General features: G+C 47.6%; 1 protein-coding gene across 1 annotated transcript; it reads right to left on the bottom strand.

Moving 5' to 3' along the window:
- Nucleotides 1-26,079: 26,079 nt before the first annotated feature.
- Nucleotides 26,080-50,880, bottom strand: ADAMTS15 (ADAM metallopeptidase with thrombospondin type 1 motif, 15). Its single transcript, XM_011970034.1, has 8 exons — nucleotides 49,924-50,880; nucleotides 38,370-38,502; nucleotides 37,734-37,901; nucleotides 37,239-37,522; nucleotides 30,768-30,945; nucleotides 29,191-29,372; nucleotides 28,909-29,084; nucleotides 26,080-27,280 (listed from the first exon to the last, which is right to left on the bottom strand). Exons 1-8 carry the CDS (start codon nucleotides 50,878-50,880, stop codon nucleotides 26,506-26,508), a joined length of 2,853 nt encoding a protein of 950 aa, XP_011825424.1. The 3' UTR covers nucleotides 26,080-26,505.
- Between the last annotated feature and the right edge of the window lie 7,218 nt (nucleotides 50,881-58,098).

Below are 58,098 nucleotides of genomic sequence, written 5' to 3'. Positions count from 1 at the left end.
TGGGAGGAGGGAGGAGGAATAGAATTAGGAGATATACCTAATGTAAATGATGAGCTAATGGGTGCAGCACACCAACATGGCACAGGTATACATATGTAACAAACCTGCACATTGTGCACATGTACCCTAGAACTTAGAGTATAATAATTTAAAAAATTAATAAATAAATAAATTTAATACTATTATTTAAAAAAAAAAAAGAAGTGTATTAGTTCTCACACTGCTATAGAGAACTACCTGAGACTAGGTAATTTATGAAGAAAAGAGGTTTCATTGACTCACATTTCCACAGGCTGTACAGTAGGCATAGCTGGATAGGTCTTGGGAAACTTGTGATCATGGCAGAAGGGCAAAGGGGAAGCAAGCATGTCTTCTCATGGTGGCATGAGAAACAATGAAAACGGAAGTGCTACACACTTTCAAACAACCAGATCACATGAGAACTCACTCACTATCATGAGAACAGCAAGGGGGAAACAGCCCCCATGAACCAATCACCTCCTCCTCCCAGGCCCCTCCCCCAACATTGAGGATTACAGTTCAACATGAAATTTGGGTGGGGACACAGAGCCAAATCATATCATTCCACCCCAGCCCCTCCCAAATCTCACATCCTTCTCACATTTCAAAACACAATCATGCCTTCCCAATAATCCCCCAAGTCTTAGCTCATTTCAGCATTAACTCAAAAGTCCAAGTCCAAAGTCTTATCTGAGACAAGGCAAGTCCCTTCCACCTATGAGCCTGTAAAATCAAAAACAAATTAGCTAGTTCCAAGATACAAAGGGTGTACAGGCATTGGGTAAATGCTCCCATTCCAAAAGGGAGAAATTGGCCAAAACAAAGGGGCTACAGGGTCCATGCAAGTCCAAAACCCAGTAGGGCAGTCATTAAATCTTTTTTTTTTTTTCCAGTCATTAAATCTTGAATCTTGAAGCTCCAAAATAATCTCCTTTGACTCCATGTCTCACATCCAGGCCACACTGACACAAGGGGTGGGCTCCCAAGGACTTGGGCAGCTCTGCACCTCTGGTTCTGTAGGGTACAGCTCCCATGGCTGTTTTCATGGGCTGGCATTGAGTGCCTGAAGCTTTTCCAGGCACACAGTGCAAGCTGTCAGTGGATCTACCATTCTAGGGTCTGGAAGACAGTGGCCCTTTTCTCACAGCTCCACTATGCAGTGCCCCAGTGGGTACTCTGTGTGGGGGCTCCAACCCTACATTTCCCCTCTGCACTGCCCTAGTAAAGGTTCTTCATGAGGGCTCCAATCCTGCAGCAGACTTCTGCCTAGACATCCAGGCATTTCTATACATCCTCTGGAATCTAGCAGAGGCTCCCAAACCTCAACTCTTGCCTTCTGTGCACCTGCAGGCCCAACACCACATGGAAGCTGCTAAGGCATAGGGCTTGCACCCTCTGAAGCAATGGCCTGAACTGTTCCTTGGCCCCTATTAGCCACAGCTAGAGCTGGAGCAGCTGGGACATAGGATGTCATGACCTGAGGCAGCACAGAGCAGTGGAGCCCTGGGTCTGGCCCACAAAACCATGCTTCCCTCTTAGGCCTTCAGGCCTGTGATGAGAGGGGCCATAGCTAGAGCTGGAGCAGCTGGGACACAGGATGTCATGACCTGAGGCAGCACAGAGCAGTGGAGCCCTGGGTCTGGCCCACAAAACCATGTTTCCCTCTTAGGCCTTCAGGCCTGTGATGAGAGGGGCTGCTGTGGAGGCCTCTGAAATGCCCTGGAGGCATTTTCCTCATTGTCTTGGCTGTTAACATTCAGCTTTCTTTACTTACACAAATTTCTGTAACCTTGAATTCCTCCCAGAAAAAATGGGTTTTTCTTTTCCACTACATGGTCAGGCTGCAAATTTTCCAAACGTTTATGCTCTTTTTCCCTTTGAAATGTAAGTTCTCTTTGCTTATGCAAATTAGCATAGGCTTTTAGAAGAATCCAGGCCACATCACGAATGCTTTGCTGCTTAGAAATTTCTACTACCAGATACCCTAATTCATCTCTCTCAAGTTCAAAGTTCCACATATCCCTAGAGCAGGGGCAGAATGCCACCAGTCTCTTTGCTAAAGCATAGAAAGAGTGACCGTTGCTCCAGTTCCCAGTAAGTTCCTCATCTCCACCTAAGACCACCTCAGCCTGGCCTTCATTGTCCATATCACTATCAGCATTTTGGTCAAAACCATTCAATAAGTCTCTAGGAAGTTCCAAACTTTCCCTCATATTCCTGTTTTCTTCTGAGCCCTCCAAACTATTCCAGCTTCTGCCTGTTACCCAGTTCCAAAGTCACCTCCACATTTTCAAGTATCTTTATAGCAATGGCCTACTTCTCTGGCACCAATTTTCTGTATTAGTCCATTCTCACACTGTTATAAAGAACTACCTGAGACTGGATAATTTATGAAGAAAAGAGGTTTAATTGATTCACAGTTCCACAGGCTGTACAGAAGGCATAGCAGGAGAGGCCTCAAGAAACTTACAATTATGGCAGAAGGGTGAAAGGGAAGCAAGCATGTCTTCACATAGTGGCAGAATAGAAAGAAAGTGAAGGTGGAAGTGCTACCCACTTTCAAACAACCAGGTCTCATGAGAACTCACTCACTATTAGAACAGCAAAGGGGAAACAGCCTCCATGAACCAATCGCCTCACACCAGGCCCCTCCCCCAACACTGAGGATTACAATTCTACATGAGATTTGGGTGGGGACACCATCCAAACCACATCAAGGGAGAAAAGCTGAAATAGAAGATTTAAATAACATTCAGAGTCTCCAAATATAATATTCAAAATGTACAAGTTTCAATTAAAAATCACTCATCCTGCAAGAAATTGGAAAACAAGTTGAATGAAAATGACAATCTGTAGACCAATACCAACATAATAAAGACGTTAGAATTGTCTGACAAAGGTTTTAAAACAGCCATCATAAAAGTACTTTAATGAACAATTCATGAGCAGGCTTCAGACAAATGAAAAAAAAAAAAAGGAAAGTGTAAGTAAAGAAATAGAAAGTTAAAGGAAAGAAATGGAATACATTTCTATATATTTCTAGAAGATATAGAGCCAAATGGAAATTTCTAGAAGATAAAGAGCCAAATGGAAGTTTTAGAACAGAAAAATACAATAACTCACTTGATGGATTCAACAGCGTAATAGAGGGGACAGAGAAAAGAATCAGTGAACCTTAAGATAGAACAATATAAAATACTCAATATTAACAACAGAGAGAAAATAGACTGAAAAAATGGACAGGGGCTTAAGGACATGTAGATTTGTAACATACACCAAAAAAAAATCTAACATTCATATCATCAGAGTCCTGAAAGGAGAAGAGAAAGAGGGCAGGACTGAAAAAAAACTTGAAGAAATGGTGGCTAAGAACGTTCAAATTTAGCAAAAGACAGCAACATGCAGACTCAAGAACCTGAGGAAACTCAAAAAGGATAAACACAAAGCAATCTACACCAAACACATTAGAAAAATACTTCAGAAAACTAAAACAAGGAAAATAACCCATGAGAGAAAAATTACACTTTTCGTAGAGAAGAAAAACAATTTGAATGATGGTGTATTTCTCACCAGATACCAAGAAGGCCATGAGGAAATGGCATAACATTTTTCAAGTGCTGAAAGAAAAGAATTGTCAAACAACAATCTATATCCAACAAAAAATATCCTTCTGAAATGAGGGGGAAAAGAATACATCTCAGATGAAAACTAACATGCCTTGTCACCAACAGGCCTACTATAAAAGAGTGGCTAAAGGAAGTTCTCCAGGCAGAAAGGAAATGACAAAAGAAGGAATCTTGTAACATCAACATGGAAAAACAATGAAAAGAATAAAAATAGGGGTAAATACAATATATTTCTCCATATATAAATGATGTTTGACAGATGAAGCGAAAATTCTAACACTGTCTGATATGATTCTAAATGTATGTAGACAAAATATTTAATACAAATATAATATAAATGAGGAGGAGCTAACAAATATAAAAGGAGATTTCTACATGCCACTTAGACTGATAAAATGATGACATCATCAGACTCTTATAAGTTATTTATATATTATTATATTATATTGTGTGTATATGCACACAATATAATACCCCGAGTGACCACTAAGAATGCTATATAAAGAATCATATTCAAAATACTGTAGATATATCAAAATGGAATTCTAGACAAAAATATTCGGGTAACCCACAAGAAGGCAGACAAAAGAAAACAGAGAGACTAAAAACTGAGGGAACAAAACAAAAAATAAAATGGCTGAGTTAAGCCTGAATATATCAATAATTACATTAAATGTAAATGGCCTAAATATACCAATTAAAAGACACATTGGCAGAGTGGATTTAAAACATGACTCAACTATATGTTGTTTACAACGTACTTCAAGTATAACAATATAGGCAGATTTAAAGTAGAAAAATGAAAAACATGTATCATGCAAACAATAATCAAAGAAAGCATAGCTGGCTATATTGATATCAAATAAAGTCAACTTCAGAGCAAAGAAAATTACCTGAGACAGAGAGGGACATTATATAATAATAAAAGAGTTAATTACCTAATAGACATAGTAGTTCCAAATGTGTATGCAGGCCAGGTGTGGTGGCTCACACCTGTAATCCCAACACTATAGGAGTCTGAGGCTGCAAGACGGCTCAAACTCAGGAATTCAAGACCAGCCTGGGCAACATATCAAGACCTTGTCTCTACAGAAAGTTTAAGAATTAGCTGAGCATGGTGGCACACACCTGTAGTCCCAGCCACCCAAGAGGCTGAGGTGGGAAGACCGCTTGAGCCCCGGAGTTTAAGGCTGCAGTGAGCTATGATTGCACCACTGTACTCCAGGCTGGGCAAAAGAGTGAGACCAGAGTGTCTCTAGAAATAAATAAATGAATAAATGTGTATGCACCAAACAACAGAGCTGCAAAACATATGAAGAAAAAGCTGATAGAACTGAAGGGAGAAATAAACAAGTTCACAATTACAGTTGGGGACTTTAACACCCTCTCCCAACAACTAACAGAAAAACTAGACAGAAAGTCAGCAAAAATATAGAAGAATTCAACACCACCATAACCAAATGGTACCTAATTGTCATTTATTTATAAGACACTCCACCCAACAAAAGCAGAAAGTACAGTATTTTCAAGTGCTTACAGAATATACTTCAAGATAAATCATATCCTGGGAAAACAAATCTTGACAAATTGTTTTTAATTTAAATCATACAGACTCTATTCTCCACCTACAGTAAAAATCAAACTAGAAACCAATACCAGAAAAATAATAGGAGAATAAACAACTCATTTCTAAATAATCTAGAGGTCAAAAAGGAAGTCTCAGGAAATAGTTTAAAAGACATTGAACTGAATGAGAATGCAACATATCAAAATTTGGGGGACACAAAGCAGTGCTTTGAGGAAAATTTATAGAACTAAATGATACACTAGAAAAAAAAAAAAGTACTGAATCAATAATCTAAGCTCCCACCTCAAAAAAAGCCTAGTGAAAAAAAGAGCAAAATAAACCCAAAGCAAGTGGAAGGAAGCAAATAATAAAGGGAAGAGCAGAAATTAATGGAAAAAAAAACAAAAAAAGATTAAGAATTAATAAAACAAAAAAAGAGCTTATTTGAAAAGATCAATGAAATTGACAAATCTTTAAGAAGACTGAAAAAGAAAAAGGAAAGAAAATACAAATTAATAATACAAGGAATGAAACACAGGACATCATTAACGGCTCACAGATATCAAGAGAATAATACAGGAATACTACAATCAACTCTCCTTACATAATTTTTTTTTCTTTTTTTTTTGAGATGTAGTCTCGCTCTGTTGCCCAGGCTGGAGTACAATGGCATGATCTTGGCTCACTGCAATCTGTGGCTCCCAGGTTCAAGAGATTCTCCTGCCCCAGTCTCCCAAGTAGCTGGGATTACAGGTGCTCGCCACCATGCCTGGCTAATTTTTGTATTTTTAGTAGAGACAGGGTTTTACCAGGTTGGTCAGGCTGGTCTCAAACTCTCAACCTCGTGATCTGCCCGCATCAGCCTCCCAAAGTGCTGGGATTACCGGCATGAGCTCTGCGCCCAGCCATAAATTTAACTTAGAAGAAATAAATCAATTTTTTGAAAGACACGAACTTATAACTCACCCAATATAAAATACGTAATTTGAATAGTCCTACAACTATTAACAAAATTAAATTTGTAACTTTAAAATTCCAAAAAAGAAATCTCCAGGCCCAGATGGTTTCACTAGAGCATTCTACTGAACATGTAAAGAAAAATTAACACCAATTCTATACTATCTCTTACAAACAACATAAAAGTAGAAAACACTTCCCAATTCATTTAAAGAAGTTAGAATTACACTGATACCAAAACCCGGTAAAGATGGTACAGAAAAAAAGAAAACTACACACCAATATTCTTCATGAATATAAATGCCAATATCCTTAACCAAATATAATCAAACAGAATTCAGCCATACATAAAAGAACTGAACACATGACCAAGTAGGGTTTATTCCAGATATGCAAGGCTGATTCAATTCACAGTCAATGTCATCCACCATATTAACAGGCCAAAGAAAAAAGTATTCATAATCATAATATTAGCCAACAAGGAAAAAGCATTTGACAAAATTCAACACTAGAAATACAGGTAATCTTCCTCAATCTGTTAACAAGTATCTACAAAAAGCCTACAGCTAACATTATACTTAATGGTGAAGAATTAATGCTATCTACCCTCCCCTCGTCAAGTTCAGGAACAAGATAAGAATTGCCTACTCTCACTGAGCACTCGATACAGTGCTGAAGATTCTAGCCAGTGTGAAGGAAAGGAAAAGAAATAAAAGGCATATAGATCCAAATGAAACTGTTTCTATTTGTAGATGACATTATATATGTTGAAAATTCCAACTAACCTATTTTTTCAAAAAAAAAAAAAAATTCTAGAATTAATGAATGAGTTCAGCAAGCTTGTGGAACAGAAGACTTTTTTTTTTTTTTGAGACAGGGTCTCACTCTGTCACCCAGGTTGAAGCACAGTGGTGTAATCATGGCTGACTGCAGCCTCAAATTCCCGAGCTCAAGTGATGCTCACACCTCAGCCTCCCAAGTATCTGGGAATACAGGTGCAGACCACCATACCCAGCCAATTTTTAAATTTTTTTGTAGAAACAGAGCCTCATCATCTTTCTCAGGTTGGTCTCTCTCTAACTCCTGGGTTCAAGTAATCCTCCCACCTTGTCCTCCCAAAGTGCTGGGATTACAGGCATTAGCCACTACACCCAGCCAAGACAAATATTTTAAGAGTTAATTATATTTCTATATATGAGCAATGAACATATAGACACTAAAAATAAAAATATAATATCGCTTACAATAGCTAAAAAAGAATTAAATACTTGGGTATAAATTTAACACGTATAGAACTTCTATGCTAAAATTTACAAAATGCTGATCTAAGAAAAAAAATATCTAGATAAATGGCAATAAATACCTTGCTATGGATTAGAAGATTCTCCTCAAATTTATATACAGATTTAACACATTCTTATTAAAATGCTATCAAGGATTTTTGTAGATATAGAGAAAATCATTCTAAAATTTATATGAAAAGCCAAAGGACTAAAATAGCTAAAGAAATTTTTTAACAGAAGAATAATTAAGACGAAATCATCTACCCAATTTTGAGACTTATTATGTAGCTACCATAATAAGTACTGTGTGGTATTGGCAGAGGGAAAAATACACAAATCGATGAAACATAACAGAAAATCCCGAAACGAACCTACATAAATATGCCAAACTGATTATTAATAAAAGGGTAAAAGCAATTTATGAAGGATAGATAGCCTTTTCAACAAATGGCACTGGAACTGTTGGATACTCAGAGGTAATAAAATGGACCTCAATCCAAATCTCACATCTTATAAAAAGGAAAAATTCACTCAAAAGGGATCATGGATGTAAACATAAAGCATAAAACTATAAAACTTTTTTTAAACGAGAAAATCTTTATGATCCAGAACTAGGCAAAGAGTTCCTGGGTGATACCAAAATCACAGTCCCAAAAGGGACAAATGATAAGTGGGACTTCTTCAAAATCAAAAACTTCTGCTCTGCAGAAAACTCTATCAAGAAGTCTACAGACTAGGAGAAAGTATTTGCAAATTTCCAACAAAGGACTACCCTCTAGAATCTATAAAGAATGCTCAAAACAAAAATAAGTCAACAACCCAATTAGAGAGTGGGCAAAAGGCATGGAGACATTTTATCCAAGAAGATATAAAATAAAAAATAAGCACATGAAAAGATGTTCACATCATTAACCATTAGAGAAATGCAAAGTAAAACCACAAGATATCCCTATGCACGTATCAATATGGCTAAAATGTAAAATAACAACAATACTAACTGCTGGCAAGAATGTGGAGAAACAAGGTCACTCATCGTTGGTAGGAATATAAAATGGTATAACCACTCTGGAGAAGTTCAGCAGTATCTTATAAAACTTAACATGCAACTCCTAAACATTTTTATACAAAAACCTATAAATGAATATTTATTTCACCTTTTTTTTAAATTAAAGCCAAAAACGTGAAAACATCCTTCAGTGGGTGAATGGTTTAAGAAATGTGGCATATCTATACTATAGAATACTACTCAGAAATGGAAAGAAACAAACTATTGATACACACAACAATCTAGATGAATCACCAGAGAATTGCACTGATGGCAAAAGCCAAGCCAACTTCTAATTTCCAGTCCAGCATGTAAGGAGCTTAGAAATCACTATTCTGTCTAACAAGTTTTAAAAGCTGAACAAAAAAACAAAAACAAAAACAAACAACAACAACAACAAAAAAAACCCTGAAAATTCACAACTCTTCTTAGATCCTTCGGAGAAGTAAGGTCACAGGGCAAACTACCATCCCCAAAAAGGCAGGTTAACACAGAGAATCACAACTTACCAGAGCAGAAACCCACAATCAGAAACCTTTGTGGAAGGTATTGGAGTAGGAAAACCTAAACTGTAATTAACAAATTGCCAGAGGCTCAGTGTGGGCATGTCTCAGGGTTAAAAACTTCAGCTCAAGACAATTATTGTCCCTTGCAAGTAAAAAAGTACTGCCCCAAATACCAAGACGTGGGCTCTGTCAGTTGAAATACCATTAAGTACAGTCATGAGTTGCTTAATGACAAAGATACATTCTGAGAAGTACGTTATTATTCATCATTGTGCAAACATCCTATAGTGTACTTACACAAACCTACACGCCTAGACTATAGGGTAAAGCCTATTGCTTCTAGGCTATAAACCTGTACAGCATGGTGCTGTGCTGAGTACTGTAGGCAACTGTAACATACCGGTAAGTATTTACATATCTAAACATACCTAAACATGGAAAAAGTACAGTAAAAATATAGTATAAAAGATGTTTTTAATGGTATACCTGCATAGTACACTTCATGGTACACTTACCATGAATGAAGCTTGCAGGACTGGAAGTTACTCTGGGTGAGTCAGTGAGTGAGTAAATGTGAAAGCCGAGGATATTGCTGTATATACTGTAGGCTTTATAAACACTGTACACTTGGACTACACTGGATTTACTTTTAAATTTTTCTTTCTTCAACAAAAAATTTAACTTGGCTTATTATAACGTTTTTACTTTATAAATGTTTTTATTTTTATTAACTTTCCCGTTCTGTTGTAATAACATTTAGCTTAAAACACAAAAACATTGTTCAGTTGTACCAAAATGGTTTTCCTTTATATCCTTATTCTATAATCTATTAGTATTAATTACTTTTTTACTTTTTAAATTTTTTTGTTAAAAATTAAGACACGAACACACAATAGCTTAGGCCTATACAGGGTCGGGATCATCATTATCACTGTCTTCCACTCCTCCAGCTCATCCTGCAGCACGTCTTCAGGGACAGTAACAGGCATGGAGCTGTCGTCTCCTATGACAGCAATGTCTTCTTCTGGATACCTCCTGAAGGACCTGCTTGCCTGACACTGATTTACAGTAAGCTCTTTTTTGTAAGTAGAAGGAGTACACTCTAACGATAAAAAGTATAGTATAGTATAGTAAATTTGTAAGCCAGCAACATAGTCGTTTCTCATGATTACTAATCACTATTTACTGTACTTTATTGTATGTGCTAGATTTTTACACCACTGGCAGTGCAGTAGGTTTGTTTACACAAACATCATCACAAACACATGAGTAATGCTTTGTGCTGCAACATTCAGAGGGCTACGTTACCAGACAATAGGAATTTGTCAGCTCCTTTACAATCTTATGGGACCACCATTGAACATGTGGACTGTCATTCACTGAAAACTTGTTACGCAGTGCAGGACTGTAGTTGTCACCTAAAAACAAATACACTCCAGGCTTCGCTTGTCCTAAAGCCTTTGATGGTGGGGGGAGGCAGAAGGGATGATTAAAACAGTAAAAATGTCCAACTGGGTAAATAGAGAAAGTCTTCCTCACTCTGTCTTGATTTCATCCTCTGTAAAGCGGAGACAATAGTAAGAATAAAAGATCTCTATGTCTATCATTCCCTCTCCTAGAATCAGTGTAAATGTCAACCATCTTCACAATCTGTCCTCATTCTTATCTTCAAATAACTCCTTCCTCTCCTCAACTTCAATAAATTTTATCTAAGACATTCCCACACTTTTTATCTTGTGTTTTAATTAGATGAGCACTCTGATATTCCCTGTTAAACTGTAAATTCCATAAAAGCAAAAGTGTGTTTTTTATCTTTATTGGTCCATAGTGCCTAGTATATTATAAATAAAGTAAGAAGTGAGTATTTGTTGAAAGAATAAATCAAGAATAAATTAAGATGAGATATGAGGAAGTCCTTTTAAAAGTATAAAGCATGGATTATAAAGCGTCCACGCACTGCATATATGTAAGGTTTGATTCTCATCACTGATGGTGTGATCTTGGACTAGTACTTTAACCCCTTTGGGTTTCTCATGAACAAGGCTCTACGGACACGGATGGCAGGGAAGGTGCAGTTGCAGTCTATTTGCTTTTGCTTTTAATTTCCCACTCTTAAGCTTAAAGAAATGAAAGTGAAGGGTGGGTACAATAAAACCTCCATGCCCATAAAGATAACAGGGAGAAATTAGAAATTATAAAGGAAATGGGGGAGATAAGTTAACCGAAATCACAGGTGAAACAGTCACTTAGTTGAGCCCTAAATTCAGCACTAAGCTTCCTGGTAGCCAAGGCAAAAAGCATAACACAATCGTGTTCATAGTTCTTATTGTTAGAAAAAGAGATTATACCAGTTATCAAAAAACACACATCCTACTCCGGAGCTGCCTTCCAGAAGGCATTATGGTGTCATTCCTGCAGAAAAGCCAGTGAATGTCACTTTGGGCAACATCCCCTGCTGCACCATCGCAGAATCAGCGAGGCTTGAAGAGTTTCTCCTTTAGGGGAGCCCTGCTTCTGGCAGAGGGTCCGAGAGGACTTGCAGTAAAGAGCCAGGCCCCAGCCAACACCCGGCACAGAGCAGCTGCAGAAACTGGCCAGTCACATCATTATTTAATGTTGGCTGATTAGATGTAGGAACATGCCTGCCTAAAACGACGACTTTCAATCTGGCATGAAGTGGGGCTGTTCTGCGAAGACTTTGCCATTGGACTGAGGTCTTTCCTAAAACAGATCACGACTCCTGAGGGCAAAGCATAGGCCATGATAAAACGTAACAGCCTAGGTTTACTGTTTACTGTGGCAGAGGGGCATGTGACACATTCACCTAAAAGGTCATCGACTGTCTGCAAGTTAAAAAAGGAGAGCATGACGCAGGGAAGGGGGCATGATGTTGAGGAAACAGCAACAGCAACAGCAGTAAGTGGGATGATGAGTGTCTGGGCCTTGGTTGTTCAATTCTCTCCGTTTTGCATCTTTGAGTGTCATCGTAAAAATGTTTTAAAACATTTCTCCTGCAGGCTTCTGAGGAAAGTGATTTCGGCCCTGTGAAGCATGAGCCAGGGGTTACTGACTGCTCCTGGCTGCCAGTGAGACTCCATGAGGCCCCACATGGCTTTCCTGAGTTCACACATAGGCCTTGTCCTCCAGTCCTGGCTGAGGGCACCCGTTGTTCCCATTCCAGTGGCTGGGCTTAGCTCCCTCCATGCCTGGGCTTAACTCCCTCAGTGGAGGTGGGAGTTAGAGGGAGGTCAGGGGCTCTGGCCCTCCCTGGAGTTGGGGAGGCAGAATGGGGTGCTGGCCCTAGGGACTGGTGGGTCTGGAATGGGAAGAAGGAAAGAGAAGGAGCAGGAACAGGAGGAAAGGAGGAAACCAGAGGCCTAGGGAAGCCAAGGCCTCTCGCCTGCAGACAGGCAAGTCAGCTTTGCAGAGGGAACTGCAGACACTGTGGCCTGAAGAGGTAGCCCAGCCAGAAGGAGCCTGCAGCTGCAGAGTCTGGGGTGGAGAAGGGGTTTCAGCGTGCTGGAGATGAAGGGTTGTGACCTGGGAGTGAGGGAGTCATGGGGCGGGGCGGGGGTGAACTCTCCCCCAAGATGCTGCGGGCTGCAGAGCCCTGAACTTGAGTATGCTTAATTCCATAGAGACTGGCCCAAGAAAGGGGTATGCCGGGATCAGAGGCTAAAGAGAGAGCGCAGACCTGACCCTGAGCTAGGCAGCCCCTGCCCCGGGGCAGCAGCCGGCTTTGCTCTTTCCTGCCTTGGAAGAAAGCAGAAAGAGAACATGCTTTGATTGTCCTCAAACAAACACTGTGTTGAGTAAAGAGATAAGCCCAGCAGTGGGTTGGCTCAGGCGTCCCCAGGCAAGGGAAGTCACACTTCATATTTCCAACATGAAAGTCCCAGATGGGCCGGGCCTCCAACCTGGCAGAAGCTGAGAGGCTGGGGCCTGTGCCCTGCAGGGAGAGGCCCAGCACGCGAGGGGTGATCTGCTGTGACCCGTGACAGCTGCAACTGAGGCCCTTTTCTCTGCCAGCTGGGCCTGCAGGTCCAGAGCATATAAGATCCAACCCAGAAAGAGCCAGGTCCCCTCCGAAGGGACATTGGTGGCTGATGCTCAAGGAGGTGCCACCTCCCTAGCCAGGGGCATTGGAAAAGTGACCTTGCTGGAAGGAACATTGTCCTCTAAGAAGCTGCCTGAGTAACACAAGACGTGAGAGGCAGGAAGGGAGAAGGCTTGGGAAGCACAGGAGGACCTCCTTTCCCATGCCCACACGCCCCGTCTGCTGCTGCCCTCACCTGCACTGCACGCCTGGGTGACAAGGACACCAGGAACTTGGTGCTTTGCACGTCCTCCACAAGCCTGCCAGCCAGGTACTGCTATTACCTCCCTTTACAGATAAGGAGGCCAAAGCACCAGCAGGAGTGACTGTCACTGGAGGTCACGCATAGTTCACAGAGCCTGGAACTGGGGTTTGGACCCGGATCCTTGAGCTGATTCTCTGCACCTCAAACTCTCTTCCCAGATGCCCACCACCCCCCGACCACACACCCCTGCAAGTGGGACGCTGCCCTCGAGGCTCTCCCTGCGCTTGTTTCCCCCAGTGGTGGGGTCCACCCCAGACCCGGGAGCCCCTCTCTCAGTCCCTACTCCTCGTGGCCCTTCTTGTAACCCTTTCCCCAGACTCCTCCCACCTCCCCACCTCTGGCACAAAGCCTGCAAGTATATATTCCTCTCTCCTCATCTCTCTCACTGAGAAAGTCAATCCCACAAGATATCCCCCAAAGGAAAGAATGAAAAGAAGAAATAAAATAGTCCCTCACGTCTAGCCCAAATATTCTTTTTAATTTTTTGTCAAGTTGGGCTTGCCAAGTCAGTTTCTTTCGATGAAGCAGAGGACTCGGGTGCAGCCACGGCCCACACAGGCTCTGAGGTGCAAGCCGCGAGCAGATGCCATCAGGGTGGACATGCACCATGGACACACAGACAGGGACCTGGCCCAGGCATGAGACCAAGAGTACAGAGCCCAGAACAGGCCAGCACCGTCAATACTCACGTAGTGGCCACAGTGTCAGTGACCAAGTGTCAACATGGGTTACCAGGGACCCACAAAAAAAACTGTATTGCAAGACCCACGGAAAAGGGACAAGAATCTACAGGTGCCTTTCAAAAATAATCCATGCCACAGGGAAGCAAGTGCCAAAAAGAAGCCAATCTCTTGGGTGGGGACAATAACCTAAGAAGCTGTCACTTGTCTCTGTGGCGAAGCTATAAAGAAGCTCTTGGTCACCAAAAGGGAATAGTGAGGACGAAACCTGTCAGATTCCCACCTGGTGTTGCAGACAACACCCAGCCATGACAGGTATTCCTGCCTGCTTCTAGAGACGTCTAGAATGAGCCAGTCTCTGCATGACTTGATGACACTTCCCTTAAGTAATTCTTCCTATATCTGTAGTTCCTGAGCTGCCTTCCAAATTTAATTTTCCAGGTAGGTTCTACTACAAAAGAGAGGTGAATATAACAACAAAACATTGCTGTGTGTTGAATTCTTACCAATATCTGCTTTACAGACATTTCTTCAATAAGCAGTCGCAACAGCCCTCTGAGTTAGGGTTATTTTATAGACAAAGCTGTATCTGCCTATTGTTAAGTTATTTACAAGTAAATGTTGGTCTAACTACTTTTATTCCTCATTCCTCTCTGCACGTTTCAGTGCAGTGCCTTGCATAAACGGTAGACTCTCAATTATTCATTCAATTAAATTGATCAAGATTTAACAATACACTCTAGGATTAAGAACACCATACTTCTCAACATAAACTGCATATAAGAGCTTTTATCCTTTTCTATTACCTTTCCATGGTAATAAAAATAGCTAATATTCATCGGTCTTACTAGGTGCCAAGCACTGTGCCAGTGAATGCATTCCATTCATTTTCTGATCTATCATAAAAATCTTATTATTTTCTCCATTATGAATGCAGAAACAGAGATCTAGAGAAGCTGTTACAAAGCAGCAAAGTCAGGATCTGAGCCTGTGCTCAAATTTAGAGTCAAACAATCTGACTCTAGGTGTGTGCTCTTCATCACTAAGCTAATACCAAAAACAGAGCATAAAACAAAAGAAATTCATACAATAAAGAAATGGAGGGAAATCACCAGAGTTCATTCCCATACCGCCACATCCCTATCACCAGCATGGCCCCCACTTTCTCAAAATTTTCCCTGTTAAACATTCAGCATACAGCTTTCCACATGTTTTTTGGTATACCTATATACATATAGGTTACATATATACTCTTTGTTTTCAAAATGGTATCATACTTATTATACTGATCTGCAATTTATTTCTCTCTAAAAATTCTAGGCATCTTTCCACATGAGTATATTTAGCTTGTTATGACCTCCCCAAAATTCATATGTTGAAGTACTAACCCCCAACACCTTAGAATGTAACTGTATTGAGAGACAGGCTTTAAAGAGTTAATTAAGTTAAAATGAGATCATTACGGCGGACCCTAATCCAATATGACTGGTGTCCTTATAAGAAAAAGTGACTAAGACACAGACACACACAGAGGGAAGACCATGTGAAAACACAGGGGAATACAGCCATCTACAAGCTAAGGAGAGGCCTCAAGAGAAACCAACCCTGCTGACACCTTGATCTTAGACTTCCAGCCTGCGGAATTGAGAAAATCCATTTCTGCTATGTGAGACCTCCAGTCTGTGACACTTGTTATGGCAGTCCTGGCCAACTAGTACATAGCTCTGCCACGTTTCTTTTTAACTGACGCAGAGAATTCTATTTTATAAATGTACTATAACTGATTTAAATAGCTCTCCTTTTGGTAGCTTCCTAAATCCTTTCTCTCGTTCCTTCTCTCTTCCTTTCTTTCTACCTTCCTCTTTTCCTTCCTCCCTTTCGTTTTTCTTTCTTCTCTCATCCTTTTCCATTAGAAACAATGCTGGGCTGAACATTCCTATAGGTTTAATCTTGCATATTTATGAATGAGTGTTTTCAGAGGTTAGATTCATCATAGAGCTCTCATGTCAAATATGAAGCGTATCTTATAAGTCAGTATAAGTCATGTTGCCTGGGAGCTTTGAGTTTTCCAAGCATACAGTTTGTTAAATAATTCATCATAGTTCTTTCCCTGTACTAAACTGGCTTCCTGCTCTCCCTTCTATGTTTCCTGTTTTGTTTTGTTTTTTTTATTATTATTGAAGTTGACTTTTTTCATAGCAAAAAAGAAGAAGAAGAAGAAGAAAGAGTCATTCACATAGTTGACTCTAGAAAATGACATAACTCTCAACTCCAGAGAAGTCAAGGATCCTGTTTTGTCTCTACTTTCAGTTTAGGACTCATTATCTCTTGAGTTCCCTGATTCCTTAAACTTGTAGAGACCAACCTAGGAAGGCACATGGCTGTCGTTGCTCCATATGTCATTGTTGTCATTGCTAAATCCCTCTAAGAATAGTTCTGGGTGGAGACAGGCAGTGGCATGGCAGTGTTGCAGAGTTCACCATAGTTAGCTTCAAAGAGCTCAACCCATTAATGCAGAGACGTGTTTCTGGCACTCGCGTATAAATCTATATTCCTCTCTCCTCTCCGCACTTCTCTTACCTAAAAAAGTCAATACCACAGAATTTCAGAATACTATTCCCTTGTTTAGAAACCAAACTCTCCATTGCCAAGGCTTAACATGAAGCCCCAACTTTCTGGGCAGAACTCAAGCTCCCTCACCAGTCTGGTTCCACACCCTCTCCCCCACCACACCTCTCAGGCACAGTGCCGCTGCTCCAAGCTGGCTTCTTCCTCCCCTGCAGAGAGGCTTCAGTTGTCCCTGCCAAGTGCCTTTGTTCAGATCAGCTGTACCATGTCTACATGAGACTGTGACCTCTCAGAGTGCACATCCTTTGTCTCATATTCCATTATTTCTGGAATATACTGAGAAAATAATAATAAAATATCAAAAAGAAAGAAGGAAGAGAAAAAGAACAGGGAAAGACAGCCTTGCATCAAGGGGAGGACTCCCCTGAGTTTCTCTGCACCATCTCATGGCTCTCTTCTCCAGCCTCCAACTCTGACCTGTGCTTTCCTTGCCTGTTTCAACTCCTCATCTTTCATAACTCCTCCTCTTTTTGGACTACTCCATACTCTTTATTTACCTCCCAAGTGCATGCACAGTCCCCTGACCTGGACTATAGGCCCTTGGAGGATATGGCCAATGCTTTGGGTTTCTTTCTTAGTACTCCAAGCACACACTGCAATCAGTAATTATTGGACCAAACTGAAAATACCATCCACCACCCAGCCCGCTCTTCTCTGACAGTTGAGATAGAAACTTGGCTATTGAGAATCTCTGTGAGATCAGAGGCCCAGGAGTAACCATTCTTACCGTTTCTAGCACTAAACCTATCAAGCCACTTGTCAAGTACCAACTTCTATAAACATCAGTTTTCTAATCTGCAAAATAGGGATAATAATAGAATGTACTTCATCAAGTTCCTATGAGAACACATAACTTACGTAAACACTTACAACCTATAAACACATATGACATACACAACATACCATCCCTTAAGAGTACCTGACTATTGAGAACTCTCCCTTGGCAACAGTCAGCCTTCTTTTTATCCCACCTTCCACTAGGAACTAAGGTCTCTTTCCCTAAGACCGAGTACAAAGAAAATGCAGTGAATAGAGCTACCCACTGGGCAGCAGTGCAGAGTTCAAAACGGATTTTATTTGCTAGGTATGGGCATGACAAGTACAGGGAAGAAATAGAAATATTTAAGTATAAGTGTCCTGGTCGCTGACATCTAAAACTACTTTAAAAGTCAAGAGGAGCTGAGGAAACTTCAGAAGCTAATCTATATACTGAGATTTTGCAAACGTTTATTCCCGTTTGGAGGGCTCCCTACCAAGGGAAGAGCAGGTAGACATGCCCTGGGTGAGGAACTTCCAAATATGAGGGAGAAGCATGGAAATGTTTGAAGTATACAGCCAAAAGATACCTCTCCTTTTGCTTCACATGAAGTGGCAGACAAATTTTTTTTAATCCCCTTGGAGCTGAGGTTTTCAACTTATGGAATCGATGTGTCTTATAGCTTGAAAGGGAATGTGTAATTTACAACCAAGTTCAATGCCTCATCTAACAAACAGGGAAATGAACACCCAGAGGATGACCTTGTGCAAATGGCCCAGTGCTAGCAGAGTCTAGACAGAAGCTTGGTTCTCCTGTCTCCCCGGGCTGTGGTTGTCCAGGGCACCAGGGCCATGTCTAAATAGGTGACTTTTGAAGTAATAAGACTAAAGTGAACTTACCAAGACATAGTGCCCTGGACTTACGGGAACTAGGAGAAACTTTCCCATCCAGCAGTTAGGTATTTATCTAATCATCTCAAAGGCAATCTATATGTGCAAACTTGCCTAGGATGTTAGGGAAAAAAAACAGCAGTGGCCTAAACCATTCCAATCTCCATTTCTGATAGAGATTAGGCAACAAGGAGATTTAGCCAGATTACTTCAGGAAGGTTTTTTTGCCCAGATATAATATGTAAAATAAACCTCTCATTCAGAAGATCTTCAATTTTTGTCAACCTAAGTCCAATCCACTTGCCAATCCAGTCCACAGTGTGTTACACGTTAAAGCCACAGACTTCCTTATGGGTAACATATGTTGCTGAGACATGCGGAGCCATAATATCTCGTAACCCAGTGATACTGTCCCTAGAGTTAATATAACTCCACTAACATATGTTTCTGCTATTCCCATCCTGAGATACCAGTATTGAAATATATTATGCACAATGTACAGTTAATTGAAAGATACAGGGGGTATATTAAAAAATAAATCTGTTTCTACGACCTCTGCTAAAGTACATTTGAAATACCATATCGTTACTTTCACACTAGTGTATGTGAACTATCTCTGTTGTTTCTTCTGGTCTCTATTTTTTTCTTTCACTCGCCCATGTCTTCTTGGTGCCATGCTAACCACACAACACTAAGGCCAGAGGTTGGGGGATGTGATGCCAGGAACTAAGGCAGTGAGTAAGGAGGCGTGGTTGGAAGTGAGAGCAACAGGAGAACTCATCTGTCATCTCATCCCTCTGAATCCTGGCAGTACCATATTTTAGAAACTTAATCCCAAGAGGAAGTCAAGTATATCCGTCTTTCCCCTGCCCTTGTTGCATAGTCATATCCATGTGTTAAGGAATGGCCTAATTGTATACTCCTTTTGTAAAGCAGGAAGTCGTTGAGATGGAAAACATTAATCTGCATTTCCTCTGACACTTCTTTTATTGTCATACCCTGCACACAGTTAGCGCTCAAGACCAGCTCATACTTCTCCTAGATATTTCTAGAATTTATGTCATCCTCTCCAATCCACTTACACTGCTAGGCTTTCATGGTCTTAAATCTGGATTATTGCAGGAGCCTCTTACTTGGCCTTTCTGCCAACAGTCTTTTCCTATCCCAGTCCATACTTACTACCAGCTCACTGGAGTGGTGAGCTAATTACAGTCTGATTTAAAATATTTCCATGGCTCTCTGCTGCCTGTCAAACAAAGCAAAAACTCCCTAATGCAACATAGAAGGCCCTCCATGATCAGACCCCAGCCCAGTCCAGGCTTCAACTCACCACTCTCTCCCATGCATTCTACAGTCCAGCCATATCAAGTTGTTTTCATTCCTGACCTCCGTGCCATTGTACGTGCTGGCCACACTTCCAGGAATCCCCTTATCTGCCCAACAAATTCTATTCATTCCTCAAAACCCAGCTCAAGAGCATCATTTCCTCTGACTCCTTCCCAGGTCCACTCAAAGTGATTCCCGCAATTGCTTCTTGTATAATTCCCATAGATGTATAAGCATACTTGTGTCAGAGCACTTCCCATGCTCCATCATAATCATTTTCTCACGTCCATCTCCCCCCAAAAAAATGTGTCTCGAGGAGTAGACTAAGTGGTTCATTCTGCAACTTATTCAGTAAATACAGGGCTCAGAATCCCGATGCCGCCATTTACAAGTTGGGGAAACATCTAAAGGTCCCTAACATCTTTGATCCTCAGCTTCCTGATACACAAGGAGGGGCAGTGATAGAATATAATTCATAATGTTGTTATGAACAATAAACACAGTAAGAGAAGTAAAGCCCTTAACATAATGCTCATATATATGCTGGGTGATGGCTACTATCATTATATGATTACTGTGTGCCAAGCACTTAGTGCAAAGACAACTGAAGTCTGCCTTCGAGGTCTTTAGGGTATAGCTAAAGAGACAGACAAGCAATAAGCTCAACGTCAGAAGACGCAGAGGGTGCCATGAGAGCTCAAGATGGGGCACCTGTTGTCACTAAATGTCACACCTGCTGGAAAGATTGAAAGCGGAAGAATCTGAAACAAAGGAAAACAGGTGCAGACTATGGACACGCTTCAGTGAGACATGATGCTGGCCTGCACTACAGCAGCAGCGGTGGGCAGGAAGAAAGAAACCGAGTTTGAAGATATCCTGGAGGCGGATCCAGTCATGTGACTGGATGAATAATGAGACATTTGGGGTGGTCCGTGTGGGGTGGGTGGGGAGTCTGGGTGAACACAGGTGGGTGGGAGGGTTATGTATGCAGACACAGGATCCATTGATGTGTTGGTTTTAACCGAGCAGTGAGAGAGCATGTGATCCCCAAGGAAAGCGTATGAAATGCACGAGCCGAGCAGAGGGCTGCAAGGTGCAGCAGCACTCGGGAGGTGGTGAGGATCAAACAGGACCGTGTACACAGACAGACGGTGCCCGCACTGAGAAGTGTCCCCATAGTTCCACCAAAGACAGGCTCCTTCATCCCTCTTGGTTTGGTGCATGTTCCCAAGGAAGCCTCTGCGTCACAAATACTCATTGACCACTGACTGTGTCCCAAGCCCTGGGCTCTAGGTGCTGTGTGTAACTGCAGCTGCGGAACCAGGTTCCCACGCACTGCAGACCCAGCCCAGGGTGGGTTCTTAGAGAGGTCATGTCATCCTCCTAAACACATTTCCAGAGCACTCGCAAAGGCTCTTTTCTCAAAATCCTCAACAACAACGAAACCACGTCAGGAGTATCTGTTCAATTCCCCATGGCAGAGGCCGGAGGTGCTCCCTGCTGAGGCCAGAATCCCAGTCCCCTGAGGTCATCTGAACTGCTGGTCAGAAGAGTCTGGGACAGCAGTGGCTTAAGCCCCTGGACACTGTCTGGGACTGTGGCCAGGTACAGGAACAGGGAATGATATGAAGGCGATTGCTTCTAACAGCCTAGGAGTGCAGCTAAAATCTCATCAAATTCCAGCCATTCCCCACGACAATATTTTCACCCTTTTCCCAAATCCAGTTTTTCACAAGGAGATTTCCTCCTCTCTCCATCTCCCTCTATCCTACCCTTTCTGCCAAAATTGTTCTCCTTTGGAAACAAACAGTTCTGTTTCTTCTTTGGAATGCCTCGGGAGGTCGGGAACTCTAATCTCCTCCTTCACAACATTCTGGACACTGCTTGGAATGTGACTTACGTTACTGACCACAGCTCAGGAGAGCAAAACAAAGGCAGGGCTGCCCAGCTGAGCACGAACGGGTGGGCCTGGAGGGAGGGGAAGGTGAGGGCTGAGTTTCTGGTTGCCCTCTCCCTGCCCAGTTTCATGCTTCGAAGCAGCAAACATTTCATTGCAGCCTTCTCACAGCGGCCAAGGGCTGAGGGGTGACACCGTGGCAGTGATGTCTGAAGAGCCTGAAGGGGGATGTTCTGCTTTTCTGGGATTTGTTGCTGGGATTGCAGGCTTCAGCGCTGACTCACCCACGAGGGCTGGACACAAGCCAAGGAGCAAAGGAACGACGCTTGGGTCACACGCGCTGCCCTTGGCCACGCCAGCTCAGCCTGCTGGGGGCTGGCCAGGGTTCACTGGGCAGGCTGAGCACGACCCAGGGGTCGACACCTTTTTGCAATTATCAAGGTTTATTTCTCACTGGGGCAAGAACACATTCCTCTCCAGAGGATGGATTACAAGGCAAATCGTTCCTGCCTCTCATCAAGGGCCAGCAAATTTAGGAAACTGCTCCTTCCTTCTCCAGAAACTTTAAAATGCAGGCAGCTTTGTTGCCCTCCACACACCCCATTGCCTTACCTGGAGCTCTCCTGAACCTCCAGACCCCGCTGTAGTTGGGACCCAGCCTCCTCTGCTTCCTCTTTCATTGGCTGATCCCCAAAGCAGCCCAGAGGACCTTTTCCTTAGAAAGGTTTTACTGGCAATTGCTTCAATGGAAAACAAAAAGGATTACAAAAATAACCCCAGGAATATGACATTTTGAGCAATTTTAGAAAGGTCTTACAATTGCTGACTTCCAGCTTAGACATTAACCCAGACCCCTGTGGGTCCCTTCTGGGCTTTCTGCTAGCTCCTAGACTAATGCACGACCTTCTGGCTAGTTCTTCCTTCTTCCAGAAACTTCTATCAAGTGCTGAAACTTTGTCCAACCTCCCCACAACCCTCACCCACATGCCTGAAGGGGCAGCTCTCCCAGTTCATGAGGAAGTCATTCCCTATGGCCTTGCCCTGCTGGAAAGTCAACAGGAGAAACTCCTTCATCTCTGAACCCCAAACTGAACACAAACCATCAGCTAGCAAAATCTGAACCATAACCGGCCTATACACCCAGACTGCTAAAGCTGGAAGTGCCCTCACAGAACACTGGATCTACCCTTCTCACTTTGCAGGTAGGAAATGAGGATTCCAAGAGAGGATCTCAGACCTGCGACCAACACGAGTTTCTAGATGTTCTTTACGGTGCGTCACACCTCTCCCATGCCTGCGTATTTGCCAGCGTTTCCAGACCAAAACAAAACTAGGAAGAGAGACACATTCTCCAAAGAGAATGAACCTTTCCCTCGGGACACTCGGGGTTTCCTCCTAAGGCAGGAGACTGGAAGCCCACAGGACGGGGTCCCTCTGGCCTCTCCCGTGCCTTGCGCCTCACCCACGTGCAGCCCCAGAGCTTCTCTCAAGCCCTCCTCACACCCTGCCCCAGCGGCCCCCAGGACTGGGCCTTCTGCTTGTCTGCTACAAGGCCCCTGTCCCCTTTTAACAGGGCTGCTGTCTCATCCTTCAATCTTGTTTCATTGTCCCTTCCTCGGAGGGGCTTTCCCTGATCACTCTCCCACACCCAGGCTCTTTTTTCTTCCTTTCTTGATTTGGCTTCTTCTCTCTGAAAAAAGGTCAAATCCAATTAAACACCCACACCCAAGCTCCCACTCTCAGCATCAGTTGGTGTCTCCTTCACTTGTAGGATGATCTGTCACAACTCTGTGCTTGCTGACTTGAGCTCTGCCTCCTCAGCGAACCTGGGAGCTGCGCAGGACCAGGACTATGCCTGTCAAGGTTACTGCTGTCTCCATAGCTCCTAGCACCGTGGCTGGGCGCTCCATGGATGTGAGGAATGCACGCATGAATGAGAAGCAATCACAGAGGCAGGACACAGGTTTTAAACACTTACAGCTTTATTAGGAGAAGGCTGTGGTCACCTCAGCAGCCAGCTCCCCTGTATACACAGTATACACAGCCCACCAGCACCCAGGTCCTTCCATCCTTCTGCAGTACATGGAATGCAAAAGAACCAAACAGAATGGCGGGGAGGGAGGGTCTACCAGTGAGTGTCAGTGTCTAGTGCTTCCGGGAGGCAACTGCCAGGCCAGGGACACTCAAGTCCCTCAAACTGTCATCAGCTCCTGCCAGACCCCACTCCAGCATGACGAGGTCCATACGAGAGTGTTTGGGCCAGACTCCTCCAATCAGTGCATGCAATGGGCAGAGGAGGCTAGGGAATCCTGGGCCCAAAGCCATACTGGTCCATCCCCCTGAAGAAGTTGTTGGAGCTTTCAGAACGTTCCTCTTCTTGTGTGGACATGAGATACCGCTGTAACTTTACTCCATCACCAGAAACCTGTGCCTTGAGTCTAGTCTCTGCTCAGCCCTCGAGGGCATGGTTGGATTAAGGAAATAGTCAAAGGCAAGCAAGACAAACTCCCTAGGTTGTCTTGGTCATGCGTCTTTTAAAAGGGGAAAGAAGAAAAAAGAAAAAAACACCACAACAGATAAAAGCACTGAGGCCTGGCTTGTGTCAGGAGCCAGAGTGGTTGTCCTTCCTTGAAATGGTTTGTAAAGTACTGATGGCAAAAGCTGTTCTGCCCTACCGGAGGCCAGCCTCCTACCGATGGCGCCTCTCTTCCCAACCCCCACTCCCCCTGCCATCCCGCACAGCCCCCATGCCACCCTCTCCTCCTCAAGGAGGGAGTGCACCAAGCACAGGACGCAGTGCTGTCGTCAGCTAGCGAGGATCTGCTTCTGCCTGGTACCTTGGTCCCTTTTGTCCCTGTAGCCCACAGTGGCCACTGGCACAGAGGGGTTCCTCTTCACTTGGTCCTTCAGTCCCTGTAGCCCACAGTGGCCACTGGCACAGAGGGGTTCCTCTTCACTTAGTCCTTCAGTCCCTGTAGCCCACAGTGGCCACTGGCACAGAGGGGTTCCTCTTCACTTAGTCCTTCAGTCCCTGTACCCCACAGTGGCCACTGGCACAGAGGGGTTCCTCTTCACTTAGTCCTTCAGGGGTGACTGCAGCCCTGCCTCAGAGACTGGCACCCCCTCTGCCCCTGCATGAACTCTGTCCAAGGGCTCCAGCCCAGCGCTAGACCCGGCTGAGAACATCGTCGCAGAGGCTTGGCTGGGAGTGGGCTTGTGGATTCTGACTATTAGGGAAATCCACAGAAAAGAACTGAACTCTTCTCTCCCAGGAAGACACATGCTTTGATTTTAGCTCAATAAAATTCTCCACCGAGGCCCTGGATCCATCACCTACTCTCAGAAGCAGAACATCCCGTGTACACAGTGGCGCATCCGAACCTTCAAGAAACACCCTGCTTAGCCAAAGAAGCTCTAACCCCAAAATAGCTCCCCACTTGGAGCTATAGAAAATGCCTGTTTCTATTTTCCTGACCTGTCTATAAGACAGACAGGTCTCCAGCAGTTCATACTAGTGGCTGCCAGGCCCCCTGGGTCAGTCATCGATTCTTGGTGCCTCCTGAAACCTACTCCCAAGGAGTCTGAAGAAAGAGGCCTCGTCTTTGGCTTTGGAGCCCAGCAGGGGGCTGGGCTGTGGGGAGCAGGAAGCCACACACCACACCCTCATTTCTGTGGCTGGAAGCTCAGTCTCCAAAGACTGAGTGTGGTGGAAGGACCAGGTCACCACTGTCCTAGGGGGGGGATACGGCTGGGTTCCTAGAGGGCATAATCTGAGGTAGCAAACAGCGGAGAAGCTTAGGCCTGGGATACAACGTGACGTACCCAGGGCAGACAGCAGTAGCTGTTGGAATGAAGACGAGTTTATAGGCACACAGATGTTCAGCACCTAGCCCTCACAGGCACGCCCCACCCCCTCACAATGGGTGCAGGCCTGTGGCCACTGTCAGGGCTATCTGAGGTGACACAGACCCTCCGACATCAGCCTGCATATATGTGCCTCTCTGGAGGAGGAAGCCATCAGAACTGCAGCCTCCTCCTCCCTATCCCAGGGTGACATCCCCCAAAGCCAGGCCCAGAGCTCAGCACCAACCCCAGTCCAGTGACAGCAGAACCCTCCAGAACTTTCCGAAAACTCCCTGCATCAGCCACAGACTCCATCGCCCCTAGCTAATGTCAACGTCTTTCTGTAATGGCCGGCTCCATCTTGAAGAAGACAGCAGGCTCCCTACTGACTTCCCCACTCCCTGCAGAGCCTCAGAGAACGCTTCGGTGGCAGCCCCCCCACCAGCCCTACACCCTGCACACCAGAGGAAGGAGAGGTTGCTTCTTTAAGGGAGGGCCAAGAGTGCAGGACGAGGAACCTCAGGACTCCCTGTTTACATCCACGTCTTCCACGGTGGAGTGCCAGGCTCCAGGGGCCCTAATCTCATTCTCCCCGTGGCTTCTGCCCAGCCCCAGCCAGCTTTTATTGCTTAGTCCACGTCAGTTCAAAAAAGAAGGTGGGCTAAAAGCACCGTGAAAACCCTGCCTCATTCAGACACGGCTCAGAGCCCATGGGGCCACCTGAGGGTGCCAAGCTGCTGAGACATGGCTCTTCCAGCAGCCTGTGGCCTCCCTTCCGGGGGCCAGGGTCCCTGAAGTTCTGCCTGGAAGGTGCCCATCCTCCAGGTCCCTTGGAAACTGGGCCTCAGCACCTTCTGCCCTGCACCTCAAAGCCTCTTCCCGCAACCGGCCCGAGGAGCGGGGCCTGAGGTAGACTGTGCGGGAGTGTCTGGGCTTCCTTCTGCCCAGTCCAGGGAGGAGGAGGGAATCTCTCACCCCAGCCCGTGGTCCTTGTCCCTGGATGTGGGTGACATCGTGGCGTGAGGCCCTGGCCACCGTCCTCTGCCCACTACTCCAGCTGGCAGAATGCTGGCACATCAGTGGGGTGGAGAGTGAGGGGGAGAAAGGGATGACCCCACTCAGCACGGCCTCAAGACACAGAAGTCCAGCTCCTGGGGCTTGCGGCGCAGGTTGCACTGGTCCCGGGCCAGCAGCCGGCCTCCGTGGCCCACGCACTTGAGCGGGCGCCTCTTAAATCCCCGGCCGCAGCTCTTGGAGCAGGGTGACCAGGCGCTGAGCTCCCAGGTGGGGCAGGGCTCCCCACAGGCTTGTGTCTCCACGGGCCGATGGGCTGCATCACAGGCAGGGACCGTGCGCTGCCCCGGGGAGCCCCGGCAGTCCACCGCCCGCTTCTGCAGGCCGCTGCCGCAGCTCACAGAGCACGGCCCCCAGCTGCCTGCCACCCAGCGTGCAGGGGGCCTGTTGTCCGGCTGCTCCACCTGGTTGGAGAGGCTGAGGACGCTGTTGTGCAGGACAGAAGGGCCCCGGGGGTCCTTGGGATGGGAGGACTTGTCCTCCCGAGGCTCTTTGGGCAGATAGAAGGAGTAGCGGACCCGGGGCGGTGTCATCTTCCCCACGGAGAGGACCTCCACGGTCAGCGGCTCCAGGATGGGCCGGGAGGCCTGCAGGCTCTCCACCGCTGTGCCCGTGCCGCTGTACCGCAACAGGCTGCCCTTCACCACCAGGTCCCGCTCCACTGCGGACACCACGAAGTGCCCGTTGAGCAGGTACTTGCCTTGGCTGTTCTTCAGAGCCAGGTAGTTGTCATCCCCAATCAGCCCCTTGTAGCCGCGCTGGCGGATGTCGATGCTTGAGGCGCCTGCGGGGATGGCCACCACGAAATTGTAGCCATGCCTGGGGTGGGAAATGGGGGTTGTGCATTAGACAGAAGCCTGGGCCTAAGGACCTCACCGCTCCAGGATCTGTTTCCTCAGTAAACCTAGCTTTTGGTGAATTCTGGCATGGGAGGGAAAGCACAGGTTTGGGAGTCAGAGAGGTCCCTGCCCCTTGGCGATTGGTACTGGGTAAGTTGCTGAGCTTCTCCAAGCCTCCATGTCCTCACCTGTAAAGTGGAGCTCAGAATTCCACACACCTCATTGAACTGTAGGGAGGACTGAGTCCACCAAAGCACATAAAGCATGTAGCATGGTGCCTGGCACACACCAAGGATGTGTAGACATCTGCCGTGAGGACAAGGAGGAGGAGGACGCCGAGGGGTGGAGCAGGGGGATAAGTCCGCCATGCTGGAGCCTGAGGCTAGGAGCTCAACGCGGTGAGAGGACACTGGCCCTGGAGGCAGGGACGCAGATCCAGCCTGGCTCACACGCCAACTCCTGGCAATTTTAAGCAAGCCAGTGTCTCTGGGTTCTGGTGTTCTCATCTGCATAATGAGTGGGTTAAGCTAAATGATTTCTAAGGCTCCTTCCAGCTCCAACAGGCTGTGAAAAGAACATCTGCCATTTAACCAGTGAGGCGAGCCTGGGGTATGTACCTCCTACTCCCCATGTGGCCTCCCCACCACAGGTCCCTGCGAAGCACAGCCTGGAATGCCATCTGTCCCTGGTGCCGAGCTCCCAGAGATGGGGTTGGGCATCCTCCCTGTGCATCACCACCCAAGGGCTCAGGAGCACAGTCAAGGCTCCAGGACAGCCATCTAGGCCTTTCCATCACCAGCACCTGGACTCCCAAATTTTCCGGGCCAACCATAGCCCCCACTCCCAGCTGGGACCTCAGGTGCCCTGCCCGCCCCCTCTTCTTCCAGAACGTGGATCAGGGCTTTCCAAGGAGCATGTGTTTGACCTCAGGAAGCTCAAGCTGGAGGCCCAGATTCTGCAACTAGGACTAGATGCCCAGGGATTGTCCAAGACGTGAAGCCTCCTTCAGTCCCAGCCACTCGCTTGCTGTCTCTTGGCAGTTTATTGCCATTCTCACCTCAGTCTGATCCCCAAGGTCAGGGCCTCAAGTCCAGGGAGAGCCTGGCAGCTGTCACGTTCAGCCTCATCAAGGTGAAGGAGTATTGGGCATTTATTATGCACCAGGTACGATGCTAACTATGTTACTTGGACTAACTCCCTTATTCCTCACACATGACATATATTAGTATTATACCCACTTTACAAGTGGGGACATCTAGAGACCTGGAGATTGAGTTCCCTTGCCCAGGGTCATCCAGAAAATGGGTAACTGCGATCTGAATCAGGTCGGTCTGACTCTAGAACATTATACAGACCCTAACAACTCTGCCCACCTGCCTGAATACCGTCCCCTTTTAAGTGGGTCTTCCCCAGCATTCGTCTTTGTTTATTGAAAGAATGAACGAATGAGTGAGTGAAGGACGAGCAGCCCTAGATGGGGGGCCTCTGCAGCAAGGGTACTGGCTGGATCTGACATTTACCCCAATCTAACCCAAGCTTCCAATGCCCTGGGAAATTCCACCTCCCTCCCTTTGCTCCCTGGCAGCACCTTCCAGGACCCCAACTCACATGGGCTTGGTGAAGAGTCCTGTCACCTTCTTGCAGCTCTTATTGTCTCCCCCACACACCCCACACTTGTCGAACCTCTTCTTGGAGCCCAGGTTCCCATCACAGCCAGCCTTGATGCACTTGCCTTGGACACAGACGGAGGTGGAGTCGGGAGAGCACAGCGTGCCGTCCACCACCTGCAGTGCCCCAGAAGGGGAAAAAGAAGGAAGAGCAGCACAGCTCAGCCAATGCTCCCCCAAAGACCTGGTCCCTACTTTGTTCTCAGGCCCCAGGTTCACTCACCTTAGGTGCCAGCACATAGAAGTAGCCAGTGCCATTGGCTCGGCAGATGAGCTTGCACTTGTCCCGAGGAGACACGCCTGAGTACTTGGGCACCCATGCCACGGCCAGAGTGAGCCGGTTGGTGCTGTGGTTGTAGCCATTGAAAGCCTCACACTGCTCCTCCCGGAAGCTCTTTCCGGAGGCTAGGGAGGGAGAAGCATAAGAAAGAAGTTGAAGGGAAGGGCTGAGGCCAGTGCAAAGGACAAGCCTCTCTCCCAGCCTGCCATGGCTCTCTTAGCCCTTCCCACCCTTGTCACCAAAGCTGCAACCTTCCCCCATCTCACAGCACTAAAGCAGGCTGGGCCCAAAGGACCCAGGGTGCAGATGAAAACACATCCCCTGAGCTATGCACCACCTTCTCCAGTAACCCAGCCTCAAACTCCCTCTAGGTTGCAAACTATTTTCAGAATAATGTAACTCAGTGCATAAAGTAAATTACACAGATTAACGACAACACCAGTTACATCTGCTACACAACTATCAATATATTTTGAAACAAGTCTGTGATATATGTGCTTTTTTGTTAATGCATTAAATATGATTCAGGGCCGAGCACAGTGGCTCATGCCTGTAATCCCAGCACTTTGGGAGGCTGAGGCGGGCAGATCTCCAGAGGTCAGGGGTTCAAGACCAGCCTCACGAACATGGTGAGACCCCATCTGTACTAAAAATACAAAAATTAGCCAAGCATGTTGGCAGGCGCCTGCAATCCCAGCTGCTCAAGAGGCTGAGGCGGGAGAATTGCTTGAATCTGGGAGGTGGAGGTTGCAGTGAGCCGAGATCACGCCACTGCACTCCAGCCTGGGCAACAGAGTGAGTGAGACTCTGTCTCAAAAAAGCAAATATACATATATGTGATTCAGTAATGAACCTGATAACTACTATAATTTTGAAGTAAGGATGAGCTTAAACAGCATTTTGAAAATTCTGCAACAACCAAAATGTCCCGTCATCAAATATCCATGATTCCTATTGATGACAAAGTCACAGGTACTTCTACTACTATTATAGTTTTGTTGTCTAACTGAAAGAAATACTAAATTTCAGATAGAAAGGTAGTTTAAAAAAATACTAATTTCTCTCTGAAAGAAATATTAATGTTAGATTGAGACATTAATAAAAATAGAGATGTAATTTTTTTTCCCCACCAAGTTATTGGGCTCTGGACTCCTGCTTACAAAGATGGGCTGGGCAGGCCCCAGCTAAGAGGACTTCTAGTGTCTCATTCCCATGATCCATTTAGTCTCCCAGGCTAAGCATCCAGAAGGAAACACCCTTGCCAAAGGTGAGTGGAAAGAGGAATGATCCCAAGAAGAATCTGCACCTCTCCACTTCCAGGCTTTGTCCTGAAGGTTAGAATCTTGACTGCAGTCCCTTCGTCATCGATAGGAATCCATGATAGAAATACCAGCCTACCTGAATTACCTGTATACCCAATTACCTGGAGGCCCTGCATTACATGGAGTAGGGGTGGGGTAGGGGTGACCTCCAGCCTTGCCTCCCCTGCGCCCAGGCCACCGCTGCTCTCCCTGCCTCACCTGAGCTGGGGCAGGGTTCCAGGTTGCAGGATCGGTATTTCACCCTCACTCCCTCGCAGTACTTGCCCCCATTGGCAGGAGTGGGGTTGGTGCACTGCCTCCTGGCCAGCTGCACGCCCCCGCCACATGTGCGCGAGCAGGGGCCATAGGGCTCCCATTTGGCCCAGGAACCGTCCACCTGTGAGGAAGAGCCTGTTATACTCCTTGGCGGACCCAGGTGCCACACCCAGCCCCCTAGCCCATAGAAAAGCTGCACTGTACAGCCTTCAAGTTCTCATCCCACCTTCCCGGAATGAAATTCATGTTGTATAATGAAGAAAAAAACAGTAAGTAAATGGCCAGTATACACCGAGCCCACCCAACGTTCCAACCAACTAATTAGCAAACAGCAACTGCTCCCAGATGCAAAGGAGGCCATGCAAAAGAGAGGCCTCACTGGGCGGTGGAGTGATACAGACGTGTTTTTTTTTTTTTTTTTTTTTTTTTTGAGGCGGAGTCTCCCTCTTTTGCCGAGGCTGGAGTGCAATGGTGCAATATTGGCTCACTGCAACCTCCACCTCCCAGGTTCAAGTGATTCTCCAGCCTCAGCCTCCCAAGTAGCTGGGATTACAGCTGCCTGCTACCATGCTCAGCTAATTATTTTGTATTTTTAATAGAGACGGGGTTTCCCCATGTTGGCCAGGCTGGTCTCAAACTCCTGACCTCAAGTGATTCGCCCATCTCAGCCTCCCAAAGTGCTGGGATGACAGGCGTGAGCTACCGCGCCCAGCCAGACATGTTTTCAATGGACTCTGCCCATACCACACCACCCTAGTGGGCTTGAGCAATGGCAAATACTCCTTAGCCTTCCAGGGCTTCACTTGCAAAAATGGGGTGGATAATACTAATACTACTCGGGCCTGATATCAGGTGGATGATAGAAGTGGCCTAACGGTCATGAAAATTCCCAGTACCCCGCTGGCCCCGGCAGAAGTTCAGAGATTCCTCGAATCCCACAGCTTGCCGGGAATAAAAGAAAAAACAAAAGACGTTCCCTTTATTTGTTGTCAGTGCATTCACAGGCATCTCTAAGGCATGGCCAGCCCCCAGCCTTACGGATAAAAAATGTCACCATAGATATGTGAATGTTTTTATTCCTTAGTGTTCGATAATTCAGACTCGACGCCAGACCAAACTGATCTTAACCTCGATCGGGGGCTGTATTTGAGAAAGTTTCACCATGAACCATTCTAATGTTTCTTTTAAGAAGAGATAAAGATAAGACACTATTAAGCAATCCTAAAACTCTATTTGGCTTCGGGGTGAATTGTGTGGTGTTTTGGAGGGCTTTTTTTTTTTTCTAGTTTTTTTTTAACAGGGTAGAAAGAGAATAAAATTTACGGTATCCACGATGTTTTCCTTAGAATGACAGTGAAATGAGTGTGGATCCTCTGAACACACATCAGTTGAGCAATAGAGGAAGCAGCCCAGCTGCTGTACTCGCCTGGAATTACAACTCTGCCACCGACCGTCCACACAGTGCCTAACTCACATGGAACTAAGCAGGAACTGGCTGCATGTCATAGAAACACTTTAACCTGTGTACATATCCAGCATATTTATTCAATCTACCCTTTTGTCAGATAGTTCTTGTTTCGTTGCGTCAACATCTGTTTGATCCTATAAAAAACAACCACCAGCACCCTCCTTCAACCCTGCTTTGGCCTCAAACTACTCAAACTAGTGCCTCACCTCATTCCATCCTTTCACTCCCTGAGAGCGTCACCCACATTGGCTCTTCCCTCATACTCACTCCCCAGAGCCTGGCACTGTGGGTTTTGTCCCCATCACACCACGGAAGCTGCCCTCTCAAAAGCCACAACGGCCATGTGAAGACTAAAAGAGTGTGCCTAGGCCTCGTGATCTCCAATTCTTCTTCAGCGTGTAGCACTGTTCCTACAGCTTCTGAGACAAGGCTACCTGGTTTTTATTTGGTATCACTGCTTACCATTCGTACAAAAAACGTTCACTCTGCTTCCACCCTATGCCATTCACTCATTCCTTCACCAAACACTCATGCAAGTCCCTGCCCTCAGGGCAATTACTCCCTAGTGGGGAGACAGACAATAAAAATGAATCTGTGAGCGCAGAGTGGAGGCTGGGCTTCCAAGCAGGGGGGAGGGAGGAGTTGGGAAGGGCTGCTCTGGATTACGGGGAACTCTCTTGTGCCTGAAGGATGTACAGGTGGCATAAGCCATGCAGACATCAGAGAAAGGGCATTCCAAGCAGAGGGAGCAAGTGCACCAGCCCTGAGGGGCGGGGGATGAGCCTGAAGGGCGCCACTGTCACTAGGGCCAACAAGGCAGCGAGAAATGGGATCGCTCATTCTGAGCCGTGGCAAAGCCCCTAAAGGGTGCGGAGCAGAGAAGCGGCATAACCTAAGGTGCATTTCAACAGAGCTGCCACGGTGGGAATCATCTGTAAGGAGTAAGAGCAGAAGCAGGGAGACCAGTTAGAGGTAACTGCATTAATCCAGGGGACGGAGGGTGGTGGCTGGGGCCAGGGTGAGAGCAGATGAAGTGCTGAGAAATGATCCTGGATCTGCCTTGAAGATAGCCCCACAGGGATGTGGAGATACAGGCTGTGAAACATATGAGAGAAACAGAGTTTCAGCTTGAGCAACCGGAACATGGAGTTGCCAGCGCAGCTTCAAGGGGGATGACCAGGAGCTCAGTCTCACCGACACATGCATAAGATACTAATCAGGTGTCCAATAGACACGTCCAGATTCCCTTACAGATGCAAGTCTGCAGGTCAGGAGCGAGGCCTGGGCTGAAGATGCAAATTTGGGAGTCTTCAAGCTCTAGATGGTATTGAAAGCCATGGTCTAGATGAATCAGCGAAGAGACTGAGTGTGGATGGTGAAGAGAGAAAGGACTGAGTGCCGAAGCACTCCACACTTTAGAAAATGAGAGTACAGGCCGGGCACGGGGGCTCACGCCTGTAATCCGAACATTTGGGGAGGCCGAGGCGGGCAGGTCACCTGAGGTCAGGAGTTCAAGACCAGCCTGACCAACATGGTGAAACTCCGTCTCTACTAAAAATACAAAAATTAGCCTGGCGTGGTGGCAGCCACCTGTAATCCTACCTACTCAGGCGGCTGAGGCAGGAGAATCGCTTGAACCCAGGAAGTAGAGGTTGCAGTAAGCCGAGATCAAGCCACTATACTCCAGCCTAGGCAACAAGAGCGGAACTCCATCTCAAAAAAAGAAAAGAAAAGAAAATGAGAGCGTAAGGAAGAAGCAGTAAAGGTAATGAGAAGGGGAGGAGGGCAACCGAGAGGCAGTAGAGACCCTGTTCCAGGGGCCAGAGCTCTGGGGTGCCACAAATGCTGCTGGCCTGCTGGGCGATGGGAGGAAAGGTAACAGTCACTGACCTTCGTGGTGTGCAGGCCATTTGGTAGCCTTAATAGGAGTTGTTTTGGAGAAATGATGGTAGTCAAAGCCTATCTGGAATGGGCAGCAGAGAAAAGTGGGGAGATGGAATTGGAGACAGCAAAGCTTGTACAACTCCTTCCGGGAACTGGCTGTGAAGGGAGTCAGAGAAACAGACCACCAAGGAAGTGGGATCGTAAGAAGTTTTGCTTCAGATGGAAGAAATTACAACAGATTTGTATTCTAAAAGGCATGATTCAGCTCAAGATTGGGAAATACTGGCACAGCAGGAGACAGAGAATTGATCAGCAATGTCCTTAACAAGCAAGAGGGGATGGGGTTCCTGTGCAAAGCACACAGCGCGGCCTCAGATCAGAGCAGGGACAATTCAGCCACGGTAAAGGGGACAGTGGAGAACAGGCGCAGAAGCAGGTCGGGGGGTGGGTGGAAGTTCCCTTCTGATTACTTGATGTTTTTTTTCCCTTTGGGAAATGAGAAGGTCGGTCATCGGTGAAAGTTGAAAAGGAGGAAGAAAGAGTTGGTAATGGGAGGAGAGAGGTGATGGTGGGTGTGAACAAATGGTTCAGGAGGTTGGGAGAGTAACCAACTGGGGAAATGAAATAATGTGACTCCTGGACAGCATTATGGGCCCACCTAAACTTCCGGGTCATCAATTTATTTTACTTTTTTCTTTCTTTTTCTTTTTCTTTTTTCTTTTTCTTTTTTTTTTTCCTTGAGATGGGATCTCACTCTGTCACCCAGGTTGGAGTGCAGTGGCGTGATCATGGCTCAGTGCAACCTCTGCCTCCCATGTTCAAGCGATCCTTCTGCCTCAGCCTCCTGAGGAGCTGGAAGGACAAGCATCTGCCACTACGTCCCACTAATTTTTGTATTTTTTGTAGAGAGGGGGTTTTGCCATGTTGCCCAGGCTAGTCTCAAATTCCAGGGCTCAAGGGATCCTCCTGCCTCAGTCTCCCAAAGTGCTGAGATTACAAGTGTGAGCCACTGTGCCCAGCTCAGATCACGAATTTAAACTGAGACCAGTGAGCATAATTGCATGTTTTTCTCGAACCATAGTCACCTGTGTAAGCACAATTGAATGGGTGAGTGAGTTGGAGTCAACCCAGATGGTGGCTTATCCAAGTGAGTTTGATGCAAACAGACAGGGGCAAGGGAGTTAAGAGTGTATGCGAGGCAGTGATTTCAAAAAAGGACTGTGGAATTTCAGCTCACGAAGGAGGAGGTGAGGGCACAAGAAGGGTGAGGCATGATGGAAAGGTTGTAGCAATGGATTGTAGGCCCAGATGGGATTGAGGAATTGTTGGAATCCAAATCCCAGAGGGATTAATCTGGGAAGACAGGGCCTTGGTGGTCAGAATGGGATTCCTGAAACAGATCTGCGGGAGCTGCGGTGATTTGTAAGACATACTTTACGATCTGACCTCAGCCAATGAGGGCAGTGACTTCCATGAAGGTTTCCTGGAAAGTTTCAGTTAAAACAGGGTGACCAAGGGATTTTACGAGGTGGAGGAGGTAGATCTTGCCTAATCATAGACTGAGAATTCCAGAAAGTGTGGAAAGATGGTACTTCTCAGACCGTATTTTCTCTATCCAATATTATCTCAACTTGTCTCTGCATCCTCCAGCCTCATCTTCCCAGGAGGAGGTACTGACCACATACTGCCTGTACTCAGGACCTTCTAGCGCCTGGCAATCAAGATGGCTGCCATCTGGCCCCAAACAACCTTCCCGAAGGCAGTTCCCATAAAGCCTTCATCTACGCAGCCCTGCAGCTCACTCCGACTCGCCCAGGACCTCCCTGCCTTGCTCTGTTTCTGCCTACAGGGATCCTACTTATCCCTCAGGCTCTCTTCAAATCTAACCTCCTCCTCCAAGTTTTCTCAGTCCCCTCTCATCACCATTAATCTCTTGACCCCTGTTCTCCTGTGACATATTTTCATTCTTCTGTCCTTCTGCATAACACGTGCCTCTCTGCGTCTTGTATCACAGCCACATTTCGAGCTTCCCCACTTGACTATGAGCTCTCTGAGGCATGGCCTGTGTTTTATTTCTTTTTCTGACCACCACAGTATCTTACCTAGTTCCCTGAACACAGTGGGTTGTTGCCTAGCAAACGGTTAAGGTTTAATTAGATATGTATCCCCAGAACACAGAAAAATATTTTATATAATTCTGTGCCATACTCAACTCAGGGCAATTGATAATGTGCTTGGTGGATGCTTTTTTGTGACGTTGACTCTGTGCCCAGAGGCAAGTCCTCCCCGAGCTGAGAACAGGGATGGGAAGGGACAGTCAGCTCCAGGATCCAGGAGAACGACAGACCTCTTCTTCCTGCCCAGAAAAGTACAAATTCCTCTCCTACCCCCAAAACGAGACCTGAAGAAGATAGAGTTATTACATTCAGAGAATATTTGGGATTCTGGATGTGTTCTTGTTTGGTTGCTATTTCTGTTTATCAGGAGGGAAAACAAGTATTGTTCAACTATGTTTCTGCTACAGAAAAACAGCAATTGCAACAGAAATGGACACTTGGTTCAGAATGCAGCCAGTTCCTGAAGCTCGCCCAGGGCTTTGCTTCCCTGCAGTTCTAAGGCCTGTTCCTGCGCATGGTCCCCAGCTCCCTCCCTGGGTGTGGACCACGCTGGGAAAGAGTGGATGTGGGAAGGAAGGGAGGAGCCAGCGAGGGAGCTGCTTCTAACACTAGGTGTTCAGCTTTGAGCCCAGAGCTCCTCCCCAGGTAGGACGAGGCCTGGAGCTCAGGGCTGAGACCCCACCTCCCGTTGAAGGCTTTTCTCCATGTGTCTGAGGTCTCTCCAAGTCCTCTGACCTGCCATAGCTTCTCTCTCCAGTCTTAGAGTCAAGAAGGGGACAGGACTATATAGAGGGCAGTGAAGGCACAGCTCAGCAATGCAACAGTGATGGTTCCGTGGCCAATCTGTGCTAGGCAGCTTCCTGGTGAAGACCAAGGGCAGGGGAGGCCCCCAGGTCTCCGTCCCTCCTCCCAGCAGTCCCGAGCACAGCTCCAGAACTCACTCACCCTGTGCTTGTTGAGGTTGTGTCTCTCCACACAGGCCCCTTTGAGGCAGAACTTGCCCTCGCCACAGCTGGTGCCATCGGCCCAGGGGAAGTGGCGGGTCTGGCACACCATCTGTCCCTTGGCCTTCCCAGTGCACCACAGCTTGGTGCAGTACTGCATGTAAGGACAAGGCTTGGAGCCCACGCCAAAGGCCAGCTCGCACTGCTGGCTCAGGGTGTAGCTGGCACCGGGCAGATCCTCGGGCAGGGAGATGGGCTTGCTGGGTTGGTCCAGGAGGCAGTCACCTGCAGAGAGCCGAGGGCGTTCGTTAGGATGAGCTGGGAAGATGAGGTTTGGCTAGCCCAGGGCAATAGGAATGCACTCATGTCAGAGCCCAGCTCCAAGGGGGCACACACACCTAAGGTACAGAGGACGGAGAAGTGGGCACCTCCACCAGGGGCAGCAGCAAAGCCTCCTCCGAGGCGGCCTCACTGCCCTCCCGCCGTCCCGGCTTACCGTGCCCACTGTCCAGGAAGTCAGTGATGATGGCAGCACTGCAGGCTGACCAGGGGTTGGCGCGGTCGATCTGGATGAGGGTCGGGGACATCATGTGGTTGGCTCGGAGCTTCCCAAACACCTCCTCACAGACTTTCACATTGTCATGGGGCATGTTGAACACGTGGCCTGTCGGGTGAGGCAAGAGGACTGAGAGGGCAGGAGGAAGGACATGGGGGTTGGAGGGAGGAATGGGGCAGGGGAACTAGAAAGCATATGTCAGCGGTTTTCAGGCTGGTCACTGCCACCTATCAACAGACTGCTTTCAAATGTCCTCAAGATCATGTTCTTGTGTTTTCTGTCCCCTGCATCAGGCTGTGGGCTCCCTGACAACAGAATGTACCTCCGTGTCGTTAACATGGTGTCCCCACAGTGCCTAAGTGCTGAGACACCCTACTGAGGGGCTCAAACCACATCACCGGCCAGTGGGGCTGCAGCAATCGGAAAAAGTACAACAAAGCTGCTGCTAAGGCTCACTGTGCCCTGAGAAGGGGTCCTGAGGCTTCAGAACACAAGGGGCAAAGACACGTGTCTCCCACCCTCCAGGGCGTCCCAGGCAAACCCAGAAGACCCCAAGAGGAGCTTATCCAGCCTTACCCAGCTCGTGGGCAGTGGTGAAGGCGGATGGAAGCCCATCGTCCTCAATGACAGAGCAGCTTCTCTTGGGGTCACACATGGTGCCCACATCGGCCATGCCCAGGGTGTCACAGGTGGTGGCTCCACACAGGTCCTGCCGGGTGGGGGAGAAGCAGAAGCCAGCCCAAAGTTAGAGACAGTGACAGAAAGGACCTGAAGGGAAGAAAGGGCATCCTATGGGACATTCCAGCTCGTCTCATTCCAACCTCACCAGGCCCAGCACCTTCCAGCCAGGCCCTTCTTCCTAGGAGGTTGTGGGGCTGTTCACAGAATGAACCCAGGCTGAGGGAGGAAACTGAGGAAGGGCTCTGTGGCTCACCAAAAGACTTTGCCTAAACCCTACGCAGGGAGGTCCTCTGGGAGGAAGTTAGGAGGTACCAAATTAAACTACAAGGGCCACTGCTTTACAGAGAGACAGCCCTCCAGACCAGAAAAGCAGTGACTGCCATAGCCAGGGGAGGCTCGCTGAGGCAACAGGGAGGAAGCCAGTCCCATTCCCACCCAGAGGCAGCTTCGAGCAGCCTCAGTCTTCGCTGGGCTGCCTTTTGGCCAACCATGAATTAAGTTCAGATTCTCAGCCAGAGGGCTGCCGGCCAAGGACCCACCCATGCCAGCAATTTGGCTGCCTTAGACTGGGAGGAAGCAGTGAGGTGAACCCAAGTCCCCATCCAGACACAGTTTCATTGGCTACAGAAGCACAAGGGGACACAGGCTCAGTGGCTGCTAGGAAGAAAGATACATGAAATAGAGGGATGGCCACCTAAGCAGGAAGGTCCCTCGTTTTGTACTGAAGCTTAACTTGGCTGCAGAACCTAGGGCCTCCAGCAGCAAACCCTGACAGGAAGTATTCCCAGGGGACACAGAAAGGCAGGATAGGGCTTCCGGGGTGGATATCTCAAAGAACTTACTGAGTGTCGTTGGCCAGAAACACTGCCAGATACCTTAAAAGCCCAAGAGTTGGAAATAGGATGAGACACTTGTGTACATTCTGCTCCTCTTAAGAAGACGTGTGTTGGGTCAGGCACCGTGGCTCACACCTGTAACCCCAGCACTTTGGGAGGCCGAGGCAGGTGAATCACCTGAAGTCAGGAGTTCGAGACCAGCCTGGCCAACATGGCGAAACCCTGTCTCTACTAAAAATACAAAAATTAGCCAAGCATGGTGACGGGTGCTTGTAATACCAGCTACCAGGGAGTCTGAGGCAGGAGAATTGCTTGAACCTGGAAGGCAGAGGTTGCAGTGAGCCAAGATCGCACCATTGCACTCCAGCCTGGGCGACAAGAGCAAAACTCCAACTCAAATAAAAAAAAAAGAAGAAGAAGAAGACGTGTGTTGAATCAGTGATGCTGGTTCTCTCTTCATTACATCGCTGCTTTCAATGCATAAGGCATTCTGCATTTCGTAGGAAGCTACTACGTGTGTCACCCCATTTAATCCTCACAATAGGCTTATGATGCAGATATATTATTATATCTATTTGTCAGAGGTGGGAACTAGGTGCATGCCCATAGTTCAACATGGCCATGATGTATTAAATGCTGACACTGTGCATGCACTTTGCACGAATGGCCCTATTTAATCCTCACAACATCCCACTGAAATAACAACTATTATTACCACCTTCCACAGGCAAAGAAGCACATGTCTGCATGCATGTGCATGTATATGTGAGGCCGCATGTACATCTGTGTACATGCTGGCAAGGGGCGAAGGTGGGCAGCAGCACAGCGCAGGGAGCCAGGAGCCATGGGGCATGGGAGGAAAAGCGGTCAGAGTACAGAAAATCAGCAAAATTTAATCCAAAGCACTCAGAGGTTTACCACCTGAGCAGTCAAACTTGGCTTCCCACGGTCAGGTGATAGTCACACCTCCTAATGAGTGAACAGTTATTTCGAGGGTGACCAGCCTGAACCCGGGTGCACCAGAGGCAATGACGCGTGCCCTGCACACCCAGCCAGGTCTGCCACCTGTGCTTGCTGGAAGCATTTCTTCCACTTCCAGGAGCCTCATGGAGGACTTCAAATGCCCTTCTCTTCCCATATTCTTCCATCTTCAAAGACTCACTCTCCCAGAAAGTTTTCCTTCCCAAGAGCTCTGAAACCTAGAAAACCACCACTGTCAAAACTTGGGAGGGGCCTGGGCACAGTGACTCATGCCTGTAATCCCAGCACTTTGGGAGGCCAAGGAGGCAGATCACTTGAGTCCAGGAGTTCAAGCCCAGCCTGGGAAACATAGTGAGACTCCATCTCTACAAAATATAAACAAAATTAGCCAGGCATGATGGTGCATACCTGTAATCCCAGCTACTCAGGAGGCTGAGGTGGGAGGATCACTTGAGCCTGGGAGGGTAATGCTACAGTGACCCGTGATCACGCCACGGCATTCCAATCTGGGTGACAGAGCAAGACTCTGTCTCAAAAAACAAAGAACAAAACAAAATAAAACTTGGGAAGGGACCTTCACCTGACCAGCAGTTTAGGGAATGTGACAGCTGAGGAACATGGATCAGCGTGTGAACTGTGGGGAAGGGAGCCAAGATGAGGAGGGCAGGGATGAAGGCTCTTGCAAGGGCATAGTGAAGGATGTAGGTGTAGGATTGGTGTAGTGTAAGACCCAGCAAGGCTGGGGCTCTGGACATTCTAGCCCAGCAGTTGCAGCCTGTGGGGGTGCCTCTGGGCTGCCCTGCACGCTCACTGCTCCCTGTGTAAGAGGGAGAGGGTGTGGAAATAAGAATCAGGAAGTCTAGATTCTGGTCCTGGCCCCATCACTAAGTACATGTGTGACTTTATCCAAGTCCTCTCTCTCTTTGGGGCCTTGGTTTCCTGCTCCGGGGAAGGGCCAACTTTCAACTAGGGCCTGAATCAACCAGTGCTTTCAGCCTCTGCTCCTTCCCCGGTCCCAGAGCATGCGGCCCCTTCTGGCCCTGTAGGTTATGAAAGGAACCCACAGAATGACATGTTTTCAGAACCCCAAGGAACATCTTGTCTACTGACCCAAGTCATGTAGTTGACAGCACTCACTCTCAGAAGAGTAGAAGTCACCCACGCAGAGATTCAGAGCCCTGCTCCCCAGCCCCGCTCTTCACAAATGCCTGGACCGGGCAGGACACAGTGGCTCGGGCCTGTCATCCTAGCACTTTGGGAGGCCAAGGCGGGAGGATGACTTGAGGCCAGGAGGTCAAGACCAGCCTGGGCAGCATAACAAGACCCCATCTCTACAAAAATTAAAACGTTAAAAAGAAAGAAAGAAACTGCTAGACCAGATTGAATGCTCAGACTGGGATCTAGAGGGCGTCTGGAACTCAGCCACCCTGCAGCCGCCTCTGTGGCTGGGAAGTCCTTACGGCCAAAAGCCTCCTTCCTCCTAGGGAGGGTGGATTTTCTCTGGAGCAAAGACATGCAGCTGCAGGCCCTGCTTGGCCAGGAGCAACCTGTTCTTTCCATCAAGAAGTCCCGGTTTCCCTGGATCAAACAAGAGGAACAAGGAAAGAGCCGGCAAATTTCCTGAGGGTGAGAGTGGCTCTGGAAGCAGCCGTCTTGCAGTAACCAGCGTCTTCACTGTGGGAAGACACAGCTGTGTGGGGTCAGAAGCTCTGCCTGTCCTCCTGCCACCCCTGCAGGGACTCAGTGAGGAACCGCTGGGCCTTTGCACTTTGAACGCCTACAAGTGCTTATACAGGGGCCCAGCAGTGCCTCATCTGTGGCATCAAAAATCTCCACCCTTCTGGAATGAACTCAGAGGCACTAAAACTGCCTTAACCTCTTCAGTTCAAGTGCTTGCCTCCAAAAAACAGAAGCTGTTCTGCCTTCTTCCTCCTAGAAGGTGTAAGTATTCCTAACCCAGACCCTACCTGACTTACGATTCCCAGCAATTGGCCATTTCTCTTTGTAGCTGCAGCTGCTTTTCCAGATGATCCTGGAATCATCTTGGCCAGGAACCTAATCCTCCTAGACTGTTATTTTCTAACTGTCCCTTCTTATAAAATAATTTAGGATTGGAGCCACAACTTAAAAAAATAAACAAGGATAACACCTGGCAGTGGCTTGTTTACCAATGTCACTCCATACACACCTCCAGCACGATTCCCACCAGCTGCCCTCCCTGAGAACCTCCTTCCTACCTCCTCTCATTTCCCAGGCATGTACCAAGATGCTCAATGTTTTCCAGCAATACAAAGACAGAGGGATACACAAAAATCAAGCACATTAACTTTTTTTTTTTTTTGAGACTGGGTCTCGCTCTATTGCCCAGGCTGGAGTACAGTCGTGTGATCTCGACTCACTGCAACCTCCGCCTCCTGGGTTCAAGCATCTTGTGCCTCAGCCTCCCAAGCAGCTGGGATTACAGGCATGCACCACCACGCCTGGCTAATTTTTGCATTTTTAGTAAAGACTGGGTTTCACCATGTTGGCCAGGCTGGTCTCGAACTCCTGGTCTCAAGTGATCCCCACCTGCCCCAGCCTCCCAAAGTGCTGGGATTACAGGTGCGAGCTACTGCACCTGGCCGCACATTAACATTTTTAATGTGGCAGAAGACTTATGCATTCTCATGTAGCCAAATTCCTGCTTCCATTGAAGTTCTAGGCAGGAGAGCCAGAGCTCATCTTCATGGCTGCATCACAGCATCCAAGTATTACACTCACAGGACTTTAGGGCTGTCCTCTCATGTTGCAGATGAGGACGCTGAGGCTCAGTGACTTGAGATTACGCACCCCAGTCCCTGTGGCTATTGAGCGAAGAATGAGATCCCAAATCCAAAGCTACGTTCTTTGGTCTAAATCATGCAGCACTGCTTAGGAGACCATAATTACTGGTGAAAAGCACCCTGCGCTAGTATTACTACTGTGCCTTTAACCTGTTTCCCATCTGAATCTCTGCCATGCGTCACTGTATTTCCTTGTCCAGCCCAAAATCCATGTCTGTTTGTAATCCCCAAGGATGGGAGGGCCTTGCTTTGCTAGAAGAAATAAAATCTAGCAATTCAGTGCCTTGGCAATGTGATGAAGAATGTTAGTTACTTCTACTGGCAGATTCTATTTCGCTGGCATATAAATCCCTCCAGATGTACAAAATGGTATTATTGCAAGAGAGTGAGGTAACCAAAACAACAATAATTACCTCAGTGAAGAAGAGGAACCCCAAGCTTGCAAGAAGACTAAATCTTCTATTTAAAAAAAAAATCACCCCTGCAAGAGAGGGTGCCTACAAATACAGTGATAATAGCTAACATTTACTGATTGGCTACTGTGGGCCAGACTGTCGCGAGAGCTTTACCTGCCTTCATTCATTTAATCCTCACAGCTTTAGGAAGAAGACGCCATTTTCAGCCTCCATCACACAGAAGAGAACCAGAGAAGGTAAGTACCTAGCCCAGGGTCGCACAGTAAGCCCAAGGTTAGACAGAGAGGAAGGAGGCAGAGTGAGGATTGAAGTCCAGGCAGCGCAGCAGCAGGGTTGAGCTCTCACCATGACTTCCTGCTGCCTCTGGTGCATATCACCCCAAGAATGGAAGGCCCCACCCTATATCTCAAGCAAGTGCTGATTGACACTGAGTGGGAAGAGTTCTGGGGAGAGGGAGAGGCAGGATTAAGTGCTAAGAGTTCTCTGAGAGCACTGTCTGCACCACCTCGCTGGCTGAGCAAGCCCCTGGCTCCTTGCCCCACACCTGCATTGACACACTGACCCCATCCCTGCCCTGTCATGCACCCTGTCTGCTGACTCCAAGGTGGATTAAACACACACCTCGCTGGAGCCCCTCCTTTCTTCAGGGCAAAACCTCATGGCAAAGAGCCAAGGTGAAATGCCAGAAGAATCGAAGACTCCCTCTCCCAACCCTGCAGCCTGACAGCCTCAAAAGCTGGATGAATGACCCCAGGAAGGGAGGTGAGCTACCTAAGCACCCAGAACTACAGGCAGCCCCTGCACTTCTGTCTGCACCTTCCTTCCAAAATCACCTACTGAACAGCCGACTTGCAGGGATCCAGGGATCCACGCAGGGGCCTATAAAGACTAAAGAGGTTCCTGCCTAAAAGGAGTTTACAGATCAGTGAGATTAGCAGATGCTAATGTCCGTAGCTTCCATACAAAAACAGGAACAAGTGTTAAGCATACTTGCAAGGGCAATGGGGCAGAATGCTTTAAATCAGGGCTATCCCAAACTTGAGTCTGGCAAGGGATCCACAGCTAGTTATTCAACAAGGAGCATGTACTAAGTGACTACTAAGGTAGTGATGATAATAACTACCATAACTGGGGGCCTATTCTGGACCACTCAGTAACACTCATCTTTGCAACAGCCCTGTAAGTGAGGTATCATGTCATCATCATTATCCTCATTCTAAGAATGAGGAAAGCAAAGTGCACATAGCTGACTCATGGAATGTCCATTGCTGGAGAGTTCAAGCCCCCTGATTCATACTCAGCTCTGCCTGACTCCAAACCTGTATTCTTTCCATCATGCCACGTGATCAAGTCAAGGTGTCAAGGAAAGGTTGGGGGGAAATTCCAGGGGTAAGAGGGGATGCAAACAACTACAGAGAAGTTCAAAGACAGAAGGAGAGTGAGACCTAAAGAAAGAGAAAAACTCACTTGCCTTTCTGACTAGACCAGCAGTTAAAAATAAAAGAAAAAGATTCCCTCCAACCTTCCTCCCCCATCTGCTGACATTAATATCAGGCGAACTCATTTGATGTAACTAAAGAGAGAGAGCACTCATCCTGCAAGACAGGGAACCAACATATTGCACTCCTCCCTCTCTCTTCCCACTCCTTCCCTCCTCCCTCCCAGAAGGCAAGGTGTTGCATTTCCAGTTAGTGGCCAAGAATAACAAATTATTAAATACTAAATCTACCAATGACCTCTGTCTCCTAATATCTTCCAAAGTCCAACTTCAAGAAAGATCCTAATGAAATCATGGTCCTTTTCTATTGTATAGGGAGATATGTGTAACATACGTATTATCACTTCATTATTAACTATTTTTATCTGAACAGTAAATATCACTGCCCTATGACAAGTGCTTTATCACCAAAAGAACTGGCGTCTGTTTCACATGAGGTTCTAGAATGCTGTTCCGCTCTGCGCAGTGTAGGGTACCCCAGTGAAACACAGTACTGCTCAAGGTCAAAACAAGAAGATAGCACCAAGCTCGGGGTTGTGAGCGGGGAAAAGTCAGAGTACAAATGAAGAGAATAAGGGGGAAGAGAAAGACTGTAAAGATCCTGCCTGGATAGTCCCAAAAGAGGAAGGTGAGAGCATGGAAGAAGAGCCAGAGGAGAGGGAATAGAGGTGGCGTCAAATGATACGAAGAAGCAACAGGAAAAAAACAAACAAAATAGACCAGGCGCAGTGGCTCAGGCCTGTAATCTCAGCACTTTGGGAGGCCAAGGCGAGCAAATTGCTTGAGCCCAGGAGTTTGAGACCAGCCTGGGCAACGTAGCAAGACCTTGTCTCCAAAAAAGATTTTTTTTTATTTAGTCAGGCATAGTGGCACATGCCTGTAGTCCCAGCTACAGGCTGGGTGAGACTGAGAGACAGGTGGGAAACATAGTAGACAATATTATAAGCAACTTTTTGTCAATGAATTCACAACTCAAATGATATGGAAAAATTTCTTGAAAAATATAAATGACCAAAGTTCACTCAAGAAAAACAACTTGAATATATATGTTTTAAAAATGAAATTTGTAGTTAAAAGTCTTCTCACCAAGAATATTACAGAGCCCAGACATGGTGGCTCACACCTGTAATCCTAAAACATTGGGAGGCTGAGGCAGGAGGATCTCTTGAGGCCAGGAGTTCAGGATCAGCCTGGTTAACATAGTGAGACCCTGTCTCTACAAAAATAAATTAGCTGGTCACGGCAGTGCAGGCCTGTAGTCCAGCTACTCAGGAAACTGAGGTGGGAGGATCGCCTGAGCCCAGGAGTTAAAGGCTGCAGTGAGCTGGCGGCACCACTGCACCCCAGCCTGGGTGACAGAATGAGACCCTGTCTCTAAAAAATAAAGAAATAAATGAAGAAGCAGACAGAATAACCATAAAATACAAGTCCTAAAAAAAAGAGAAATAAATGAAGAAGCAGACAGAATAACCATAAAATACAAGTCCTTAAAAAAAAAGAAAGAAATCAAGAAACAGACAGTAAAACCATAAACTACAAGTCCTTAAAAAATAAAATAAAATCAGTCCAGAAGAGAAAAGGTCACAGATAGCAAAGCAGGCAGTGGAATGGAGGAGAGGGCACCTGATGACACAGAAGACAAGCTCCCCTCCCCAGCCCCCGCTCCGCAGCCAGTACCCTTTCTGCTCCCATCCCTTGGAGCGCTTCCTTAGCTCCAGCATTCAGGAGAACGCCCCTCCTCCCCAGCGGGGCTGGTCTGGCACTTAGCACATCCTGTTGAAATTAGCTGTTGTCTTGTAAGCTCCTCATCACATTGTGAATTCCTGGGGACCTGAGACCACTTTTTTTTTTTTTTTTTTGGCACAGAGCGTCACTCTGTCGCCAGGCTGGAGTGCAGTGGCACCATCTCGGTTCACTGCAACCTCTGCCTCCCGGGTTCAAGTGATTCTCCTGCCTCAGCCTCCTGAGTAGCTGGGACTATAGGCGTCCGCCACCACGCCCGGCTAATTTTTGTATATTTAGTAGAGATGGGGTTTCACCATGTTTGCCAGGATGGTCTCGATCTCTTGACCTCATGATCCGCCCGTCTTGGCCTCCCAAGAGGTGAGCCACCGCGCCCGACCAAGACCACATTTTATTACTATTTGTAGCTCCACAGCTACAAATAGTAGCTATAGGGTAATACCTAGAAATAATAATAAATAATGCTCAACAAGTATTAAAGGAGTGTACGAATAAATGAATGAAAGCCATTCTACCACAAAGGGTTACCCAAACGGCGGCGTTATTGGACCTAAAGACAGAGAAGTCTCAGGGAATAAGGGCCTACAAAGTCTCAGCATTAAATACCTGGCTCCTGCCGCCCAGTGAAACAGGAAGCCAAAGAAACTTCTCTCCTCACAGAAATAAATGAGCAACACTCTGGCTCTGGTTCTTCGCAGATCCTGGTTCCAGTCCTGTGCTGACCTCACCCTGCTGTTATGAGCCTGGAGACCGATCACTTTGCAAAATCAAATGTGCACTTTTCTCCATGAACTGACTCTGAATCTTTAAGTAAACTCCTCAAATTGTTAAAATACTTGTTGTACAACCACTATATTCTCGTTTCCGGGCGGTGAAGCTTCCTGGAGACCGCGTCTGCCTTAATCTTAGAAAGGGCAGCTACTCGCTCCTGTTCTCACTGAATACTGTACCTTCCCCCGGAGAGACCAGCAGTGAGAAGATCCTGAGACTCTCAGAATGCAGAAGGCCCTGAAGTCCGAGCTGGTGAGGAGGTGGGGGAGAGGTGCTTACTCTGAAGCAGAAATGTACATACCTTGATGGCAGCCCTGAAAACACAGAAGCCCGACTCCCTGGCTTTGCTCTCTAGGCACCTAAGGGGAAGACAGCTTCTAAAAGTCACATCCTGCACGTCACTGCTTCTGATCCAGTGGTCATGCATCTTGTACCCATTATGCATGGACAACACAGCCCCCGGGGGGTTGAACACACACTACTGAGAAATGGAAGCTGTCATGCTGTTTGATTGCTTCTTCTTCAAAGGCGGCCTCCTTCTGACGGCAGGGTCCTATGCCCAGCAGGAGCTCTCCTCCTAGGGCTGACTCCAGAAGCCAGCCTTCACCACCAGGCTGCAGAGGCTGAGGGCTTTTATTTTGGAGCCAGTGAGTGACCTTCAATGGGGCAGCCCAGGTAGCAAATGGGGCAACAGCTGCTTTGCCCATTAAGATATCCTGTTCTTGGCCTTTGCTTTTTTTCAAGCCCCAGCAATCTAACTGCCAAGCTGGTCTGTGTGCAGAGGTCAAAGCCACCTCCTTTGCAGCTTCCCCATGACTCAGGCAGTGCTTGCAGAGGCTGGGCAGTGGCAGCTCAACAGACCTCAGTTGGAAGAATGAGCACAAGGAAACAGACTCAGGCCAAAGACCTCCCTAGAGAAACCAGGTGGTGGGAGGAGAAGAAGGCTGGAAAGGAGGAAGTTCGACTCTAGGAAGGGACTAGCTGTGCCAAATGGGTTACTGTGGAAGACTCCAGCTCCAGCCTGGTGTGCTCCAGTCCAACTTTGAGTGACCATTTGGAAACAGTGGAGAGTTAGAGCCCCAGAGGTAACCAAGGATTCCATGCCCTCCCCAGAATGCTGTGGTTATGATAATAACAAAAATAGAGCATGGCACAGATTCAAGTCACCGTCCCCCAAATCGGAAGCAGGAGCTCACTTGGATGGCTCTTTTCCTCCCAGCCTCCTGTATCTGAGAAATTTCACGAATCCAAATACTCCACAGTGCCCAATCACTCCAACACCTGTGAATCTAAATGTTCACAGATTCATAGCTTCTTTGACATAGAATATCAGGTAAGGCCTTGCAAAAGGCAGGGGTGCTTCCTGGGCTGGATCCATCTTTCTAATCCCAATACTCAGTTTCCTTCTAACTCTACGGCGGGAATCTCCAAATACTCTTGACTAAGCTCACACCACTTCCACCCCAGCAAGGGCAGAAGCTAGAGCCCTGAAGTCAAGTGTAGTCATAGGAATTATAGTGACTTGGGAGCAGGAGCAAGCGTGCCAGCTCTGCTCTGTAGTATACATCTGGGCAAACGGGTCACCCTCTGACAGCAAGGATACAGGAAAATTGGAAAAGATTTTCCCAACTCAGCTCCAAGTGAAACTCCACTTGAAACTCCAAGTGAAACATTCTCAGCTCCAAACAGGTGCCCTAACTACACTGCCTGCTCAGAATGGTCTAGAAGCCCCTTGGACCATGCCCAGCAGAGAAGGCTGTAGGAGAAGCGGCAGTGAAGGAGGGATGCTCGCAGTACTTGAGTCTGGCCTGTCACTGCAAACTCACAAAATCTCTCAATGATTCCCTCCACCCAAATCCAGGCTTTCCAGGCCCAGTACAGAGAGGGGACAACATGTTACCCGAGAGAAATGCAGCAGGCGCTGACCTTGGATCACCTTCAGTTCTACAACCCTCCAAAGGAGACCTCAGGAGGTGTCCGAGAAGTCTCAGCCGCCCATACAATAGGGGCGGGCCGTTCCCGCCCAATCCAACATCATCCTCATAGCGTCTCCTATCGGTCTTGGACACAAACTGCGGCTCCGGGGCGGCAACTTCCTGGGTTCCGGCCCCTCGGCGCCCGATCCAGGAGGCGCTGATTGGCCGCGCCAGGCCAACACCTTCGGAAAGCGCAGGCTCTCCTCCAATGGCCCAGATGCACGTGAGCCGCCGCTCCGCCGAGCCTAGGAGAGGGCTCTCCGGAAAACTACAGGTGGAGTCGGAAGAAGTTAACGAAGTTTAAACTCGGAGGCATTGCACGATACAAAGGGGATTTGGAGCGCTAGGGGAGGTGACCCTAAAGAACGGGACTCTATGGGTGCAAAATGACAGCAGATCAACTCACCTGCCTGGTGAAGAGGATGGCGGTGTCCCAGTACTCGGGGTGCTTGTCACTCACTTTGTTCAGCTTCTTCTGCCAGGCACAGAAGTTGCGCAGGGTCAGGGCCGCGTTGCCGGTGACTTTGGGCCCGGAGTCACGATCTCTAAGCAGCAGCACCTTGACCACAACGATGTTGATGGGGTTGAGGATGCTGGGATGGCGGTAGAGTCGCGCCGCCGTTGCCAGCAACGTCAGCAGATAATGCTCCAGGTCCGCGCCGTGGAACTTGACCATTGACTCGTCCGCGACCACCAGCGTCTCCACGTACCGCGGGATAGACACGAAACGCTTGGCGCGCCCAGACCTGCGCCGGCTGCGACTCTCCCCCAAGCCCGCCCGCCGCGGCCTGTAAGGGTCCAGGGCCCGCAGGATGGCGGGGTTCCAGCCCGAGGCCACCCCGCAGCGAGAGGTGGGGTCTCCGGAAGGCCCGCCCGGCACGCCCCGGCGCTGGAGAAGGTGCGCGCCCTGGCTGTTGCGCTGCGCGGCCGGCGCGCTGGCGTTGGGCAACGGGCTAATGACGTACTCGGCGCCTCGATAGCCAAACGCTCCGCGGAGCCCCCCGCACAAGCTCACAGCTGCGAACGAGTCCGGCTCGGCGTTCACGTCCCCAGAGTAGAAGCAGCGTCGCAGGTCTGAAGAGCTGCCGGTGAACCCCTGGAGGGGGACGCCCAGATGCTGAGTGGCGAAGGCGGGCGCCAAGAACTGAGCATCCGGCGTCAGGTGTAGGTAAAAGTCTTCCTGAAATGCTGTGATCTGAAAAATGAGTCCCTGATCCCCGGAGTCCTCGGGACCCCGCCAGTAGTAGCGGCGGCCGTTGATGTCCGGGTCCAGTCGGATGGGAACGACCACCTCGCGCTCTGGCTCAGAGCCTGCAGCGGTTCGCCCGGCGAAAGCCAGGGTTAAGATGCCCAGCAGAAGCATGGCGCCCGGCAGGCACCGCCGCGCTCTGGGAAGGCGCTGGGCCGGGCTCTCCGGCCGCGGACGCGGTCTCCGTGCAGCCCGCACTCTGGTACCGCCAACGCTCCGGGACAGCCGGCAGCTCCCTGAAAGGAGAGCCAAGGGAGGGAGACTCCTCCCAGAGCAGCGAGCGTGCACCCGGCAGCCGGCGCTTCCTACCTGTGCCTTTCCAAGCAAAGCGCGCCCTGGGAGCTTAAGTACAATCGCTGTCAAGTGCAAGGACGAAGATTTGCAGCCGAGAACTAGCGGAAGGTGCCGGGCGGCTTCTCGCAACCGCAGCCACTCGCAGCGCAGCAAGCCGGGCGCTGGGCGAGCCTATTAAAGGCCCCCTCCTCTTTGGACTGCCCAGTCAGCGCCCCTCCCCTCACTCCCCTCCCAGCCTCCCAGAGCTCGCAGCCCGAGCCTCCAGGGGCCACCGGAGAACTCGGTCCCGCCTCCAGAGCAGAGAGCCACTTGGCGGGGAGGGAGTGGCGTTGGGCTGAGGCGGGAGGCGTGGGCTGGCCCGAGAAACCGGCGCTGAAGTCTCGGTTCACGTTTTGCTCTCGGTTATGCTCCACTGTCCCGACGCCTCAGTCGCTTCTGCCCCTGTGGACATCGTCCAGTCTCTGGGTCTTAGCCTTTATCTCAAGGCAGACCAGGTCAGCAGCTGGGAATGAAGGGCCTTCACTGACCCCTCCTCAGGCCCACCTCATCCCTGCTGTTGCAACATCTCTGCTGTTTCTTAATCACAGAGTCCCCTAAAAGACCCAGAATCAAGATCTCCCCTCTGTAAATGTCCTGTTGCCAGAAGAGCAGTGGGACAGCGGCATGGGAGCCCTGTGGAACCCAGGACCGCCTAGCCCCAAGGTCTGCCCTGGGCCCATGGTGTGCTGGATGGGCTGGGGCAAAACTCTTGAGTACTCAGGAATCCTGCCAGCCAGCTGTTAATCACAGACATTATTAAAAATTAAACTAAACACACTTACAATGAAACAAATTGTGTGTGTATATGTATATTTTTTTCTTTTTTTTTTGAAATGGAGTTTTGCTCTTGTTGTCCAGGCTGGAGTGCAATGGCGCAATCCCGGCTCACTGCAACCTCCGCCTTCCAGGTTCAAGCGATTCTCCTGCCTCAGCCTCCCAAGTGCTGGAATTACAGGCATGCACCACCACGCCCAGCTAATTTTGTATTTTTAGTAAAGACAAGGTTTCCCCACGTTGGTCAGGCTGGTCTCGAACTCCCGACCTCAGGTGATCCTCCTACCTGGGTCTCCTACCTCCAACCTCAGTCCCCTGAGAAACTGCGACCACAGACACACGACACCACGCCAGGACAATTGTGTGTGTGTGTGTGTATTTTTGGTAGAGACTGGCTTTCGCCATGTTGCCCAGGCTGGTCTTGAACTCCTGAGCTCAAGCAATCTACCCACCTCACCCTCCCTGTGCTGGGACTACAGGTGTGAGCCACCATGCCTAGCCGCAAAGTACATTTTTAAAAGGTAATAAATACTCAAAACCCATCGCTTCCTAAGTATTTGATAATTACCTATGGTCTTGAGCCACCAGAACCACTAACCCTCTGAGACAGCCAGCAACTCCCAGAAAAGAGAGCAGAGTGGGGTGGAAATGTGAGGGAAATATTAAATGGCATGCTGCCCTGCGTCTCCCCAGTCAGGGGAAATCACAATGGCTCGAAATAGGTCCTGGTAGAAGTATTTACACCACCTGAATCAGCAAATCAGAGCTGGGGTTGGGGGCAGGGAGTTGAGCCCCTTGTTACACAGCTACCTGCCTGGCACGGGTGTGGAGATCAGGTGCTGGGGCTGCAGGTACAAGAGGAAGAGGCTGTACTTCCAGTGACAGTAGAAAAATTGGGCCAGGCTTCCTCCATGAAATTATCTCATTTGACCCTTGACCAAACCCTGGACTGGGGACAGGCATAGGAGGCCGAGTCGGTATCAGGTGGAGAAGATACAATCACACCTTATGTTACCTTCTAGTTTGGAGAACAGCCCCAGGAGCCTTTCAGGCTCTAGACCTCAAGATCCTTCTTACCTCTCTGCAGAATTGACTTCTTTCTCTGACAAGGAAGAAAGGCAAGGAGAGGAGGGAGGCTTTGCTAGTCTCTCCTGATACCTAGAAAATCTTTCTGGAGCCAAAGGGCTCTGAGTTGAGTTTGCAAGATGGGAGGATAAGGAAGGGAGTGTGTGATGATTTCAAGCATAAAGGGGATGATGTGGGAGAATTTGGAATTTTTTTAGGGAAGTGGCTGTTCAAGTAAACAACTCTATTGTCCAAGGAGAGAAAAGGCCGGGACTAGTCCATGAGTGAAGAGCACTTTTTGCCCATTATCTTCTGCCCATAAAGGATCCACTCTTGGAAGCGCCCCCTGGGGCCTTGGAACATGAAGACGGCTCAGATGCCCATAATTCTAGTGAGGCCTCTCCTTGATTGGGACGCAAGGAGCTGAAATTCATTATGTGAATGAGTGAGAGATGGGTGTTTATACTCTGTAAATGAAAGGGAGTGTATGTGTATGGGAGGAATGTGTGTGAGAGAGGGAGTTCAAGTTTACAAAGGCCCTGTGTGTTTGAGCGTTCAAAGAGGGCCTATAATTAAAGAGAAACGCAGACAACCAACAGCAAGGATAAGTCATTTATTTGGGGCAAGCAATTGTTTTACTACACCCAGCAGTTTTAATGGTGGATTGCAAGGTTCCCAACGACATTTTACTTTCATTCTGACCCATGGATTTTGGCAAGGGCTGCAGCATGTCAGTCAAGATGGCAGGCCTGGAGAGAGGAAGCCCCCTCCCCACCTATTGCTCCCCCTGTCCCAATCACAGCCCGGCTGTTTTCACCCCGAGCACAGAAACTGGCCATGTGGATTTGTTCAAAGGGATGACCATGTACTGCAGGCTTAGTATGTGCTAAACATTGCACCAAGAGTTATATGTGCATTCTCGTATTTAATGCTTGACTGTCCCCTCTTGGAAGTCTGTGGTTCCATCCAATCACTTTTGCCAGGGAATTGAGGATCTAGGGATATGTTGAGCACTTGAGTAGAGGTGAGACTCGGGATTGGCACTCCACTTCTATCACTGATCTGATTCTCTAACTCATCTGTCAAAAGAGAAGGGGTTATCCTAGCTCAGAGGTCTTCAGCCAGAGGACTGCATCTTAAATCTGTGGTCTAGATAATACCTAAGATAACAACCAGGTCAAATATTACATGACTGATTGAGGCCTGTGGAAGGGAACATAGCACAGTGATTAAGAGCCCATGGTCAGAGGGCCTTGTGTGCATGCCTCCACCAGATCTTAGCTGTGCAATCTTGGGTAAATTGCTGTACCTCCCTAAGCCTCACTTTTCTCATTATTAAAATGGGGATATGAATTCTACCCACCTCCTGGACCAAATGAGTTAATATTATACTTCCAAAGTGTTTGGCAATGCTTGGTATATTTTAAAAGTGCCTTAAATATTATCTAATAGTACTGCTAATATTCTTATGTGCTATTATTATTACTACTCCTAGCGCTACCAGTCTCTATTAGGCCCTCCAAGCTGATTGCTGTCATCACCTTCTGAAGTTTTCTGGGGCATGTCCTCTCCCGCTTCTGCTCGGGAGTTTCCACATTGGCTCCAAGTCCCACTTCCATAGTAGGACTCCACAACTGCCATGGAGTTCTCACTTCTCCTGCCCTCCATGATCTTAAGATCCTCGGGAAATAAAAAGCAACTGCGTGTCAAGGTATGAAAATGAAAAAAAAAAAAAAAAAAAAAAAAAAGCAGCTCTTCCCCCAGAGAACGACTGGGGGCCTGGCCCGTCTGTCAGATCTAAGACCCCCAACTTGGCCTTTCTGTCTGTCACCAACTAGGCTGGCCTCTTCACAGCCTCCAGATCTCAGCCCAAGTACAGCCCCCTTCTTCATCTGAAAGCCTTCATCTGAAAGCCTGGCCCTAGCTAAATTCGTTAGCTTGAGTGCTCCTGATCAGAAGCTGTTCTTCCAGCATGCATATTTATGTGAGCCTTTCCTCCCATACAGAATGCCCTCTCAGCCTCATCCATGCCTGTCTATATAACCCTCACCTCCAATAGGAAGCCCCTTGATTTAACTCACACAGCTCTGGTTGCTCTTTTGTTGTTAGTTCCTCTGGCATATATGCATTCCATTTCCAGCACAGGCAGAGTCCATTTGAACTTGCTTGCCCTTTGCTAATTGTGTGTTCATCCCTTTTCCCAAGACTGGGCTGCAGCCACACTTGCCTGGAAACTCATCAAAAGCAGGGCTTCCTTTCCTATTATACCAGTCTCCACGACAGTCCCCAGAGGAGGTGTTCACTTCCTGGTCAAGCCAGCTGGATGCAGCAGGTTCCAGGCAGAAGATCAGCCCAAAAAGGTAACTCACTGAGGCCAGAAGGAGGCAGCTACAAGGATTAGGTTTGGATTTCACTTTTTTTTTTTTTTTTTTTTTTTTTGAGATGGAGTCTTGCTCTGTCACCCAGGCTAGAGTGCAGTGGCATGATCTCGGCTCACTGCAACCTCCGCCTCCCAGGTTTAAGTCTGCCTCAGCCTCTCACGTAGCTGGGATTACAGGTGCCCATCACCACACCCAGCTAATTTTTGTATTTTTAGCAGAGATGGGGTTTTACCATCTTGGCCAGGCAGGTCTCGAACTCCTAACCTTGTGATCCACCCACCTTGGCCTCCCAAAGTGCTGTGATTACAGGCGTGAGCCATCACGCCCTGCAGATTTCACTTCTTCCAGATCCTGATTATCCACCATCATCTGGACCAAGGATCACTTCTGCCTACCTGTGAAATTGGGCATCCTGGAGGATCTCTTCAAAACAGGAGAAAATAATTAAGGAGAAAAACGGGATGGAGGGACAAGCACTATGATCTGGGCAAGATTTTACTGGGCAGGGAAATGACTTAGCAGAGTCTCCCAATTCCCCAGATTAGCTATGCTAAATCATTGGCCTACCATGTTAGGACCTAAATCGGGTTTTACACAGCAGCATGAAAACAGATGTACAAATTTATCATGTTTTGAGCTTTAGGACTTAATCATTCTTTACCAAAGATCCCTAAAAATCCCAGATGTGTTTAATCTGCTCCTCTTGGAATCTGTGCCACAGAGGTGGGCAAAGCAGGCAAAGTATAGAAAGGCACAGGCTTCAAGAAGCCCCCTGGAAGGCCCAGTGAGTGTTAAATGACTGAGCTGCCATCATCCACTGGCTTCCACAACTGCTGGAGCTCTTGGCTGGTCTTATCCCAGATGCAGAGACAGCTGAAGCAGCTGGAGATTCATCTAAGGCCCCATGAATTATAGCCCTGGCCTGGGTTCATTCTTCATTACTCAGAGGAAATATTTAACTCTGTTTTTTCCCTCTCAGCCACCCACTCTGTTTTTGACTCTGGGGCTAAGCGTTTAAGTAGAAGTCTCTCTAGTGCTAACTCCTGTATTTGTTCTCTTGGATGCCAGGAAATTAGAGCAAGGGTCTTGATTTGGCTTGGACAATCTCAACAAACAATAGTTCCAGGCTGCCTCCTTTCACCCTGAATCCCCCTTAGGCAGTCTTAAATAACAGCCACCGCCCCCCCTCAAATCTCAGGCTCCCTGATTCAATCATTTATTGTATCGATTTACGCACACGCCCCAGTGCAAATTACTCGGGAACTCTTGGTTATTCTGTGCATAGCTGTACCTTTAGCCTTTAGGCTGGTTGAAGGAGAATGCCTAAAATGGAGATGAGATGGATGCTAAATCCTCAACTCCTATCTAGGGATTTAGAAAGCAATTCGTTTTTCCTGCCAAAAAACTTCTATCTCCTCTACTCTTCCTAGTGTGCCCCTTTTCCCACCACCATCAACAAAGAGTAGCTTCAAGATTGAGCCTGACCTTGAGCCTCAGGCCCCTGCCCCATCTCTAGCAAAGGACCACTCCAGGCTCCTGCATGCAAGATGAGGTCCCAATACGAAATTCATTGCTCTCCCAGGTAGCATGGTTTCTTCCATTAGCTCATCCTCGCTCCTAATAAAAATACTTGACATATACAAAATACCATATGATTGGTAAATAAGTTGATATATATTATCATTCCATCCTTACAAAAATACTTGGGGAGGGGAGCGATGGGACAGGAGTTCTTAACATCTCCTTTTTGAGTAAGAAGAACTAAGACTCAGAGTTTGAGTGACTCGACAAAGATCGCCTCATCACTGGGCAGCAGATCTGTGACTGAAACACTCCTCCCCTGTTCAATTCCAGCCCTGGTGACTCCTCTGACCTCAGCCGCCTTTCTTCTGCTAAGACCATCCTTTTTCCATTTTCATTTTCCCATTCTGACTCATACCATGGGTGCACCCCAGTATCATACACTTCCAGCCACACTCAGCTCTTCCCCATTTTCCTCCCATACATATACTCCTCACACTCCTCGAACACATGCTCACAAGCTAGTTGAAATAGAATTCATGAGAATCCAATGAGTTGCTTTTAAGCTGAGCCTACTCTGGGTCAACAATTAGCTTAATGACCCTAAAGTGGCTTGGTCCACTGTCTTTGGAGCATCAACAAGAAGCCACAGAAAACACCAATGGAGCATTTTTCCCACTGCATTCATTTTTGCTTTGCTGCCTGTTCACCATGGCATGGATATGGTTTGGATCTGTGTCCCCACCCAAATCTCATATCAAATTGTAATTCCCAGTGTTACAGGTGGGGCCTAGCAGGAGGTGATTGAACCATGTGGGCGGATTTCCCACGTGTTGCTGATCGTGTGATAGTGAGTGAGTTCCTGTGAGATCTGGTTGTTTAAAAGTGCCTGGCACCTCCCTCTTCTCTCTCTCTTGCTCCTGCTCTGGCCACATGATGTATGTGCTTCCCTTTCACATTCCACCATGAGTGTAAGTTTTCTGAGGCCTCTCCAGAAGCGAAGCAGATGCCAGCATCATACTTCCTGTATGTTCTGTGGAGCCATGAGCCAATTAAACTTCTTTTTCTTTATAAATTACCCAGTCTCAGGTATTTCTTTATAGCAATGAGAGAACAGACTAATACAGACACTAAAGGAACTCAACTCACTGGATATCAACATAGATCACATGGGCTCTAATGCAGCAATCCTTAACCATCTGGGTCCTTGGAGAATGCCATAAACATTGTGAAACCTCATCCCTGAAAAACACCTAGG

The sequence above is a fragment of the Mandrillus leucophaeus genome, unplaced genomic scaffold (genome assembly GCF_000951045.1).
Source record: "Mandrillus leucophaeus isolate KB7577 unplaced genomic scaffold, Mleu.le_1.0 Scaffold925, whole genome shotgun sequence".
Taxonomy (NCBI): Eukaryota; Metazoa; Chordata; class Mammalia; order Primates; family Cercopithecidae; genus Mandrillus; species Mandrillus leucophaeus.
This window is presented reverse-complemented; position numbering and strand designations above follow the sequence as displayed.

Bases quoted from the DNA above. Each gene is read 5' to 3' on its own strand.
- ADAMTS15 (XM_011970034.1), bottom strand. From the start codon at position 50,880: ATGCTTCTGCTGGGCATCTTAACCCTGGCTTTCGCCGGGCGAACCGCT. The intron at 37,902-38,369 runs GTAAGGCTGGAT...CTCACCCGACAG, and splicing joins CACCACTGCCCACGAGCTGG to GCCACGTGTTCAACATGCCC. The intron at 30,946-37,238 runs GTGAGTGAGTTC...TCTTCCTCACAG, and splicing joins ACAACCTCAACAAGCACAGG to GTGGACGGTTCCTGGGCCAA.